We start from the raw sequence: 72,089 nt of genomic DNA, 5'->3' as shown, positions 1-72,089 counted from the left end.
CCTGGATGTAGAAAAGATCATGCTTCCTTTATTTGCTTGCAAGAGCACACAAACAGAAACTTCATTGACATTCAACAAGAGGGAATCTTCCCAGTGAAATTTAGAGAAGTCACCTTCCTGTCAATAGCAGATTTAAGGAAGTTTTGTTTTCAATATTCATACATAACTTGAGCCACTTATTATTCGATACCTTCTTTCAAGACCTAGTATCTAAATCAAGCAAGAACATCTTGTATTGTCACCGTGTGATGAATTTATTTGTGAAAGAGTTGCTCTTTTGTTTTTCATTTAGACATAAATAAATGCATTCTTCTTCCTAGACATGAATTAATTAGTGCTTTTCTGTCTCAGACATCTACAACATGAAAAGAATGTAAATCCAGAACTATCGATACAATTAACATTGGAAACACAAGAGTTGGGAAAGAGAAAGTCGTCCAAGAATAAATTTATAAATTTTAAGTCCATCATAAACTAATAAAATAAGTTGTGAATTAAAATTAAAAAAAAGAAAACTCACTGGACTCCAGATTAGGTACTTTGTAGTTATGTTGTGTGGTATTCCATGTTATCTTCCTGTAATGGTGAACTGTCACCCCGAAATAGTTAACTTCAACATATAAAAATTGTGATATTTTGGGCTCCCAACTTGGAAGAAACTTCTGCTTTTGCTTATAGATGCCTCTTCTTTGCATGGTAGTCAGATTTCTTCTAATCTAGTTAGAACATTAATTAAGATCATTATGACTCAAGAGCAGAAAGTTTTGGTACCTGTTTTAAGATGTATATGCTTTGAAGCTAAACAGAAAAATTATGGCAGTCTGAGCTCTTTTCAAAAGTCAGGTTCAGGGAAGCATTGAATCATTCCTTAAAATACTTCATTTTTTTTTTTTTAATGTGTATTTATTTTTGAGAGAGAAAGAGAGAGAGAGAGAGAGGGAAAAAAAAAGCGCAAGTGGGGGAGGGGCAGTGAGAAAGGCAGACACAGAATCTGAGGCAGGCTCCAGGCTCTGAGCTGTCATCACAGACCCCGATGTGGAGCTTGAACCCATGAACCACGAGATCATGACCTGAGCCAAAGTCAGAGGCTTTAGCAACTGAGCCACCCAGGTGCCCCTCATTCCTTAAAATACTTTTAACTCAAAATCTTGATTACTTTAGACCACCAGATGAGTACATAATTAGGAGAAATGACTTCAGATCAGGGAGATTAAATATGGAGTGCTCTGTCATTCTCTCACCTTGAGGAAGAGCCTTCTGTCTGCAGCCCCACTGATTCCAGCACTGGCTAGAAACTTATTTTGGAGAATGTTTGATATCTTCCCTGGAACTATATTAACAAATGTGTATTTTATTATAATGTCATCATATTTGTTAAAAGACATTTAAGAAAGTTCAAAATAAAATTTATGTTTATGTTTGCCATACATTTTTTTGAGGGAATAGTGTTCCACATAGAAGCCTCAAGAATGAATCTTGCTTCTACCTGAGAAATTTAAAGTTTTTCCTCCTTTTTAATGAGGGCACATAACTATGTTTCCCGTTTTGATTTCACTGCTGGAAACTTCAGATCCAAATTTTAAGCATGCATAATCTTGTTAGTCATGCTGACCCTTATCACCAACAAATCTTCATAATCTTTTCCTTGGTTCTGATGTTCCATTTCTCTTTTACTTTTCATTAAATGTCTTTTCTTAGAATCTGCTTCAAGCTCTCTGTGGGAAAAGGTAAGATTATAAAGAAATAAAAATTTAAAAATATATGTGGTGGGACTGAATATTGTTGGATAGAAAATTGCCTACTATTTTTTCAATGAAGATGTTCCCACGAAGAAAAGAAAGACTTTCTATTCCAAGCAAACTTTCAGATATTTGAATGCTAAAATTCTAAAGCTCACATAGCCTTGTAAATATTAATGATGAGATAAGATAGGGGGTTTTGAGGTTCTTGACCCCAAGAGCTAAGTACATTTGTACACATGGATTTAGTCCTATTTAGCAGGGACTGCTCCAGATTTGCATACAGCTCGTTCTGCTTTTAGGTCCGGTGCTTTCATGCTTCAGTTCCTTCAAACTTACCTACAACTCTTGCTGTGAAAAATAAGCCAATTTTATGTCATTTCTGTTCAAAACCGTAAATGACTTGTACTTGATGGTTGAATCTAGGTGGTAGAGAGAGGTAGTATACAAGCCAAATGAATAACTTGTCATTTGGGGGAAGGAGAAAGAAAAACCTTGAGAATGTTAATTTAATAAGTATGCAGGGATATAGCCTGAAGACCGTTAAAAACTGTCATTTAAAGATTTATTTACTAACTTTAGCAAAGACATTTCATTCTTTGATTTCAGATACATGCTTATTAGAAGAGTAAACATTGCCTCACCCAATAGTTTCAAACGCTAGCCGTATAGGCTTACTAGAAATTTGTAATTGAAAAAAATAAAAGATTTCACCTAAGTCCGACAAGATTTCCATTTGTTTTTCAAAGTAGTTTCTTTTTCCCTATTCAAAAATGGAAAATATTGCCTTAAGTTTTCTCTTCCCAACATCTAAGACAGTAACAGGTATGAGATGGTGGCCCATAAAAATGAACTTATACCCCTGAAAGCCAAATAATCAGTGACAATCCATATTTGGCTGCTTAATAAACCAAAGTTATATTCCTGTGAATTCTTGCCAGAACTTAAAATTTAATGTTATGAATTCTCGTTATCTATGTGACCCATTTCCAAAACACCAATCTATAATCCCTCTGCTTTGCATGCATTAAAAAAAAACATAGATAAGAATTATTATTAAATCTTTGCGAGGCTGTGTCTTAAATTGAAATTTTTTTTTCTTTAAAAAAAAGAGTCAAAATCAAAGAAATGTAGAACAGAAACTTGGTTGCCAGGGGTTAGAGAAGGCAGGCAGTGTGGGATGATAAAAGGACAGCACGAGGAGTTTCTTCGTCATAATGAAACAATTGTAGGGGTGGCTTTAAGATCTCTCTCTCTCTCTCTAATCTGTCATCTATGTGTGGCAACTTGTCATAGAATTATTTATAAAGACATACAAAAGTGAGTGAATTTAAAAATTAGCAAAATCTGAGTAAGATCTACAAACCAGGTAACTGAATTGTGCCAGTCAGTTTTCGGTTTTGATAAGGCAACATAGTTATCTAAGATGTCGCCACTGAGGAAAGCTGGGTGATGGTTACCCAGGGCTTCTCTGTACCTTCAAATGGGTTTAAATTATTTTAAAAGAAAAAAATTTAAATATTTTTTAATGTTTATTTATGTTTGAGAGAAAGAGAGCAAGTCGGGGAGATGCAGAGAGAGAGAGGGAGACACAGAGTCCGAAGCAGGCTCCAGGCTTTGAGCTGTCGGCACAGAGCCCGACATGGGGCCTGAACTCATGAACTGTGAGATCATGACCTGAGCTGAAGTCAGACACTTAACAGACTGAGCCACCCAGGTGCCCCCAAAGAAACACTTTTTAAAAAAAGTAATGCAATTAGCCGAAAGTAGGACAGGTCCTATTGATTCTGTTTTCAAGAAAGAGTCACCTAATACCTAGTAAGACGAAACTTCTGTATGAAGCAGAAATAAATACATAAAGAAGGAATTGTATTTAAGTATTTTTTGAAATTGATTTCCTACATCTTAATTTAAAAGGATATTACAATTACCTAACAATTTATATTCATTATTTTGCTATTACATTGTGACAGAAAATAGCATTTTCATTCACTAATCTATTGATCTAGATGTGTGAGACCACTTCAGGTGTGACAGCACTGTTCCTAAAGAGAGTAAAAGAATACCTAGACCCCAGTCAATACTTTGTCCAAAGGCTGCCTGGCTAACTGCTTCCATACTACCTCGGTGTAGAATGGTTTAATTTATGGAGAATAATTCCTGTCAAAGTAGAACAGTGCCTCTTCTATGTACTTTAGGACCACAAATTGGTAACATTTATTGAGCACTTGTTATGTTAACAGGAACCATGCTAAAAGCTTTATCAATTATCTCATTTAATAGCCATCCCCACCCAATGAAGTGAGTTAGTGTCACTGCACTTTTAGAAGACTGGCCTACGTATGCCACAGGTTTCCTTCCGAACCTGATCCTGCCGGTATTGGTTTGAAAACCACGTGTTTAGCATAAACGTCTACCTACTGAAGGGTGGACTTTGATCGAGGTCCGCATTGCCTATTTTGAAACAGCCGCATCTTCTCAGGCTCGCAACAATACGGCCGTGGTTGACAGTTTTCCAGTTTCAGCATCGGATTCCCCCGGCCAAGATCTTCCTTGTCATCAGTGAACATGACCCATTAGCCCACGTTGCAGTTCACACTCCCAAAATGAAATGTCGCTGGCCCGGCAGCTGCCAGAGAAGGGGAATCCCCGTCTTCTACTTGGATTTGCTGCTTTTGCATTAAAAGCCTAGTGGGATTAGTATAATTGCCCTCATTTATAAAGAGCAATTTATTAATCAAGACTTCAGGAATTGAGTGATCTCCCAATTCAGTGTTGCATGATTAAGTCAGGTCTTAAAACACAAAACAAAAGAAAAAAAGTAAACCTAAACTTTGAATATACAGATTCTCGAAGTTTAAAAAGATACCGTGGTGGTGGTGGTGGTGATGATGATACACAAAGGATCAATTTACTTTTGGTGGGGATTTATTGATTCACTTATAGATTCTGTATAAATTAGGTTTTTGTGGTGAATTTGAAAGCACAACATAAAACATGTGCCACCTAATTAAACTATGCTATTCCTTATTTTGTTTAACCTTGATTCGTGTTTTCAAAAGGTAGATTTTCATAAGTTTGGCTCTTTAAAGTTCCTTGAGAGCAAGAACTGTGTGATTTGTAATCACACAATAAGTTCCCAGCATAGGAGAGAGGCAGTAAGTACGTGATGGATTGATGTTTGGAGACAAGAAGTGTAACTGATCTAAAGCAAACAAGCACTGTAATACATCAAAACCATTGAAATAAAACTGAATCGCTGTTATCACTTCAAATTGCCACAGATGTTAAAAAAATTCTTTATTCACATTTCTATGATTATGTATTTCTATATGGTATGTTGTGTTATGTGTGATGTAGTCTATAAATCATTATTAGTATATTTATGTATATGTGTGTATATGCATTCAACTTATTCTCCTAAAAATACATTTTAATAACATAATTGTGATAAAAAATTAAAGCAATAGCCAGGTAGAAAATAAATGGGGTTTGGGTCAACTTTCTTCAAAAGACAAAATAGCTATTATATGTGCTTACTTTCAAGAGGAGTTTGGGAAATTTCCAAATTTTTGGTTCTTTAACCTTCTATATAAAATTACCTTAAAGGGGTAGGGAGGCAGAAAATAATTGCCATGCAAAATATATTTAACTGAAATATATTCAAAATATGTTCAACAAATCTGCTGTTTAACACTAAGCCTCATTAAAAACAGTGCTTTTACCTTAATTAGCCCTACCCCAATTATTAAGAATGCATAAGCACATACACAAATGTATATGAAAGAAAGTGAAAACCACAGGTAATCCCAATACCCTGAGATAATTGCTATTAATGTGTTGGCAAAAACATTAATGGCCCCAAAGTAGAAATGACCTAAATGTCCATTAACTGGTAAACAGTTAGACAAAATATGGTATATCTACATACTGGAATACTATTAAGCAGTAAAAAAAATAGTGCCACATTTTTAAGTTGTGCATGAATCTCAAACACATTATGCTAAGTGAAGGAAGCCAGAATGAAAGGTCATATATTACATGATTTTATTTATTTATTTAAAAAAATTTTTTTTAAATGTTTATTTATTTTTGAGACAGAGAGAGACAGAGCATGAACGGGGGAGGGTCAGAGAGAGGAAGACACAGAATCTGAAACAGGCTCCGGGCTCTGAGCTGTCAGCACAAAGCCAGACGTGGAACTCAAACCCATGAACTGTGAGATCATGACCTGAGCCGAAGTCGGACGCTTAACCGACTGAGCCACCCAGGCGCCCCACATGATTTTATTTATATGAAATGTTCAAAAAAGGGAAATTTGTAATTTTTTTAATGTTTATTTATTTTTGAGAGAGAGAGAGAGAGAAAGAGAGAGAGACAGACAGAACATGAGCAGGGGAGGAGAAAAGAGAAGGGACACAGAATCTAAAGCAGGCTCCAGGCTCTGAGCTGTCAGCACAAAGCCAGACGTGGAACTCAAACCCATGAACTGTGAGATCATGACCTGAGCTGAAGTCGGAGTCTTAACCAACTGAGCCACCCAGGTGCCCCAGAAAAGGGAAATTTGTAAAGACAGAAGGTAGACTAGTGGTCACCAGGAGCTGAGAATACAAAGCAGAATCAACCCTAAATAGGCATGAAGGATTTTATTGGATTTATGGTTATGGTTATACTACTTGGTAACGTTACTAAACCATTGAATTGTCTGCTTGAAATAAGTGAAGTTTATGATATGAAAAAAACCAAAACACTAAAGTTGTTAAAAAGACATGTATTGGCATAAAACTTTCCTAACTTTTTCTAATACATGTATTAAAAAGAGTTGTAGGGGCGCCTGGGTGGCGCAGTTGGTTAAGCGTCCGACTTCAGCCAGGTCACGATCTCGCGGTGCGAGTTCAAGCCCTGCGTTGGGCTCGGGGCTGATGGCTCAGAGCCTGGAGCCTGTTTCCGATTCTGTGTCTCCCTCTCTCTCTGCCCCTCCCCCGTTCATGCTCTGTCTCTCTCTGTCCCAAAAATAAATAAACGTTGAAAAAAAAAATTAAAATAAAAAAAGAGTTGTAATCAATATGCTGGGTTTATAGTCTTTTTTTTTTAATTGAGCACATATGATAGATATTTTTTATTTTAGTCTAGTACTACATTACCATTTTGGTAGACTGTGATATTTTATTATACCATAATTTATTATTTTTCTAATTTTTTTAACTTTAACATATGTGTGTATATAAACCATTACACATTAGTTTGTGTTTTTTTTTTGTATCACCTAAAATCCTATAACTAGAAGTTTTTAGTTAAAGTATGATACTTTATATATTTTTATATATACTTTATATATTTTTTGTATATAAATACTTATATATTTTTATATATTTTATCTCTTTTTTATTAACAGATCATTCTCATAAGCATATTGCCAATTTATATTTTCATCTCTAAATAATGTGATTACTCATCTGCCATCACCCTTAGCAACCATGGACTTAATCAACCTTATTAATACAAGCCAATATTAAAAAAATTATAATAGTGTTACTTTAATGTGCAGTACCTACATGTAGAGGTTCACATCCCTTTGTAAAATATATGTTCATTTTATTTTTTTTTTTAGAATTTCCTGCTTGTTTATATTGCTTATTTTTTTTAATTGAGTTGTTTAGTTTTTTTTTTTTTAGTTTTTTTTTTTTTTTTTAATTTTTTTTTTTCAACGTTTATTTATTTTTGGGACAGAGAGAGACAGAGCATGAACGGGGGAGGGGCAGAGAGAGAGGGAGACACAGAATCGGAAACAGGCTCCAGGCTCGGAGCCATCAGCCCAGAGCCTGACGCGGGGCTCGAACTCACGGACCGCGAGATCGAGACCTGGCTGAAGTCGGACGCTTAACCGACTGCGCCACCCAGGCGCCCCTGAGTTGTTTAGTTTTAATTTATCAGTTAAGATTTATTTACTTACATTATTGCTAATTTGCTTTTTATATATTTCGCAACATTTTTTCATAAATTTTTTCTTAGATATAAAAATTGTTATGCTTGTCATATAAAAGCTCACCATTTTTATGTAGTCAAATCTACCAAATTCTCTTTGGTGTCTTTTTCTTTTTGATGCTAAGATTATGAAATTCTTTCCTTCTCAAGGGATTGTAAAAATATTCGCCTAATTTTTTTTTCAGTACCTCTTTGATTTTACTTTTAATCTTAAATATTTAAATCACTTGCAATTTAGTTTGGTATTAGTAATGAGGTAAATATGCAGCTTTACTTTTTATTCTTAGGAGTCCTTAGTTGTATCAGCAGTGGTGACTGAATAAGCTATTTCTTCCCTAAACTAGTTTGAAGTTGGCATATACCAATCAGGAGTAATAGAAATGCATTTCAGAAAATTTTAAAATATATATTTATTATAAATATTTTGCGGGTGTTCTCATTCCCGACAGACAGTTTTGCAGTCCTTAGTTATTTCATATCACCAAAATCAAGTAAAACTTAGGACAAGAACTGTTTCCTATTTGAGAGATGTAGTAGGAACATCCTCTCTTCGGGTGCTGATTGACACTTTACAGTAAGCCATCTGAGAGGAGAGACGTAATGGCCATTTTTTGTTTGGTACTTCCGAGAAAATTCTGTTTCGTCATTGACTTGGAGTGAATTCTCTCCATTTACTACTTCTTCCTGGATAGGGTGTTTTAAATTAAATGGAATCTTAGAAATCCCTATGAATTATGATAGATATAATAAAACCATAAATATAAAATAAAAGATTAGAATCACAGTCTTTAAATATAGAGTATGCACATGTTGCCATGATTTAAAATGGATCATAAAATATGTGAGTGGATTTGAAGGTAAATTTTAAAGATTTTTGAAGAAAGCACTTTCTAGCACAGGGTAGGAAGGACCCTCGGCTTGAAATAATAAATGCTGATAACTGTTGAATGTTTTCTATTTGTTAGGCACTGTTCTAAGCAGTTTGCAAAGGTTGACTGCTTTGATTCCCGCAATGACTCTATGATGAGACCGCTGAAAGGCCAAGCACTCACCAAGCACTCTGGGTAACTCACTGAGGGGCTCACAGTGGTGAACAGCTGGGCCAAGATTCCCCCCTCAGGCAGTCAGCTGTGAAGCCCAACACTTAACCACGACACTGGCTCTCCCACAACTCTACTGAAAAATACGAGTTTTTATCATTATTACAAAAATGTTGCCTTTTCCTTTTTATGGCATTTCATAAAGAACAGAGTAATAACTCTAGGCTCTATGAGTTACATACACTTCATGTATTCATTTACCCATCATTCATTCAAATAATAAATACGCAATGAGCAGTATTGTGAGCCTGTTTTTATAAGTGTTGGGAGTACAGTGGTGAACACTGAAGCATGGGCTCTATTCTCATGGAGCTTCCAAAGGGCTTGGGATAGAAGAGGAGGACTTTGCAGAAACTAAGCAACCCATTAGGAGATGCAGAGTTCTGGGATGATGCTAATGAAATTAGTCCAAAGGAAGTATCATTTTCTATACTTAACACCATGAAAATCAATTCAGCTGAAGAAACCTTTCATGAAATCCTCTTCAAAATTAAAACCACATCATGTTAGAAGGCAGAGTGATTCTTTAACATAAGAAATCAATTATTATTTTAATGCTGTTACATCACAAATCACTATTGAATGAAGTTACACCAATCTGGAAAAAGTGCTTCTTAAGAATAAAACTTAGACTGAGTACTGTATTTTATTTTAGGTCTGTTTTTTTTTTGAAAGTTAACACTTGAGAACTAAGGTTTTGAACCTTAGAACAAACCTGGGATAGCAGTCACTGAGTAGAAACTTTCAGTTTCCAGTTTGTGGAGGAAGCACACAATTGATATCAACAAATAAACAACTTAGCATTTCGTCCAGACTTGAGAACAAACTACTAGATTCAACATATTAAAATTATCCAGGAAAATCATCAGAACTTACATCAGATTAGATAAACCAGTAGGATTTGTAATGCCAATAGTTCCATTTTATCATGAGATCATAAGCTGGATGTTAATTTAAGCCAAGTCTTTTTGGTTTTATTTTTGCCCTTGATTCCTGGGTTCCCCAAAACCAATGTGACCAGAAAAGGAAGGAGGCTGAAGTAGGGGTGAACTGCAAGATGTGAGCAATCTTTTAGGTAAATAATATATTATTAGGAAATGTCCTGGGGCACCTGGGGAGCTCAGTCATTTAAGCATTTGCCTTTGGCTCATGGTTCACCAGTTCGAGCCCCATGTCAGGCTCTGTGCTGACAGCTCAGAGCCTGGAGCCTGCTTTGTGGATTCTGTGTCTCCCTCTCTCTCTACCTCTCCCCCGCTCATATTCTGTCTCTCTCTCTCTCTCAAAAATTAACACAACATTTTAAAAAATTAAAAAAAAAAGTATCCTGTATGGTGATGAGTCTTTCCTCTTAGCTATTGATGGAATTACTTTTCATAGTTTATTTATAATGTATTTATTTATGGGCTTATTTATTCATTTATTTGTTTTACAGATATGTAGCAGTAACATCTCATGAACAAAGTTAACCTATGAATTTCTAAATTTTAATATGAAAAACATGCTACCGAAACACCTAAAACTACCCCCAGATTTCTCCATCAGCCATTATTTAAATCAGATTAGCTGAGTCAACTGCTTGCAAAATACCAAATTCTCGTATCCATCCTTTTCATAGTCACTGACCCCCAAATCTGAGTAAGTTATTTCCTTAGTTTGATATCTTAGCATTTTGCACTCTCCCTGGTGCTGGGATTTGGCATTTTCTACTCAAATGTCAATGCCCTCAGAGTATGAATAGTGTCTTTTTATTTACCACTGTATCAACATCTTACAATAGGGCTGATAGAGAATGATTGTTCAGTATTTCGTGAAAAGACAACAAATACACATTTCAAATAGTCAGGTGAGTTATTTAGTCACCAAAGTTACTGAAAATTAAATTCAATCAGATGAGTAAAAGATTTCAGAACAGGAAGAATTAATTTGGAAATGTTAGAGTTTTGTCAAGTTTTGAGTTTTTATAAAGTTTTGAATTCATATGGTGTATGGAATGCTGTTTAATGAATTAAAGTGCTTTCACCTTTAAAGTTTCCCAAATCCAATAAATGTAATATTTGCTAGAAAACAGATTGTTGTTAACACTAATAATTACTCTACTACATATACCCACACACAGTGCAAACTTAGCATTCAGAATTTCTAATCGTTTCAGTGCTGCTGAAAGTTTTAAGAGGAAGCTTTTCAGAGACGGAGTTAAGTAGAAACCTTATTTCTTGTCTTTTAATCAAAGGAAGAATTCATTTCCAAAAGCTGTCCATCTGGTTCCTTTCATGAGCTCTAAATTTACATGATAAAAAGGCAGAAATATAATTAATATATTTTTTCAATAAGAGCCAGTTTTAGGCATGTCTTTAGCAATGAATTGTGAAAGCTTTGACACATCTAATTTTGAAATCTATGTCTCCACCCAGAGAGAGGATGAAGGAGAAGGCAGGGCCTGCAGCCTTTTACGTCTGAGATCTTTTTGGTGATCTATAGCTGTGAACCATGGGAGGATAGTTTCAATTTTGCTCTTGAAACATGTATCAAGCCCTATTGCCAACACATAGTCTTTCCTGTCACACATTTCACTGATTCTAAATCAGTGAAGTAGCTGTCTTCTGGCAGCATTGCTGCATTTGAATCTCTTCTCTTTCAAATCTAATCTGCAATTGCTAAACCTGGCAATCTGCATTACCCCCTCCAAAAAGAAAAAAAAAAAGGCAGTGACTGTAATAATGTTATGCCATTAATATTCCCAAGAAGTAGACTGACAGGAAATGGAACTTCTATAGTGTAGGGAAAAGAAGACCTGGGAGAATCCAATAGTATATTTTCAAAAGCAGAAAGTCTGGGAGGGGAACAAGATCCAACTGTCAGTATGCGAAGATCAGGTGCATTGACTTAATGCAGAAGTTCAGTCACAACACCGCCAGTGTGCAGCAGACTCCTAGAAAAAGAGGAAGAAGTGTATGGTTGTTGGAAACTTAGGACCTCTGTCATAAATACTAGATTTACTAGAAACTGTTGCCTGACAAATCGCTTAATTTCAGGCAGCATCTTCTGTAAAATATTACACGTGGGTTGAATCTACCTAACGAAGTGCTTGTGATTAGCGCCTGAACTGGAACTTGGGAAGCTATTGCAGGAATGAGGCTTAGAGTTTGGGGGTTCACCTGGGCTCCTTTTTCAGAGATAATGGACGTCTATACATTGAACACTAATTATTCTTATTGTATGGCTCACCCAAGACTTGCCCAACGTGGGTGCCCGGGATGAAAGGAGTTTCAGAGGAATGTTTTAGAACCTGATTCTGTTGGAAGTTTCCACATATACATGTAAGGCACATAGTGAAACAGATTTTTGTTCACTTGGTAATATGGAATGATTGGTAAAAAAGGCTTGAAGATAAACATCGTTGTTAGAATGTGTTTATGCAAGGAAGATGAATGTCATTTATGCCTACACATTCATGCCAGCTTTGTATTGAGTTAATCTGAATATATATGTGTGATCCCTGTTGAACACACTGAAAGGGGAAATGAACAGTGAGAGCAGAAAGGGGAGAGCAAGACAGGTATTTTTAACTTTTCTAATGATCTTCCATACATTTTTGGTAGTTTAAAAATGTTTGTGGAGAAACATTAATGGAGTTAGCAGTTTGTTTCCAAGAAATGGCAAATTACTTTCTCATTTGGCTTAGAAGGTATACTCCTAAGCATCCGAGGCCTCCATGCTCAGAGAAAATTAACAGTCTTGTATGGAAAGAGAATTTTCAATCTATGCCATATCCATCCAGGAAAGACACACATTCATAGAAATTTGAACCCAGTTAACCCTTAACCAAGGGTAGGGAAAACTAATATATAAATAAGACGTTAAACACAAACGAATTTTACGTATTGGTACAGCCATCCTATCCAAGACCCAGAAAATTTCTTTCTAATTTTTCCCAATGGGTTTCAAAAAATATTTGAGAAACCAAATGCAGATTGAAGATCATAGGTACATCCCTATCAGTCCTTTTTCAGCATGTGTTTAGCTTTGCTGGTTTTGAAAATTCTAACTCTGTTTTTTCCCCAAATTGCCCAAACATAAACAGTACTTTAGTTTTTGAAAATATTTTCCATTCCATACATGTTGATTATTACATGTATTCCATACATGTTGATAAAACCTAGGCCCGTTTTGTAATACCTGTGAGCAGTCAGAATTCCACATATTGAATAAACCATATTTACTTTTCTGTATACTTCTGCTATCGAGGCAACCTAGAGGTCAAATTCTGTCTAGGTAAGTAAGTGACTCTGTGTTAATAATTTATGTCAGGACATAGTTTATGTCACAAATTCTGCATAATCTAAATTATTTGTGCAAATCATAAGAAGAATAATTTGAGCATTCTTTGAACTCACCATATAATTTTTAGCAGATGTTCTAAGTGACTTACATTTCCCTGGTTAACCAAATTGTATGAAAAATGTTAAATTAGGTTAATGATCTGTCAATGTATTTTAATAGCTCTTAGTATACTTATGGAATATTTTTATAATCTTGTGTTAATTACTAACTGCCCTATTCTTGGAAGAAAAGAACTAAGAATGAGAATAAGAAACTATCTAGGCATTTTGATATTTAGTCAGAATCAGTGTGGTATTTGATACTATTTGCCCTTGTGATGCCAAATACATTTATTTATATTCACTTATAAACAGAAAAAAAAGTGGCAAGGTGGAATTTCCTCTTCTGAATAGTTATTTGCCAAACATAACTGCATAATATAAAATTTTCCAATATTGACTATTCCAAAAATGTCAACAGTGTCATTTACCACAAGATAGAATTATTTACTCCTTATGTCACTGACTGATTAACACAGTATATGATTACAAATGTACTATGGGCTAAGAGTTGGGGCAAATAAGTCACAAGTGGTCTTTACCTGCCTAGAGTTCGTAGCGTTGATGAAGTCAAGGTAGAGGGTGGTTTATTCTAGACTTGCAAAGCCTAGAAGCAAGAAAGAAAATGGCTCCATTATGCAACTACTAGGGCCATGGATGGATACAGCTACAGTTTTTAGAAGAGAAGAAGCCTCACCTTGAAGCTCACCTATCTCCCTGTTGCCAGTGAGAAATACTTCTCCTTGGACTGTACCTTCCTGGTTATCACACATTCCTGTGAAAGTGTCAGTCTTCCAGGTCATCTACTGCCAGAACAAGCAGACCTATTATGTTGTGCTCATGCCCCATTCTAGTGCTCTAGTACTCGAAGGCTCCAATTCCATAGTGACCTTCAATCCACAGAACCCCCTCCCCTGGCCCCCCTGCCTGGCCCGGCCTTTCAGGCGTGGCTTCATGGGTATACAACTGTAGAGTGGCACAGCGTCTCTGTTCAGACAGGCCTACCACTTAGTTTAATGCTTGACTGTCACCATCTGGAAATTTTTAATAATTTTTAAACAAGAGTCTTGCATTTTCATTTTGGTCTGGTTCTAATTCTGTAACCATTGCCCACTTCTGCCATTGCAGCCTTACATCTTTGAGATTTGCAGTTCCTTCTGCTTAAAATTATTAATTCAACTCTTCAAGCAACTGACCCATTTTCTTAAGATCTTGGCAAAACTTTCACTTTCTCATAGAACCTTTTCTCTATCATCATTTTTAAAGAAGTCTTTGTCCAGTTTCCTCTATCCATGTCACTGGATTATCACTAAAGCATTTATGACAATATAGAACTATTTTATTTGTTTATTTACTTCCCTGCTAAAGGTATACTCCATGAAGGAAGGGGCCTTACTTAATCTCTTTCAGTACTTTAACTCCATGTCTTACAATGTTGAGTCGGTATTTATTGAATGAATGAATCAATCAATCAATGTGTGACACTCAATGAATCTGAAGCATAGGAAGCATGAGGGGGAGTGATAGGAGAATAAAGCTGTTGAGGTAAGAAGGGGCCCTAAATTAGGGATATTTGTCTTTATCCTCTCAAAAGGGGAAAGATATGAATTGAGGTGTAGCTATCTTTTTTCAATATTAGAAAGTTTTAAATTGCATTTTTGTTTAAAATTGACTTGCCTGATAAACAATCTATTTCTCAGTACAAATCATCATGTATAAGTGATATTTTACTCAAAGGAAAAAATACACTCATTAAAAGTGTAACAGACACTGTATTATGAATATATAGATAAAATAGACCAATTATCCTCAGTTTGGTCCTACCTAGAAAAATATGGCTGTTATTTTGTTAATACTCCTACCTTTAAAAAAAAACATAAAAAGGGAGAAATAATATCTAAATTAAAATCTCAAGGGTCATTGTGTGTATTACAAATGTTCAGGCCATTCGGCATGTGAGAGCGATCTTTATCCAAAATTATACTATTTTCTGGTGAACATCATTTTTTCTCTGGGCATGTATTCTTTTCATAAAAAAATTATATATTCAGTTAAAATGATCTTACAATCAAGTGAGTAGGTGTATAGAAATGTCAAATAGGAATGATAATATTTCCCACCTACCTGCCTTTACAGGATGCTTTGAGAATTGATATGAAAATGTCTTTGAAGTGTTTTGAACTCTTTAGAAGGAAGATATGATATAAATACAGGGCTATATTTTTGGAAGTATGATTGTAATGGCCTGTATGATAAAGCCTATGACTTTAGAATTAGAATCAATATGGCTGCCTTCTTGTCCTAACTCTCACTAGAGGTTTGAAACTCAGAGAGGTGAACATTTTTGGTGCCACTAACTATATAGCAACTTTTATTTTTTCAAGCAAAAATGAACATTGACTCAGTGAACTTTCAGCAGTGACTTCATAGCTTTGGGCATTGAAGGATGTTGTACTGGTAACTCAGTGTATTCATTTGCTAGGGCAGTCATAACAATCCTGGGTGACTTAAACAACAGAAATCTATTTTTTCACAAATCTAGAGGCTAGGAGTCTAAGATCAAGGTGTCAGCAGGATCGATTTCTTCTGAGGCCTGTCTCCTTAGCTTGTAGATGGTTATCTTCTCTTCCTGTGTCTTCCATGGTGTTTCCTTTGTATCTGTTTGTATCCCAATTTCTTTTTTGTATGAAGACACCAGTTATATTGAAGGAGGGCCCACCCTAATGACCTCATTTTAATTTAATTACTTACTTAAAGGCCTTGTCCCCAAACACAGTAATATTCTGAAGTACTGGGACCTAGCATTTTAACATACAGTTTTGGGTGGACACGATTCAGCCTCTACCTGGATGTGGACCTGGCATAAAGTCAGTAATTAGTCACTTCACGCACCCACACTTACAGCCTATTACTATTTCCCATTGCTTTTAGGGTGACGTGTAAACCCCTTACTATAATCTACATGACTCTGTATCTCATGCCCTTCTCCTTGCCCCTTACTCTTTTCCAGACACACTGTTCTTCTTCCTGGTTTTCCAACATGCCCTGCCCCTTCTCTCCTGGGTTTATGCCCTTGTTTTTGCCTGGTTAAGTTTCTTTTTAATCTCTTTATATCATTATACCTTGGGTCTTAGCTTAATGTCATCTTCACAAAGAGCTCTCTTTTGGGCACATTATGTATATTAGTGCTAGTGATGTTTATCATTTTATCCTGTTTATTTTCTGAGTAATCTGTGAGGAAAAAAATAAAAAAGAAGAAGAAGCAATCCCTAATGTCTGGTCATGGATACATCACTCAAACCTAGGCCTGGATGTTGTTACAAACTGAATTCGTTGCTACAACTAAGCCACATTGTTCTCTTGCTGGACAATAATGACCCACACAGAACGTTCACATCATCAAAATCACTAGGTAGCCCACAAAATACCCACAACCTCATGTCACTAAATGAGTGACCACCACCTTTTAAAGCCAGTTACAGCTTTAACCTTGCCTTATCTGTCTTCTCTACAGGTAAGATTTATCGAGGTATTCCACGTTAGGATTGCCCATTCTTTATGAGAACACCCAATCTACCCCTAAACTAGCCCCAGTATTACCCAGAGCTCAAATGTCATAAAAGACTTTTTCTAATGCCCTTGTTGACACCACAGGTACCAAGAATGTGTACCAACCCCCCAACACCACAGCTGCCACCCCCAGGCCGCAACAAGTCAGATACAACTTGTTCAACTGCAGGGGTTCCGGTTGATCTTCTTTCTTTGGCCAAATTAACTATTAACAGGATCATTGTTTATTCCTTGTCCTTTCCTGTCTGTCCCTTTCATGAGGGTGTAAACTACAGGAGAGAAAAAAAAAATCTAGGTTTTCCCTATCACTTGTTTATTGCTAGTAGCTCTCATAGCAGTTCCCACCGTGCCCGGCACATAATAGGCACTCAGTTCACACTGGATGAACAATGAATGGACACCAGAATCTTTATGACTCTGTTTTATATACTTCCGAAGTCTTCCCTCTAGAACTTTGAGGGTCTTCCTAATAATATTATGGCTATATGAAGGGGATATATTCCCTACATAGAGAACGATGTATTGCAAATGGTATGTGAGGAAGATAATCCCAGCTACTGAGAGCAAAACAGGGTCCAAGCTGTGGGGGGGGGGGGGGAGGGAATAATACATATCACCACGTTAGGTAATGAAAGTTAAGTTTTGAGTGGACACCTGGTTAGAGTGAGCAAATGGCCTGTTTGAGAAATCTGCTATGTGGCAGTGTCCCTCGAGTATACATTGGTTAGAAGGAGCCAGGATAATAAGTTTGACAAAATAGCTTCAAGCTTGTGAGTCTCTAGAATTTTGATTACATTTTATTTGTTGCTCTCATTAAGTATTCACTATTTGTACCTGCCACGGAAATCTATCAACAAAAGCCTCAACTGTTTTCTTCATTATAACCTTATCTTGTAAAAATGGTTTGTATGTATCCTCTTCAAATGAAGCCATTGTTATCTGGAATAGGTAGGCAAATTGTTTTAGATATTTACACTTTAAGTTGTTACACAGAAACCTTCGCTAATGGATGTGGCGTGTAGTTTTGTTGTCTTTAACATTGTTTTCTCTCAAAAAATTGAAGGATAGCCATGCTATTTGTGGAAAAGAAGCACCCCAATGAAAACACCTGAGCCCAATTTAAAAATCTTTTGGATATTGGATAAGAAACTATCAAGCATAAAATGTGATATTAATAGAGAACTATTTAATTTCACAAATATTTTGGAGAGTTAAGTTTTTATAAAACAATACACAATATGAGGACTACAAAGATAGAAGAAACAATTTCTGTTTTGTAGCTGAGTGATATGGATGATCCATGCAATAAGTTCCGATTCTAAATTTTAAGTCTTAAATCTACTGCTTCAGTGCTTTTAGGATAATCTTACAGAAAATAGACTTTCTGAATCTTATAATTGGGTTTTGTTTTGCTGACAAAATTATAAATATTGGGTGCACTAATAATGAAAGATGTGTATTATTTTGTTTATATTAGTATAAAATATTAATTTAACTTTCTATAAGTAATAATGATGTGTATCCAGATGTTTTCAATTCTACATAATCCTATGTTTTGTGCTTAATGCGTAACAAAACAAAACAAAACCCTCTGATTACTGGATTTAGCAATGTATAATTCTATATGGAAATTACTGCTGAAGTAGTAAATAGTATTATATTCATGTTTTATAAAGATGAACATAGGCTCGCTTATGAAGCATCTACTTAGAATCTGTCCATTTTTTTTCTTTTAATTTGTAAGCTCAAATTCTTTTAAGTGGCCGACAATTAAAACTTGACAGGAATGCTTTGTTAATTATAATTCTCCTAATACAGACATCTAGATGTTTCCTTTCTAAAGGTTTAAATAGAAAGTTTCATGCTACTTTTCTACGGTATACATTTTTTGTGACTCTATCTTTCATTATGAGCTATTTCTGCTTTTGCATCTTTAAATCTTTTGAGTTCTGAGTTACACATCTAAACATCTGACAAACATAGGCTTAAAACGCATTTTCCTATCAGAAGGGAAACTATTTTATGGAATGTGAACAGCTGTGCTAAATATGGACTTAATGTTAGAATTACCATTGAGTGCAAAAGTGTGGAAATTCCTTTTGCTTTCTTTAAAAAAAAAAAGTTTTTAAGTGCCACCCTCAAAGTGTGACAAGGCAACAAAAGTAAGAAAGAAAGAGAGTAGAGAACATAACTTCACGTTACTGGAAAACAAGGCACCATGAGGACCTGAAATACAGCAGTGTGGGTTGTCTCTTACTATAGTTTTGTTTATTTATATTTCTGTACACGGTATTATGTACTCAAGTGTTTACTTACTTTTTCAAATCAAGTTTCTTCCTGGATCACATCATTTTTCAACTAGTTAGTTTAAATGGAGAAGTGGAAAAAGGATTCTGGTATGACTCACGTTTCAAGAGGCAAGCTTAAGGCGGCATCAAGGGCGCACACTGGCAGGCACTGATCTTGCATAATGTTCATAGTCTCTGAGTCATTTTGCTTGGGGACTAGCACAAAGAGATCTTTAATCTGGGGGAGGACAAAGGGATGGTGGAGGGAGAGCTTTAGAGCTGTCTCTTCAGTGGGTCTCCAGAGGAAGAAGGCTATTTTTTGCTTATTTTTATCAAAATATTAGGTGAGAATGGCTAGAGTGGACAAAGCTTGAGTTCTCTTGTTTGTTTGGGGGTTAAATGTGGACACCCAGGGCCTAAATATGGGCAGAAAGGATCAATTTTCCCCTTAGCCATGTTCTCCTTTCAGACCTCAAGTATTTAGGAAAAGAAAAACCAGTAGCCCTTATACCTATTACACAAAGTGATTATTAGAATTAAAGGCAAAAAAATCTTTACTATGACCTATTTTAATCCAATTTAGAAGTACTTGGTGTAGAAATTTTGTGGAAACTTGATTTTTTTTTTTTTTTTAGGATTGGATAGAATGAAATTATATTCTTGTTTTATGCTTATCTACTAGTTATTCTAATGGACCACTCCTTCATTATATATTTCCACCATTCTTGGACATCGATTTTCTAACAAAATAAAGAAAGCATTCCTGGAGCATAGCCTATTAACTACTGAGGATTTATAGGACAGTCTTTTTTTTTCCTCAAAACTTTCCCCAAGTTAAATTTTTTCCCTATAATGTAGGAAAGTAGGTAAACTGTTCTGAATTTTCTATCATTTTTGTAACTTTTTCAAAATTTTATTTAAATTCTAGCATACACTGGGGCACCTGGGTTGCCCAGTCAGTTGAGCATCCGACTTTGGTTCAGGTCATGATCTCACAGTCTGTGGGTTCAAGCCCCACATTGGACTCTGTGCTGACAGCTTAGAGCCTGGAGCTGGCTTCAGACTGTGTGTCTCACTCTCTCTCTGACCCTCCCCATTCACACTCTGTCTCTCTCTCTTTCAAAAAAAATGAATAAATAAACACTAAAAAAATAAACTCTAGCATAGAGTACAATATTGGTTTCAGGAAGAGAATTCAGTGATTTATCACTTACATCCAATACCCAGTGCTCATTGTAACCAGTGCCCTCCTTAATACCCATCACTCATCTACCCCATTCCCTGCCCACCTCCCTCCATCAACCCTCAGTGTATTCTCTATTTTTAAGAATCTCTCATCATTTGTTTCTCTTTCTCTCTCCCACCCCCTCATATGCTTATTTGTTTTGTTTCTTAAATTTATGTATGAACGAAATCCTATGATATTTGTTTTTCTCTGAATTTATTTAACTTAGCATAATATACTCTAGCTCCATCCATGTCATTGCAAATGGCAAGATTTTATTCTTTTTGATGGCTGGGTAATATTCCATTAGATATATGTTTGCACACACACACACACACACATACACACATAAGGGGTACATGTACCCCTTTGAATCTATAGTTTTGTATCCTTTGGGTAAATACCTAGTAGTGCAATTTCTGGACTGTAGGGTAGTTCTATTTTTAACGTTTTGAAGAACCCCTATTCTGTTCTCCAGAGTGACTCACCAGTTTGCACTCCCACCAACAGTGCAAGAGGGTTCCCCTTTCTCCACATCCTTGCCAACACTTGTTGTTTCTTGTGTTGTTAATTTTAGCCATTCTGACAAGTGTGAGTTAGTATTTCATTGTGGTTCTGAGATTTGTGTCTCCCTGATGATGAGTGATGTTGAGCATCTTTTCATGTATCTGTTCAGATGTCTTCTTTGGCAAAGTGTATAAGACAAGATTTTTAAATGTTCATGCTTATGACTTAAAAAAGTGACTAGATTCTTACTAAATAACATTTCAGCTAAACATTTCAGGATTAATGGATGTTCATACCAATATTAATTACTCAGTCTGTTTTACCAGTATTAGTTCTGAGAAATCTGTATACTTTCCCTTTGTTTCTTTAGTTCAACATGATTTTACTTCATATTTCCTAATATGTTTGACACATAGGTCCCTTAGCCAAACTTGCTGAAATGAAAACAAAATCTCCTTTAGACATAGTTCGTCTTATTGCATGAACAACATTTGCATATATTTCCTGTATCAATAGGCTTTTGGGAGAGTTCTAAAAGCAAGAATATATAGAGAAGTTTGTCTTTTGTGTCTTTTGTTTCATCTAGTAATTTATAATGAATCTATTTCACAATCTCATAACAAGTCAAGTATTTTGTAAAGCTAGACTCATCTAAAATCTAGATTCAAACCATATATCTGGCAAAGGATTGATACCCAAAATATATAAAGAAGATATATACCTCAATAGTAAAACAAAAACAAAAACAGCCCCATTTAAAAATGGGCAGGGGCACCTGGATGGCTCATTGGTTAAGCATCTGACTTTGGCTAGGTCATGATATCACAGTTCATGAGTTTGAGCCCAATGTCAGGCTCTGGGCTAACAGCTTAGAGCCTGGAACCTGCTTTGGATTCTGTGTCTCCCTCTCTCTCTGTTCCTCCATTGCTCATGCTCTGTTTTTTTCTCTCAAAAATAAATAAATTTAATAAAGTTTTTAAATGGGCAAAGGACCTGAATAGATATTTTTTCCAAGGAAGATATTATTTGCTAACAGGTACATGAAAAAGTGTTCAACGTTATTAATAATCAGGAAAATGTGAATCAAAAGCACAATAAGCTATTACCTTACACCTGTTAGAATGGCTGTTCTCAAGATGACAAGAGATAACATGTATTGCCAAGAATGTGGAGAAAAGACATACCTTGTATACCATTGGTGGAAATGTAAATTGGTACAGCCACTATGAAGAACAGTATGGAACTTCCTCAAAAAATTAAAAATGGAACTACTATATGATTCAGAAATCCCACTTCAGGGTGTATTTCCAAAGGACATTAAGTCACTCTCTCAAAGACATATCTGTATCTTCGTATTCATTGCAGCATTATTTATATTAGCCAAGATAAGGAAACAACCTAAGTGCCCACTGAAAGATGAATGGAGATAGAAAATGTGGCATATATACACAATGGAATATTATTCAGCCATGCAAAGGAGAAACTCCTGCCATTTGCAACAACATGGATGAAACTTGAGCACATTATGCTAAGTGAAATAAGTCAGAGAGAGACAAATACCATACAATCTCATTTATATATGGAGTCTAAAATAAATAAACAAACAAAAAACAAAAACATACTCACAGAAACAGAGAACAGATTGTTACATTCCAGAAGTGGAGGTGGGGGAAATGGATGAAGAGGGTCAAAAGGCACAAACTTCCAGTCATATTATAAATAAGTCCTGGAGATATAATGTGCAGCAGAGTAACTATAGTTAATAATACTCTGTCATATACTTGAAAGTTGCTAAGAGAATAGACTTTAAATTGTTCTCATCACAAGAAAAAATTTTAACTGTGAGGTGATGGATGTGCGAACAAAAGTTGTGGTGGTAATCATTTTGCAATACAAACTTAGATCATCATGCTGTACACCTTAAAGTTATACAGTGTTGTATGCAATTATATCCCAATAAAGCTGGAAACAAAATCAGGATGATGATAATAATACATAGGATGTTGGAGGATGAAACAAGACTTTAATTGAATTGACATATTGTAAAGAAACACAAAATGACATTATTTATTATTACTCCTGTTGTTATTATTACTCCGATATTTTTCATTACTCTGGAAGAACCTGATTTAAACAGTATAAATCATTCACATGAGGTCTCGTGATGCTTTATATAGGCTAGAAAGCACACCAGTAGAAAGTTGGAGAAAAGCTCTAAAAACAATTTATTTCACTTGTTACGACAATGGACCTGACTGATCCTATAAAACTTACAGCTCTTGATTTGCATGAGGGGTAACTATAATCATTCCTACTGATTTCTGGAGAAAGAGTAACAAATGAGATCTGGTAGGTTTTACAGGAACGCATGCAAGACATTTTTAAATCTTAAAACTTTTCATTCAGAAAGGCAGGGCTACACAGTCAAAGCAAAGGCAGTACAAAAGGCAGTACTATCTCCCTTTACAAAATACGTGCCTGGAGGAAAAACATACCCTTGAAATTTAAGAGTTGGTTGCATCTTAAGTAGCATTAGATTGTGTTAGTAGTCTAACAGGTAGTTTGCCCAAGGACATTTTGGCATTCCTTCCATGCTTTTCACAGGCTTCTAAGTACTCTTGAGAAATCAAAGTTATGTTCAGTATTTAATGTTTGTAGTTGACTCTGTGTAAAAGATAAAGGGAAACCATTCGTCTGAATGCCCTTCCTTATAGTTTTACAACATTCGCTTTTGAAGAGTGATAATGCTATGCACAGTATATTATTGCCTTAATTTCAAGAAGTGAATTTCCAGAAGGTTGAGACCTCTTTCATCTTCAGCCGTCCTCCCTTTCCAGCCCACTTTCACACGTTGCCTTTACTTCTGTGACAGGAACTGCCATGCTCCTTCCTGAAATTTTTATTATTTTTTGAAAACTTTATTTATGTATTTAAAGCAGGCTCAACACCCAATGTGGGGCTTGAACTCACGACCCTGAGATCAAGAGTCCCATGCGCTAGTGACTAAGCCAGCCAGGTGTCCCTCCGTTCTGAAATTTTTAGAGGTAGAGATAATTAGTAGTGTGGACCAGCTCTAGAAATGGCCTAGAGAAATGAAGCATCATTCTCCAGCATCAGCTGGTTTCTGGCTGCACTGGCAATGTGCCAGAAATCAAAAGCAGGATTGGATCTTAGTGTCCAAACTGTCACTATATAACTGTCACAATAGAATGCTCTTTTCCTTTTCTTTTTTTTTTAAATTAATTTATTTATTTCTGAGAGAGAGAGAGACAGAGAGCGAGTGAGGTGGCGAGGGACAGTGAGAGGAAGAGACAGAACCCCAAGCAGGCTCTGCGTTGTCAGCTACAGAGTCAGATGCGGGCCTCGAATCCACAAACGGCGAGATCATGACCTGAACTGAGATCAAGAGTTGGACACTTAACTCACTGAGCCACCCAGGCACCACTAGAATGTTCTTTTTCATGCCGATGTTTTGAGTACCTACCTATCTGCCCATAGGTTTGGCCTTCTCTAATTGTTTCAATTTCAGTACAGAGAATAAAATCTTACTAATACAAAGTTTTACTATATATTTTATTTGTCAAGGGGTGTGAGTAGGAGAGTAGAATGCAATGTGTGTATAGTAATACCTTTGTTAATAAACAGGACTCACTAATGATAAAATTTGTGGGGGGGGGTGGGGAGAAACGTAACAGAAATCAAAATGTGAGTGTGTCTGCCAAGATGTCAGAGCTCCTGAAGAGGGGAGGAAGGATACTTTGCTGTCAGCTTCAGAGACAGCACAAGTGTCTCCATTTTGGGCAATTGGAGGTTAGCTGGCCCAGGGAGAGCGGGTGGGGTTGGGAGTGAATGGTGTATGTTGCTTGAGAAACAGTAGACTAAATGGGAGAAGTCCTTGAAAGATGAAAATCAGTTCTCCACTCCAGCTGGAGATGCTGAAAAGCTTCAGTTAGACTTGCCGTAGGCTCCCTTCCAAATCCTATGGAACCACTAGCAAGCAACGTAAGCAACCAAACACAAGCATTTCTGTCCCTCTGCTTGAGGGTACCCTGCCCATCAGTGTCGGTTAAGTCCTTGCTGTAATCATTCTGTGGCATTCGCAAGTCTGGTACCAAATAAGTCTCAGCTGAGTCACTCTAGAAGGAATGTTTTAAAGAGCTCAATCAACACACTCTTTGAAAAATAACCCAGTTTATCCTTGTTTAATTGGGAAACGGGATTAAAAATATAAGAAAATAGAAGTCTTCCCTAGGTGAGTAAAGACTTCAGGTAAAGAATACTGTGCCTTGAAGACAAATGGAGGCAAATTATGAGACCTCATGACCTCCTCAGGACCCACCTATTTATCTCAACCAATCTATGCTCAGACGTGTGTTTTGTCAAACAGCTAAAATTTCAAACAACATTTTACGTGACATGAGTTTTTGGCTTTTTTTTTTTTAACACTGGATTTCTTATATATTTTCTCAGCTCATAGACAATTTTTTAAATATTTATTTATTGATATTGTGAGAGAGAGAGAGAAAGCAAGTGGTGGGAGGGGCAGAGAAAGAGGGAGACAGAGGATCCCAAACAGGCCCAGCAACTGTCAGCACAGAGCCTGAGCCTGGGGCTTGATTCCACAAACAATGAGGTCATGACCTGAACCAAAACCAAAAGTTAGGCGCTTAGCTGACTGAGCCACCAAGGCACCCCTCTCACAGGTAAATTTTAAATTAAACTATCATTATATAGCAACACTCAAATCCTTATCAGAAATAATAGGCCATTGTAATAGAAATAAAATAGAGCAAAAGAGAGAGAGTAATACAATTCTATTCGTATTATTGAATGGTAATTGCTGCTCTTTACTTAAAAATATGTATCAAATTAGAAGTTGACTTTAATGATAAATGCTCCCTTGGATGACTCAGATGTTACTTATTTTAAAAGTTTCAAGGTTATCAGTGGAGAAGTCAGGTTGCTAAAAAACACAGTTTAATGTATCCTTGTATAAGACTGAAAACTTGTCTGATAAGTCTGATAAGGGACCCTTTGAACAAGATGAAGCTGTCTGGGAGGCTAGTATGTAAGTTTGTGTTTAAAAAGTGAATAAAATGTAAAAATAAAATCTAGTGATTTCAGGACTTAACTACATTCATAATTAATGTTCTTACTCTTTTTTTTAATTTTTTTTTAACGTTTATTTATTTTTGAGACAGAGAGAGACAGAGCATGAACGGGGGAGGGGCAGAGAGAGAGGGAGACACAGAATCGGAAGCAGGCTCCAGGCTCTGAGCCATCAGCCCAGAGCCCGACTCGGGGCTCGAACTCACGGACCGCAAGATCGTGCCCTGAGTCCAAGTCAGACGCTTAACCGACTGAGCCACCCAGGCGACCCTTAACGTTCTTACTCTTGCAATTAAGGTTTAAAATTTATTTAAAAATGCATGTGTGACCATAGTTTATACATATTTTAATGTTTCAAGAGCAATTTCTTTTAACATATGCTTGGTTTTTTAAACGTGAAGATAAATGTGATAGGGAGGAACTGGAAAGAGGAAGACAAATGTAAGTTTGTTTCAGAATATTTTATTTTCACTATGACTATGAAATATTCCAAAGGGAATTACATCAGTATGCTCATTCTATTACTTAGGAACCACAATTAATTTCCCTAAAATGTAATTTTTCTTTGTAATACATTTTCCAGTACATTGCCTTTTAATCTCAAAAATACATTTTACATGTAAATCAAAATGGTGACACAGTTTGCTTTTCTTTTGCTGGGACGATTCAGAGACTGGAAATTACCTGATGATGGGTCTGGCAACAAAGAGACAAAGAGGTGAATAAGATCACAGTTTCGTTTTCTGAAGTTTGCTTTCCTGATGTGTACTCTGATGCTTGTAGTCGTTAAGTCCACTTTATGGCTCTAGAGGGGTGGCCATTTCCAGTGGGTGGCCGTTGGTGAAAGTACACTGTTTTGTGACAGGACAGTATTTGCTAGAAAAGTCAGTAGGTGGAGAGACGGCTTCATGTATTGGTCTATTTATAGTTTTCAGTGGAAAAAACTTGTGGGCACCTGTTTAATAATCTGCATTAGGAAATGTAGAGTCGTTGGAGGTTTAATAAAATTTTCATTGATGGTAATTGTGAGTATGAAAGAAGCCAGGGAAGCCTCCAGTTATATCTTTTTATATTTATTAGTATTACCATTTTACAGTTGTTGATATGTATCTTCAGGTCTCTGACAGGAGGAGGACCCTTACAAGGATGGGGAGATAGTATCCCACAGAGGGGAGTTTATTTTACACTCAGCAATAGCAATTCTATTTTAAGTTCTATGGAGAAAAATGTTCAGGTATTGATCCAACTGACCAGCTAGCTTGTATTTTTCAGAATAAAAAAAAAAAATCAAACAATAACAAAGAACAAAAAAACCCTCCAAAACTAAATGCAGAATTCAACTTTTGACTGCAGCGAGTAAAATGCTGCTACTTGGAACAAGTTATTATTATTTTTTTCAACAGTGGATTCATTTAAGTAAAAAACATCCCTCACAGAATCTCTTTGTTCTACACGGAGAATTAGTCATTGTGTTTCGCCTTTTGATGTACTGTGGCACCAAGGATCCTCACATAGATTCTATTCAGCTTTGCTAATGTTCTATCAACTCTGGGACCTACGGATGAAACCTATAGAGATAATGTGGCTCTCGCTGCCAAAATCAAGTTTTCCCTCAAAGCACACAGCATGTTCCCATCTTCCACTCTTGGGCATTTCCTTTTCACAACAGGTCCCCTAATGGATATTAGACCAAAATTAATAATAGCATGGCAGTCAAAAATATATTGTCTCTTTTCAAATGTTGCCCTACAGAGACAAAGAGAGTGTGCTAATTTCCCTCCTTTTATTCTCACTCAAAAAAGTTAATAGGAGCTGAATCCCGGACAATCAGCACTCAATCAAATAAACAAATAAATCAACAACAAAATTATTTTTAAGATATATGTGATCTAATCTGTAACTGAGAAAGGCCAAAACAGCATTCATTTTATGCAGACCTCGAGCAACTCAATTTCTGAAGGATGATTTTAATGGTAGCCTTCACTAAAATGCATATTTTAACAAGGCATATTTACAGTACATAATAAATGTTTAAATTAGATTAATTAGTATGTATGGTTGAGGCCTTCCTAGTGTTTAGAATTATTTGCCTTGCTAAAGTAGTAAATCTAGATGAGCTGAGCACTCAAATGATTCCAATAACAACACTTGGCATTTGTGTAGTACATTATATTTTCTAAGTACTTTATAATTACAGTATTAATTAGTTAAGTGACACAGTGATCTTGTGAAGAGGTCTACACCATTATTCCCTTTCACAAACGAGGAAACTTTAAATGCAAAGGACACAGTAATTCACATAGCAAGTAAATAAGGTTAAAACTGAAAAACCTTCGGTGTGACTTGTCCGGGTCTGATGTTCCATTTTACTAAGAATAATTTGTTTTGATGTCATGTCCTCTTTGCTTAATCCCAAATACACATTTTATGAAAGCTAAAAGACTAAGAATAGAAAAGGTGGTCCTTAGTTTCAGCGCACTTTGTCACCCAAAATAAACTTGCATTGGTCCTGGAGTCTGAGTTGTTTTCCACATTTCTTTTTTGGATAGTTTGTTGTTAGCTCATACAGATGCACCTGACTTTTTGTAAGTTGATTTTGAATCCTGCAAATGTACAATTTATTTATTAGTGCTAATAGCTTCTTTTTTTTCTTTTTGTGTGTGAAGTTTTAGGTTTTTGTCCTTTTTTTTAATATATAAGATCATGTCGTCTACAAACAGAGAAAATTTTGCTTTTTCCTTTCCCATTTGGACGCCTTTTATCTCTTTTTGCCTAATTCTTACCTCATACCATATAAAAGTAACTAAAAGTGAACCCTAGACTTAAATATAAGAGATAAGACTATAACATTTCCAGAAGAAAACATGCAATAAAATGGTTGCATCTTGAATTAGGCAAAGATCTTATATACAGGGCAAAAAAGGCACAAGCCATAAAAGAAAAAAAAAATGAGAAGTTGGCCTTTATCAAAATAAAATAAATTTTTCTTTTTGAAAGCCACTACTAAGAAAATATAAGGCAAGTCATTGACATGATGAATGTGTTTCCACAAAACATTTCTGAACAAGGATTAGCATGTTTAATAAAGAAAAATTTTACAACTCAATATTTAGAAAGTAAAAGCTATATTTAAAAATGAGCAAAAATTTGAGCAGGTACTTATATAACAAAAGATATGCCAATGGAAAATAATTATGGAAATGCAAATTAAAACCACAATAATTTAACACTCATGAGTGGCTCAAAAAATTTTTTTAAAGACATGCCCGAAACTGGTGAGGATGTAGAGGAACAGGATATCTCACATGTTGCTAATGAGAATGCCAGTAGTTTGGAGAAAAATTAATTTCTAATATGGTTAAACATGCAGTTAACTATGATCCTGTAACCCAGTTCCAGAAAAAAATGAAAACTCTTGTCCACACAAGAAACTATATGTGAATTTTCATAAGACCTTTATTTATCATTGACCAAACCTGGAAACAAGCTGAATGCCTATCAGGATAAACAAACTGTGGCACATTCATGAAATGGAACGACTCATCAATGAAAAGGAGTGAAATGCATGCAACATCATAACAGAATCTTGTAAAAACATTTGTTGCTAAATGTAAAGAAACAAACATAAAAGTCTGGGATCTATTTATGTGGCTCTATGGAAAAGGTAATACTATAGGAACAGAAAACATTATCGGTGGTTCCCTAGGGGAAGAAAACAACTAAAAAAGGGCACAAGGGAACTTTTGGGGGCATTGAAAATGTTCTATATCTTGATTGTGGGCATGATCACACAATTGTGTATTATCTGTGAAAATTTATTAAACTTTATGCTTAAGAAGAATGAATTTTATTGCATGTAAATTATATCTCGATCAACCTTACTAAAAAAATGAATTTAAAGGCCAATGAAAGAGGACTTAAGAAATTGGTTTAGAGTAGTAAATTATAGTTAAAAATGTGGCATTCTGTGTAGCTATCAAAAAGAACAAAGTGAGGGCGCCTGGGTGGCGCAGTCGGTTAAGCCTCCGACTTCAGCCAGGTCACGATCTCACGGTCCGTGAGTTCGAGCCCCGTGTCAGGCTCTGGGCGGATGGCTCGGAGCCTGGAGCCTGTTTCCGATTCTGTGTCTCCCTCTCTCTCTGCCCCTCCCCCGTTCATGCTCTGTCTCTCTCTGTCCCAAAAATAAATAAAAAAAAAAACGTTGAAAAAAAAAATTATAAAAAAAAAAGAACAAAGTGATTTGTGTATACATTTTTGATGAATTTACTTAAGCATATCATTAAGTTCATGAAAAAAAAGGCATACTAAGAGTGTATTATGAATAAATAGAAAATCTGAATGGACCTAAAAACAGATAAAAGACTGAATCAGGTATCAGAAACCTAACAAAGAAAGCCCAAGACTAGATGGTTTCACTGATGGAGTCTATCAAATATTAATTAATTTCTCTATCAAACATTTGAAGAAGAGTTAACATCAATCCTCCTCAAACTCTTCCAAAAAATTGAAGAGAGGGAAACACAAACTTATTCAGTGAGGTCAGCATTACTCTGATTGATACTAAGCCAGACAAAGAAACTACTGGAAAACAAAACTGAAGACCAGTATTTTTGATTAATATGCAAAAATGTTCAACAAAATCTTATCAATCAATATTCAGCAGTATACTAAAAGTATTATACATACTTTTAGTACATACCAAATGGAATGTATTCCTATAATGCAAAATGGTTTGACGGATAGAAATCAATGTAATACACTGTATTAACAGAATGAAGGCAAAAATGTAACATGATCATCTCTATTGATGGAGAAAAAGCATTTGACAAAATACAATGCCCTTGTATGAAAAAACACCCAACAAACAAGACACAGAAGGAAACTACATCAATTTAGTAAAAATCAATATCAAATTTCCACAACTAACATCATACTCAATGGTAAAAGACAAAACTTTCCCAAGGTCAGGAACAAGGCAAGGATGCTCACTTTCACCACTTCTTTTAACATAATAGTAGAAATATGGGCTAGAGAAATTAGGCAAGAAAAAATAAAAGCTATCCAAACTGGAAAGGAAGAAGTAAAATTGTCTTTGTTAGAGATCTTATATTTACAAAACACTAAAGATTCCACATATGAATACACAAACCTGTTAGAAATCAGAAAAAAATAATGTTAAGTTACTGGATACAAATCAACACATAAAAAGCAGTTGCACTTTTTAAATTTTTTTTACTAATTATTTATTTTTTAATTTACATCCAAGTTAGTTAGGATATGGTGCAACAATGATTTCAGGAGTAGATTCTTTAATCCCCCTCACCCATTTAGCCCATCCCCCCTCCCACACCCCCTTCAGCAACCCTCTGTTGTTTTCTATATTTGAGGATCTCTTATGTTTTTCTCCCTCCCTGTTTTTATATTATTTTTGTTTCCCTTCCCTTGTGTTCATCTGTTCCGTGTCTTAAAGTCCTCATATGAGTGAAATCATATATTTGTCTTTCTCTAACTGACTAATTTCGCTTAGCCTAATACCCTCTAGTTGCATCCATGTAGTTGCAAATGGCAAGATTTCATTCTTTTTCATTGTGGAGTAATACTCCATTGTATATATATACCACATCTTCTTTATCCATTCATCCATTGATGGACATTTGGGCTCTTTCCATACTTTGGCTGCTGTTGATAGTGCTGCTATAAACATTGGGGTGCATGTGCCCCTTCAAAACAGCACCCCTGTATCCCTTGGGTAAATACCGAGTAGTGCAATTTCTGGGTTGTAGGGTATTTCTATTTTTAATGTTTTGAGGAACTTCCATACTGTTTTCCAGAGTGGCTGCAGCAGTTGAAAAGCAGTTGCATTTCTATACACTAACAATGAACAATTTGAAAAGAAAATAATTTTACCTTTAAGAGCACCAAAAAGAATAAAATACTTAGGAATAAACTTAGCCAGGACACCAATATTTGTTTATTGAATATTATAAAATATACTGCTGAAATAAATGAGAAGACATTCCATATTCATGTTTCAGGAGATTTAATATTATTAAAATTTCAACATTATCCAAAATGATATACGGACTTCATGAAATCTCTATAAAAATCCCAAAGGCATTTTTTGCAGAAATAGAAAAATCCATTCTAATATGTATATGGCATCTCAAAGGGTCCTGAATAGCCAAAATAATCTTGAACAAATTTGGAAGTCTCAAACTTCCTGATTCCAAAACTTACTGCTAAGCTATGATAACAAAAAACAGTATGGTATGGGCATAAAGATAGACATACAGACCAATGGAATAAAATTTCAAGCCCAGAAATAAACCTTTGCATATATGGTCAAGTGACTTTTTAAAGAAGTGCCAAGGCATTCAAAGGAGAGAGGACAATCTTTTTAACACATGATATTGGGAAAACTGGATATCCACACGCAAAAGAATGAAGTTGGATTTTTACCTTATACTACATGCAAGAATTAACTCAAATGAATCAAAGACTTAAATGTAAGAACTAAAACTATAAAACTCAGAATAAAACATGGGGAAAAGCTCCATGATATTGGATTTCTTGGATGTTATACCAAAGCACAAGTTACAAAAGTAAAAATAGATAAATTATCTATGAAAATTAAAAATGTTATACATCAAAAGACATAACCAACACAGCAAAAGGTAACCTATGGGATGGGAGAAAATATTTGCAACTCATATACTTGATAAGGAATTAATATTCAAAGTATATAGAGAACTAATAAGGCTCAACAATAGCAAAAAACAAAACAAACAAAAACCTCAATTAAAAATGGGCAAAAGGCTTGAGCAGATATTTCTCCAAAGAAGATATACAAATAGCTAAAAAGCATATGAAAATACAGTCAATAGTACTAATCATTACAGAAATGCAAACCAAAACCATAATGAGATACCATCTCATCCCGGTAGGATGATGATTATCAAAAACAAAAGCAAAACAAAACAAAACAAAACAGAAAGTACCAAGTTTTGGTGAGGTTGGTGGAGCATGTGGAATGATTGTGCACTGTTGGTGTTAATGTTAAATGATGCGACCACTGTGGGAAACAATGTGGCTCTTCCTCCAAAAATTGAAAAATAGAATTTATCATATGATCCAGCAACTCCACTTTTAGGTATATAGCCAAAGAATTGAAAGCAGATGTCAAAGAGATATTTGTACTGCTCATGGCAGCATCATTCAAAATAACCAAAAGGTGGAAGCAACCCAAGTGTTCATGGATGGATAACAGACCAACAAAATGTGATATATGCATGCAATAGAATATTATTCAACCATAAAAAGGAAGGAAATTCTGACATATGCTACATTATAGATGAACCCTGAGGATGTTATGCTAAGTGAAAAAAGACAACCACAAAGAGACAAATGCTCTATGATTCCACATATATGAGGTACCTAGAATAGTCAAATTCATAGAGAGAAAAAGTAGAATGGTGGTTTCCAGAGACTATAGGTAGGGAGGAATAGGAAATTGTTTAATAAGTATAGAGTTTCAGTTTTTCAAGATGAAAAGAATTCTGGAGATTGCACAACAATGTGAATATACTCAACATTATCACACTGTACACTTAAAAATGGTTAAGATGGCAATTTTATGTTATGTAACCACAACTTAAAAAATATTTAAAAGGTGATAAAAAAAAGCAAAGTGCAGAATAACAGCCATTTGTATGCACCATTTATACAAATAAATTATAATTAAAAAATTGAATTAGGGCAAAAGAACTAAGAGTAAGAAAAAAATGGAAAAAAATTAATCTTGCTTTATTTTTTAAGTTTATTTATTTTGAGAGAGAGGGAGCTTGAGCAGGGGGAGGGCAGAGAGAGAGGGAGAGAGGATCCCAAGCAGGCTCCACATGGTCAGCAAGGAGCCCGATGCGGGGGTCAGTCCCACGAACCCTGATATCATGACCTGAGCTGAAATCAAGAGTCTGACACTTAACTGACCGAGCCACTGAGGCATCTCACAATTTTGTGTTTTATTTTCACCTTTGATGTGTTTTGGAATTTTGTACCTGAGCATGTATTATCTCTACTTCGATAAAAACACTTAGAAATATAGATTGATGTAGGTATGTAGATAGATGGACTGACAGGAGACAGAGAAATAGATGGGTAGTTGGATATGTAATTGGGATGGACCATATGAAATTGCTATTTGATCAATTTTGACGCGCAAAAAAGGCACTCTCATACAATTCAATGAAATACAGGAATTAGCAGATGAAAACAAAAGTAGCTTAGTTAATATTTAAAATCCTTTCCAATTTTGATTTTATGAATCCAAAAAAGATAGCTTCAAAATATAAGTCTCAATTTAGTGTTAAAAAGTTAGAAGTCTATTCAGTTTTTGATGTTATATCCCAAATTGCTTCATTTGCAATTCTGGTTGCAAGTATTGGTTTTTGTGGAGCATTTTAGCTCATAGAATTTCTAAGATTAGAATTTAGGCTTTACTGCGTAGTTTATTTACAGCACATTTATTGAGACTTAAACAATACAGACATATGTAGCATCTTAAAGAATATTTCTAGACAAGTCAACTTTGTTGATTATCATAGAGTGTTTTCCATGTACTAAATATATCAAGGGAGATAATTTGAATGTTATAGAAGTCGACTTGCCCTTTTTGGATCCACATCAGTTTAAAAGATGCAGAGCAGAAAAACCATGATTGTAAAATGGGAAGAAGCTTAGAGTGTTTGGTTCAAAAATCTTTCTTTGCCTGTCATGGAGCTCATGTTCCTTAGGCAGATAATGTATAGTAATAGTTGAAGGCTATAATAAATATCCTTTCTTACTAATGTATTACATTTTATTAGCTAGATCAATATTGCTGTAATTTCCACCCATTAGCATCTCATTGCTGTAAAGTACATAAAAATATTTACATTAACACTGATCAAAATTGCAACGGCGTATATTAAAATATGAATGACATATAATCAGAATTTTCTGTTTCTACTGCCTCCAGTTATTTGTGACCCCAGATATGAAGTTCAAGTTTATACTTAATAGCACAATTATGTAAATCTGTAATTCTAACACTGAATTACAGCTGGTAATGATCAATAATTATATTTATGTATGATGGGAAGTTAATACTGCCACCATAGATTAATGTAAACAACAAAATTATTTCTGTAGTCGAGAGCTAACAAATCATCATAAACAAAGAGAACTGAAACAATCTCTTTAGAGCCTAATTTCTCCAGCAGAGTAAACAGATTTTTTATTCCCAATGAATGTAAAGCCCCCAATGAAAGAGAACACAACTCTACCAAAATATCATGGTGGTTGAATGTTTCACTACACTTATTGATTCTTATTTCAGTCTTCAGAAAAGGGACAGTATTCGGAAATATCTACAACCAGTGATTTATAAAAACCAATTTGGAAAACATACACGTATTTCTGTACATTATAGAGTTCAGAGTCTTTCCAATAAAAACAGACAGTTTTGCAAATACATCAGAAAATTGTACACAGTTATTTTGTTGTCTGACCCTATCTTGAATTACAACCACAGTTGTAAGAAACAGATGCTTGAAATATTCCAAATAAGAGAGATTTTAAGTGTCAATAATTAGAATTTCTGAATCAGGGGGAAGACCTAGGCATCATGTTACAAATCTTTGTGTTGCTTAGTGCGGTGTAAATAGTGTGTACTTGATAAACACACATAGATACAGAAGAGTCCTACTGAAATACAATGAAAACTGAAGAACAGTGGCAAGACTAAAACTATTATACTCCTCGCTAAGAATAAATTCAATGTCTTATTTCCGATTTCACTAATAAGGTTAAAAGAGGCGGGATTGTCTATAGGAGGGTTGGTATTTTACATCTGTTTTATTCATTCACCAATCACTTATTTTTAGCTAATGTCTATATAATGCTCCCTAAGGGCCAGGACCTGTTCTAGTTTGTACATAAGAACTTATTATTTCTCACAATCACTCTGTGAAGTAGGTACTACCAATATCCCCATTTTACAGATGAGAAACCTGAGGCACAGGGGCTTTCTAAGCTCATACAGTTAATGAGTGGAGGAGGTAGGATTTAAACCTGTTTTTCCTGAAATGAAAATCATGTTCATTGTTTCATACTATGGTGCAAACACCGAATTACTGGTGTTACGCAGTAGAACACTAGTAAAATACAATTTTAGCTTCTTAATTTAGGCCAAGCTAGATTATTACACATCACTGCACTCTGCTTAAGTGTGCCTGATTTTCAGCCCTATTGACACTTGGGAGTCACACAGTAGTTTGTTTGGAAGGTTGTCCTGTGTGTTATAGGATGCATGGCATGTCCCTGGTTTCTTCCCATTAGATGCTAGTAGCAGCTCCCCACTTAGTTGTGACAACAAAAATGTCCCCTGGGGGCTAAATCACCCCCCAGTTGAGAACCATTAAGTCTTAGCCACATCCTAACAACTGCATATGGTACAATGAATTTTTAATAAATGCTTTTCAATAACATAGAACACTTACTCAATAAAAGTCAGATATTATCTCTATCCTCAAGCTACCTAGGAAATGTCACATCTTGATACTATCAAGAATGAGTCTGGAAAATGAACATTGACAACAAGAATTAGTCATTTCCATGTAACAACTTCTCATGATGTTACCGGTGATGAGTGGTCTTCCTGTCTTCTATGGATTCTAATCTCTGACATAGCTTGTATTTCACTGTGACTGTATTGACTATACAAATAGACATTGGAAGGAGATCATTTCTATTCCTCCTAACTCATTGACACAAGTGTCTTATCAATCCAAAGACCAACTATTTCTGAATTAGTAGGTTAAAACGTTGTTTATGAATGTATTCCTGTCTTAATTTATTTTAATTTAAAAAAAAATCTTAACGTTTATTTATTTTTGAGACAGAGAGAGACAGAGCATGAACAGGGGAGGGGCAGAGAGAGAGGGAGACACAGAATTGGAAGCAGGCTCCGGGCTCTGAGCCATCAGCCCAGAGCCCGACGAGGGGCTCGAACTCACGGACCGTGAGATCGTGACCTGAGCTGAAGTCGGACGCCCAACAGACTGAGCCACCCAGGCGCCCCGTATTCCTGTCTTAATTTAAATAAAGTTCTAGTTTCTTTTAATGGTCACCTTAACAAAATAATTCCATTCACTCTCATGCTATAGAAACTTTTCTTGGGTTGGCAGTAAGGAATTATTCGCTGATAGGCCAATTTTCTCTCAACAATCCTGCCACTATTTTAGAAAGGGGGAAAAAAGCAGAATAATTCTACTCCTCTTGCAGAAGTTCTTTGTGACATGGTGTTTTCCTCACACCGTAAATGTTCACCTAGTGATTTCGGATTATAGACTTACATTTCTTACCTGGTCCCTGTGGGACTTCTCAGGCAGCTTAACCAAGGTTAAACTGGTTTATTCTCCCTTTTCTGTACAAAAATGTTTCTGAGACGATACATTCATGTGACATTTATTTATTTGAAAAAAATACATATAAAATTTGGTATTTGCCAGTCACTGGTCTAAGAGAGTCAAAAGAATTAGCTAATTTAACTCTCACAGTACTATGAGGTAGGCACTATTTCTAAAATGGTCTCAACTTCAAAAACAAAGAAACTGTGGGACAGAAGGCTTAAATAACTTGTCCAACATCCTTGGCTAGTAAGTAGCAGAACCAGGATTTAGACCTAGGTGGTGTGGTTCCTGAACAGGCACACTTGGCTCTTGGCCACCCCCCAGAACGTTCTGAATCATTTTTTAAGGGAGTCTATTTCTTTTTTAACTTGAAAACACCTCTACATCTCTGCAAAGAAAGATTTGCTATTATTAATACTTTTATTAATATAAAGATCCCCATTTAGCAGATAGCTGAGGTTTTTGAGATGAAGCTCGAATCCTAAATTTGCAAATGGAGGTGTGTGTGTGTGTGTGTGTGTGTGTGTGTGTGTGTGTTGGACCAAACAAAGTTGTTATAATTACATTATTTGCCAACATTTAAACCTTTGGGAAATTTCTCAGAAAAATATGGATATTGGGTTTTCCTTGAAATAATTAGAAGATAAGAAAATAACAGATTTAGTTTTCCTATATGGCAACAATCTGTCACAGCTAAGCAGCTGTCCTTTTTATATAGAACATGTAAGCGCCAGCACTTGTATCTTGCTAGTCATGCTCATGACGTTTCTTGATGGTTTCTGTGGAACTTTAAGACCCCTGATCTAGTCGCTGGAAAAACCAAAAAGAAGCAAGACATCTTAGTTCTCAGAGGACATAGGACTCCTGGGAGGTATCATTTCTAGAACTTGAGAATAAGATGAGATATTAGGCTCAGAAAAATGTTCAGAGCTCAATGATTACATCTGGGTTGCAAATTACAATATTGTGATTATTAAGAAAACCCTGAATTCAACTGAATAAAAAGTAAAAATCTTACTGGCTTTATTCAATAATTCCTGAATTGGGCAGCATCCAATCTAGCAGATTGAAAGGAGCTCCAAGGGGCTGTGCATAATGAAAGACTTTTACAGGCACAAGGGAGCAAGAACAAGGAAGTTGTGCTAGTAAACTTGGTTGTGGCAAGGTCACCTTGCTTTAGGGTTCTACCAGGAAGATTACTTCACTAATGCTGATCAAGTAATTCCTGATTTGACTAGTTTAAGATTCCATTTCTGGGAAAGCTGAAAGTGCAAGTAAGTCTCAGTTTGGTGATGTGGGGTTTAGCATTAATGACTCCATTTTGGGCCTATTGTCTTGTTTTTAACATGGTTTGTAAAAATATATATTTGGTCATTCACATGACCCAAATATACTTCTTATATATTCAATCTTTGTCCACAGGTCCTGGCTCACAGCTCCCCAAACCCTTGGGATCTCCTGATTGATAGGGGCAACAGAGACATCTTATGTCATAGTATTTAGTTCCTGAAAATGCTTCAGAGCCAAAGGGTGAAATTGGTAGCTTGTTATGAGTAACAAGCCCCTTTCCACCACAACAGGCTTTACGTTAAGGAAGTAACTTTTGGAAAGCACCTGGGCTGGTTGCCAGTGGGACTAATCACTAACAAAGGGGTGGGACTTTCCGTCCCAACCCCCTGATTTACAGGAAAGAAAGAGGGCTAAATGCTGAATCATCACCAATGGTCAATGATTTAGTCAATCGTGCTTGTGTAATGAAGTCTCCATAACAACCCACGAGTAGAGGGTTCTGAGTGCTTTCAAGTTGGTGGAGGTCCTGGAGAGGGCATGGAAGCTCCCTGTGCTTTCCTTATACTTCACAGCTCTTCTTCTCTTCCATCTGGTGGTTCCTGAGCTTTATCCTTTTATAACAAACCAATGATCAAGTAAGTAATTGAGTTTCCTAAGTTCTGTGAACCTTTCTAGCAAATTAATCAACCCAAGGAAGAGGCTGTGGGAACCTGTGATTTATAGCCCTTTGGCTGGAAGTGCAGGTAACAACGTTGGTTTGAGACTGGCATCTGAAGTGGGTGGAGGTGGGGGAGAGTTGGGAGGGGTCTCGGAAGGTTGTAGATGAGAGCAGTTTTGTGGGGCTAAGTCCTCACCCTGTGGAATAGGATGCTGTCGCTGGACAGATAGTGTCTGAATTGAGTCAAAATTTAAGACTAAGCTGGTGTTGAGAATTGTTTGTTGGTGCAGGAAATCCCTAGCCCTGCCTGTGGAAATTGGGTCCCAGAACCCTATTAAATAGGAAAACCAGTAAGTCTGACCATGTAAAATTTACCATGCCATTACCCTATGTAGGCACCATATCCTCCCCTTGATAAGAAATAGGAACTAAATTAGCAAGTGGGGCAGCAGTGATTGTTAAGTTGGACCAGATGTGCAAGGGAGATTTGCAGACGGCTTTAATTTTCTTTCCACTATTGAACATGCAAAATGTCCACTATTTAGATGTAATTATCACTGTATTCCTTGCCTTTGTATATTACCTGGGCTTCATTTTTGTCAAAGAATTCTATAAGAATGTAAGTTCTATGTGATTCTCTGGAAACATATATTAGCGCTTATTCTCTGAATTCCATGAAAGGAGAACATATATAAGAATTTACTAAAGAGAAGAGGAAAAGGCTATTAAAAATGTCTTTGACTTCACTTAGCTAGACCCTGGAATTTCACAAAACTCAACAGTGGTTAATTGGTTTACTATTGAATGATGGACAGTTAAGGGAAGAAGCTGATAGCTGGGAGACCGTAAAGAGTCTGCAAGTGGGCGTAAGTGTTTATGTGACAAAATCTTAGTAGAGCGGTCAGTGGAAGGCTTTAAACTTGAATCCAAGGGTACTTGATTATAGATAAAAAGTGAGAGTTAAGAAAGAAAGGACTTGTGAGTGAAGGAAAGAATCTCTAATGCCACAATCAGCCTGTTAGCATTGTCTCCCTAGCAAACCAGAAACTGAAAGACCTTTAGTATCATAGTTGTGTCAGTCACTTCATGGATCCCATTTTCAAGGAAACATTTTGCAGGAACTTTAATGCCTTACAGAAGAAGTTGTTGTAATTGTATGGGTGTACTCACAGGTACTCAGCTTTAGAAATAGTTTATACCAGGGGTGCCTGGGTGACTCACTCGGTTGAGCATCAGATTTTGGCTCAGGTCATGATCTTGCGGTTCATGATTTCAAGCCCCACACCCAGCTCTGTGCTGACACCTCAGGGCCTGGAGCCTGCTTCAGGTTCTGTGTCTCCCTCTCTGTCTGCCCCTCCTCCACTTGTGCTCTGTCTCTCTCTCCATCTCAAAATTAAATAAACATTAAAAAAGTAAAAAAAGAAATAGTTTATACCACAGTATTTTTATTGATGATATTTATGAAGCAAGATGAGTCATTGAGAAATTACAGGTAAGCCAGGTCTATTCTGCCAGAAGCAAATCAATTTGAGAACTAGAGATTAAAATATATTTAGAGATTAAAATCAATGTATGCAATAAGGGAAGATGAGCCAAAGCAGAATGAATGAGGAGAAAGTATTTGCAGACTTCTGGTTAAAGACATCATCAATACTCAAATGAAGAAACCTTGGTCATTAGCTACCAATTTGCAGGACATTTATAATTAAAGATTTTATACTTTGTGATAAGTCAGCAATTATATATTCTTAAATATATTCATTTAAGAATTCTGTTTCATAAATTCTCTATATCTTAATGTGTGAATTTTGTTCTTGTTTATTCATCTTCCTATGGCCATTTTAAAGTACAGAATTAAAAGGTTTTTTGTTTTTTGTTTTTTTTTGGAAGAATCAAAGAGAAACCATACCAGGTTAATCTGCCTGGTATCTAGAGACTCTATTCTTGTGCAAAGACAGAGCAGACCAGGTCAGTGGCATTCCAGATAAGGAGGTTAGACCAAAAATAGGACTGACTAGGTAGAGTTCCACGGCCTGGGCAGGATGGAGAGAATAGTTGTTTGGACACCTTATATCTTTGCCATGGCAACATGATGATGATGATGAAAAAAATATTCCTCAGGTTGTATTTTAATAGTCAATATTTGAAAAAAGTCAGACCTAAGTTAGATGGTTCAAACCCAGGTCGTCAATCTAAGGCCTCCTGAGAGAGAGGAAGATTAGGCACTACATCAGTTATCTATTGCTGCACAACAAGCCAACCCCAAATTCTGTGGCTTGAAACCATAACAATTTACTGTCTATCATGAGTTTGGGCAATCTTTGGATGATCTTTACGCTTGGTTTCTCATGTGATTACATTTTACTGGAGAATCTGCTGGGCTAGAATATCCAAGATGGCAGGTGTTGCACATTGTTGGCTGGTGAATCTCATTTCTCCAAGAACTGCTACCCTTCAGGGGTCTAAATTGACTACTTACCTAGCAGTCTTAGGGCAACCTAGTCTTAGAGCAACCTAGCCAGAGGTTGAAGACTGAAGGGGCGAAGTGTCTTGAGACCCAGAGTCTGGTACTTGAAAAACTTTACTTCAGTCATATTTATTTATTAAAACAAGTCCTAAGATTGGCTCAAATTCACTGGGTGGGGAAATAAATGCCATCTTCTTCTGGGAGGAGCTAAAAAGAATCTGGACATGGAATAGAGACCTTGAATCAATAGTAGGGTTAAAAACCAGGGACCCAAGAAAATTTTTATGAGTTAGAATATGAGAAGTCTAGAGCAATCTTAAAGGCAAAGTGTGAGTGCTCAAAGCAAATATTGAAGTGTTATTCCTCTGCTTACTTACTAGTGTTTTGGGTATACTTAAAGATGTTTAGAGGAGTGAATACCTGCAGAATGTGGTCTAAGCAGGGATTTTTCTGGGGTAACATGGTAACTTAATTATATACTTAAATATTTGGTTGGGATATGTACCATCTTCATGAAGTAATGTCTTCATGTCTTTCACTATAACAGTATAACAAAGTTTCATGTGTTTTGGCTACAAAATAACTTTCATTCATAGTAAAGCTATCTGAATGGGGTGTTTCCTACCACACAGTTATATACTTTTCATTGAAAAATGATACTGTAATAGCATTCTTTGGAGCAGATGGTAGCTACATTTGTGGTGAGCATAGCATCACATATAGAGAAGTTGAGTCACTATGCTGTATACCCTCAATTAATGTAACATTGTGTGTCGACTGCTAGAAAGAAAGAAAGAAAGAAAGAAAGAAAGAAAGAAAGAAAGAAAGAAAGACTCGGAAGGATTGTTTTCTCAGGATCAGAAGACAATTATACATGGATCTCAGAACTCCCGGAATTTTTTTCTTATATCTTAGGAGTTGTATGATTATGTGATTTCCGTTTTCTAGTTGCTACTCAATGGTACTGAATGCAGAGGACCCAACATTACTCTGGTGGTGATTTCAATAAAATAATCTCAGCTCTAAGCCTTTCTTATTTTAAGTTAGTCTTAAGTACAGCTTTGTATAACCACACGAATTGAGGAATGCCTGGTTTGGCATTTTGTGTTGTCTACAACTTACTAGGTTTATCCATACATTAATCATTATATTATGATATAATGATCAAACATCCCCAGCTACACAGAGCCCTGAATGTATTTTATGAATGACAGCGATAATCTAAGTTCACTCTTCAAATGTCTAGTGTATTCTTAGAGTGGTCTAGTTATTTATCCCAATGAGATATTAACTTATTTTAGTTTTATTCTTCATTTGACTTCCTAATCATGGAAGATAATAGATCTAAATTACCTTCTTTAAATTAGATGAGAAAGATAGGATTAAATTGCACTTGTGCCCAAAGTATCATTTTTCACTTAAGAAACAGCATCAATGATGTCTATACTTCCACTCATGTTAAATTCTCAGTTTCCCACCATTGTGCAAAGGTGAGCTTTTTTTTTTGCATTTCTTGTAAAAACAAAGACACACCACTTCCCATATTTAGCACACACGTATGCACTTATATCAGGTTTAGGTGTGACTGCATATTACATTTCCCCTATAATAGTAGGCTAAAATGTTAATTTTTCTCCAGCGTTTACAGTTAGGTAGGCAGAACAGGGTGGTCTGGCAGTCCCAAACGCTACTTCAGGTTATAAGTTTCTTTTAGATCATCTTTCTATCATTCCTAGACTGAGCCCACGGAATCCATGTGGTTAGTGGAACTCCAATTGTCACATGCATGTTCTAGAAAGCAGGAGAAAGGGAAAAGCGATAAAAGATAACTCCCTCCTTAAGTATATGATACTTTATTTTAATCTTACTGACTCAATCTTAGTCATATATATACATCTGCCAAGAAAGCTGGGAAAGGCAGTCTTTTAGCTGGATGCATGACTTCTGTTAAAAAAGAAGAGGAGAATGGATATTGAGAAGCAACCATCAATTTTTTCCATGGTACTTAGTAAGAATTAATGGAATTAAATTGAATAGAAATCAGAGATTTCTGATATGTGCTTTAAGAATCACTACCTGATGAGGTGTTTGAAATCATTCTCGTTATTTGGTGTTCATGTCGTTGAAAGTGTAACCTGAATTTAGATTACCAGAAGTTGCTGTAACCTCTTAAAGTATGAATCTGTTTATCTTCAATTTCTGTGCTGAAGGCAACAGCTGCATCTTACCAATGAACCCCCATCTGATAGAAACATGTGTCTGATTTCTATTTTAGTCTTGGCATAGTAACTGTGAAAGATTTTGGTTGGCACTTAGTTATATTGCTAATATGTCACTGACTATTATTGCTACGAAACCAGCTTTTCTGTCACATCTCTTATCATGTAGCATATCTATAATCCTTATAAATAAGCTAGAATTCTACCCTTTTATAAAAATATATATCTTAATTCTGTGTTTAAACATATACACTCCCTCTGACTTGTGCATTTCACATTGTCTGCTATTTTCACTTAAATTCTAATACCATTATTTAAAAATTGTCAAACAGCCAAGAAAGACTGAAAAGAAGGAAATCAACTAGAAAATTACTGAGTTGGCAGCACTGTGTAAAAATGATCAAACTGTATATGTGTATTATTTTACACACAAGAGATGATTGTTTTGTTTCCTTTCTTTTGGTTTCTCACAACATTAAAGCTTAAAATTTGTATATACTCAAAGTTTTGTTCTACACCCCCTGTAGTTAAAATATTGTCAATATCCTGAAATCAGAATTACAAGATGTTTAAATTGTTTTTCTTTTCCTTAAACAAAATGCCCTTCACAGTCTTCTGTGGCTAATATGCTATTGACATCATTGAATATGTTCTTTATTTCAGATATTTTATTTTTCATTTCTAAAATTTCCATTTCATTCTCTTGAAAGGTTTAATTTAGTATTAAATGTTTTGTTCATTTCCTTCATTCTTATAAATATATTTATCACAATTATTTCATAACCTGTTAACTCTAATAATTTGGTGATTTGTGGAGCTATCTGTTTGTTTTTACACTTTTTGGTTTTTAGGCATGTGGTTTTGTCTTTGTTGTGCCAAGTGACTTTTGATGGAATGTCAGATATTATATATAAAAATCATGGGGGCTGCAGATACTATCTTCAGAGAGAGTACACCCTTTATTTTTTATAGGTAGAAGGAATGAAAGCTAATCATCCAAATAAATGAAGGAGAAAGCTGCTTTGATGAGGTGTGGCAACCGTGATGTGGCTTGGCTGATCCTGGGTTCACCCTGGACTCATAGAATCTCCAGTGGATGGACTTCCCCTTTAGGGGTCCCATTCTCTTGACAGGTCTCATATTCTGATTTTTCTTTTCTTTTTTTTTTTTTTTTTAAATTTTTTTTTTCAACGTTTATTTATTTTTGGGACAGAGAGAGACAGAGCATGAACGGGGGAGGGGCAGAGAGAGAGGGAGACACAGAATCAGAAACAGGCTTCAGGCTCTGAGCTGCCAGCACAGAGCCCGACGCGGGGCTCGAACTCATGGACCGCGAGATCGTGACCTGGCTGAAGTCGGTCGCTTAACCCACTGCGCCACCCAGGCGCCCCTGATCTTTATTTTCTGAGGCAATATAGACCTCCAGCTACTTTTCAGGTATTTTATTTTTTAGCTTTTTAAAAAAAATTATTTTTTATTGTTTTTATTTTACAGATAGAGAGCAAGTGACTGGGCAGGGAGAAGGAAGACGGAGAGAGAGAATCTTAAGCAGGCTCCACACACAGCACAGAGCCTGACGTGTAGTCTGATGTAGGGCTCAGTCCCATGACCCCGGGATCATGACCTAAGCTGAAATCAAGAGTGCTCAGTCTACTGAGCCACTCAGGTGCCCCTATCCGTTAGCTTTTAACCTTCTATTCTGCATAGTCCCAGAATTTGGGTTAAACCCATTCATATTCTTTTTTTAAAATTTTTTTTTCAACGTTTTTTTATTTATTTTTGGGACAGAGAGAGACAGAGCATGAACGGGGGAGGGGCAGAGAGAGAGGGAGACACAGAATCGGAAACAGGCTCCAGGCTCTGAGCCATCAGCCCAGAGCCCGACGCGGGGCTCGAACCCACGGACCGCGAGATCGTGACCTGGCTGAAGTCGGACGCTTAACCGACTGCGCCACCCAGGCGCCCCAAACCCATTCATATTCTTGAACCTCCTTTCCAAATATTTGTCAAAAGCTCTGTTGGTTTTTCTTTTCCCAGGAGTAACACTCTATTAGTTTAAAATCCAATTCTCAGGCTCCTGCTTAAGCCCAGGATAGGCACAGGCCTCATGGTAAAAGCAGCTGCAAAGGTCAGCTTACTCACTCATGATTTTCCCCTCTCTAGAGTTTTAGACCTTCCAGTCCTTGGTGCCTCATCAGTTTTCCAGCATCTTCAAACAGATGATGTGCATGTTGTATCATTTTTTTCCTCCAATTGTTCTCTGAGAGAGCTTTGCTCTGCCCAAATCTACTCAATTCCATCTGGTATGATCTATGTTTTGGTACTGTTTGTTCATTTTATTTTAAACAGTATACCATATGGACATCTTGGAAATATACCTACCTTTGTAGTGTATTATTGATACACAAAATATCAATCAATGGTCTGAATGTATACTTTTTTTAAAGTTTATTTATTTATTTTGAGATTGGGGAGCAGAGAGAGAGGGAGAGAGAATCCCAAGCAGGCTTTGCACTGTCAGTGTGGAGTCTGACACAGGGCTCAAACCCATGAACCATGAGATCCTGAGCTGAAATCAAAAATGGGATGCTTAACTGACTGAGCCACCCAGGCACCCCTGAATGTACACTTACATATAGGGAGGTATATTACTTCATGAATGGAAGCATAAAAAAATATTGTCACAAAATATATAGTCTTAATAAAATTCTTTCAAAATTCTTAAGCTTTGTTAAATCTGTGCATGATATGAAGTCTTTAAAATGAGTACTTCAATCTCAAAAGCATATTCATGCATTCATAAAAATTTACTATTTGAAATGTTTTTCTGGCAGAATTGGGAGAGAGGAAGAAGGTATACTTTGTGTGCTTTGCTCTCCCCTGAAATCTAATGTTACCCTATTTTTAAAAAGTTTATCTGGTTAACATACAACTTTTACACCTGTATAATAAAATAGGTTTTTGGAAATTGATAGATCTAAAATTTTGAATTCTATCTGTAGCTTTTTTTCTTTGAGAAATCTCCTCTATGCCTATTACTTGAAGCACCAGTTATACAGTAGTGCCAATTCTCAACCCACGTAACTCTTTGGGGCTCCAAATTTGTACATAAAAAGTCACCAAGTTACTGTGACTTAAATGTCACCTGGGTATGTCAGACTCAAGTTGCTGAAACTTTATTTCTACCCTGACTCTCATGGTACCTAACGTGCGGTAAGCGCACATACTCTATGTTGACCGATTGAATGAATGAATGACACACCCATCCTTCTCCCATCTAGAATCCTCTTCTTTATTCCTTCCTTTGGCAAACACAGGAAAACCAATCACCCCTTGTAATTATCCCAGGTTCCACATGTCACTTTCTGTTACTCATTTAAGATGAAAAATATCTCTCCTTTTTTTCTGTTTCTTTGTTCTAATTTCTGTCTTTTCCATGAGAGGTGTTCTCAAATATCTGAAACTACTGGCCTTTCCATATGTATTAAGAATAAAGCAAAAAATCTGACTGGAAGCTCAGTATCTATTGTCAGGGATTAATGAGTGAGTGATTTCATACCAGGATTTGGGAGCAGAGACCTGTCATTTATGTTGGAGAAACCCTCATATAGCAGCCTGTCTTTACTGGTCATTCAGTTTCATCAGAAATGAATCCTCAGGGCTCCTTTCTGTGAGCTATAGACCCTAGACTTGATGGAATATATTCTGGGAGTGACTTTGTCTCTCTCTCTCTCTGTCTCTCTCTCTCTCTCTCTCTCTCTCTCTCTCTCCGTGTGTGTGTGTGTGTGTGTGTGTGTTAGGGATGGGGGTGAGCTCACCATTAAGTATATAAACTTTTATTTAACAGTATCATAAGTCAGTCTCACCCTTTGCTGTTTCTAATGTCCCTAAATCTACAGGTTGTTTAAATTTCTCCAAAGAATAAATCTCTAGCCTCTGTCACATGGAGAGACAACTAAGTGGCCTTGCTAGTTGGTGAAGTCCTCAGCAGGTTTTTCATGTTCCCATAATACCCCATGTATAACTCTATTACAGCTGTCATAGTATATTATACTATGCTAGACATTAGTTTCCCCTCTGTTTTCTGACTATGGATTCCTTAAAACTAGACTATTATCACATGGACAGTGTTTAATAAATATTTGAAGAAATGAAATTATTAGAGATATATTTATATTATATCATTTATTTATTACTACTTGATTATATTTATTTAATTCCTGATATATTTTTAAACCATACGCCTTCACCAGATGTTTATTAGTAAGTGTCACACATGGTTTTAAGGAGTGGTGATCGATCAGTCGACAAAACAGTGCCTTATGAAACTTAGAGTCTAGTGATAAGAGAAAAAAAAGAAAAGAAATGTTATAAATATTTAAGTTACATGATGAATAGATAGAATTTGATAAGTGCTATGAAAAAGACCTACTAGAGCAAGTTGAGAAGGACTGAGAGTGTTGGAAGAGGAAGTTCAGTTTGTGGTATTAAAGTTGTTCCTTAGGCCATGTTGATGAAATTAGAGCAAAGCTTGGAAGAAAAGTATTCGCTAAGAGAATATCTGTAGGAAGAATAGTCAAGATAAAGAAAATAAATAGAGCATTGGCCCCAAAGGAGAAAAGGTTAGTGTGGCTGGAGTGGAATGAGCAAGAAAGAGGAAGAGTGATGGAAAATGTGGTAACAGAGGAGCAGGACCCAGTTCATGCTGGGATTTTTAGGCCATCACAAGGATCTTGGCTTTTATTCTAAGGGAAATGGTGAGTCATTGCTGAATTTTGACTGTGACGTTTCATGATCACAAGTACATTTTATAGGAAGACTCTGTTTGCTATAGTAAGAGTGGACTGTAGCAGGGAAGGGTGGACACAGGGTGACCTGGTAGAAAGGTACTGCAATAAAAATGAGACAACATGGTCATTCTAACCAGGATGGTAATGTAGAAGTGAGAAATGGTTAGATCTTCGATATTTGAAGGTGGAGCTGATGAGGTTTGCAGATGGATTAAACATGGCTTTTGGCCCAAATAACTGAAAGATAAAACTGTCATCATCTGGGGCACAAAAAGGCTGTAAGTAAAACAGATATGGGGTGGGGAGAAGATCAGATTTGAACACATATTAGATTTGGCTCTTAGACATTTACATGGGTATGTCAGGTCATCAAGTCAGGACAGATATTTAAATTGGAAACATATTGGAGAGTTTAAACACCCAGATGCTCTTCAAAGCCATTGGACTACGTGAGATCACCAAGGAATGGGACATAGTTGGAAAAGAGAAGATAGAGGAGTGCACTATGGGGAACACTCAGATTAATAGGCCTGGGAGAAAAGGAAGAACCATTAAAGGAAGCAGAGGAAGAGGCATTCATCAGGTAGGAGGAAAACCAAGAGACTGTCACCTAGGAACCAGGTACAGATAGGAAATGTCTCAAGGAAGAAAGACTAATCAACTCTGTCAATTGTTGGTAAGTCACATAGGGAAGGAACTTGGAATTGATCAATGGATTTACAATTAGGGAATTGTGATTGAAAAGCAGAATTTGGTGGCAGCTGTCATGCTGTGGTGGTGATCTAGACTAGGGTGAGTTTAGTAGAAAATGGAAAGAGATAAATTGGACATAGAATAGAAAATCTAGGGCACTTGGGTGGCTCAGTGGGTTAAGAAACCCACTCTTGATTTCAGCTCAGGTCATGATCTCACAGTTGCTGGGATTGAGCCCCGTGTCGGACTCTGCACTGACAGTGAGGAGCCTACTTGGGATTCTCTCTCCCTTTCTCTCTCCCCCTCTCCTTCTCAAAATAAATAAATAAACATTAAAAAAGAAAAGTCTGTTGAGGAGTTTTGCTGAAAAGGGAACAAAAAAAAACAAAAAAAAGAAGTTTGTCTAAAGATGTAAGTCATAGTGGTGTAATAATCAGAATATGATTTCCTGTGTGCTGATGGGGAACGTCTAGCAAAGAGTGAACAATTGATATGACAGGAGAAAGCGAGGAGCACATTCCTGGGGCTCTGTCCATGAGGAGGGGGGGAAAGATGGGAACTAGTGTGAAAGTCAGACTTGAATTGAGAAAGGAGCCTGGGAGTGGCATGAGTCCCACCAGGCAGGAAGGCAGAGTATGTGAGCACATGTACTGGTAATGTGGGGACTCTTCAGAGGTTCTTTTCTGATTGCTTCAGTTTTTTTCAGTAAAGGAAAACAAAAATGTCATCAGCTGAGAGTACGGACAAGAAAGGGGGTGTTGAGGTTTGAAGACTGAGAAGCCATGAAATACATGTGTAGGAGAATAGAAGTATAAACATACTGGAGACATATTTACTGACTACATGATATTATTAAGGGCCCACTGTAGGCAGTAAACAGGAATATGAGACCAGTCAGCATGATGGAATGTTACTCTCTAGACAGACAGATTCAGCTGTATAAGTTGTGGGATTTAACCAAAATCAAGAGAGGGGCAAAATAAGGGTATATCTAAGGAAATGCTTTTAATGCTTGACCATGGAGGTTTTTGATGTTTGTTTTGTTTGGATTCCAAGTTAAATTTAGAGAAATCATACAAAATTCTTCTTTTTGTAAACCAAGACAATATTCCCTGGAAATGGAATGATAATAATAATGGATCCAAACAAAAACCCAATTTTAATATTTAAAGTTTAAATACATCCTTGAAGTTTCTTCATCTCTTTTTAGATCCTCAATGAGATATCAGTATTGATATTTCAGCAATTGATTATTTTGTGTCTATTCTCTAAGTGGAAGCATTATTAACTACCATGGCTAGTAAAGTAATGATGTTTAAAAACAAGGACTGTGACTGTCCAGTCATTTGAAGCATCTCTTCTGGAGCAGATAATTAAGGAAATGTTGGAATAGGAGAGAATAATGGGTACCACACTGAAGAGCATTGGATTTACTTTCAAATCTCATTTTCAGAATTGTTATGAGGACTATATATCTGTACAGTTGACCCTCAGACAACATGACTTTGAACTGCATGAGCCCACTTATGTGGATTTTTTTTTCAATAAATACAGCACAGTACTGTAAACGTATTTTCACTTCCTTATGATTTTCTTAATATCAGCACCTCTAGCCCCTGCATTGCTCAAGGGTCAACTGTGTATCCATTATTTAGTTGACCATTGAAATTATGCTGAAAATCTAGAAAAAAATGAAAACCGCATATTTATTGAAGAGAGACATCTTGCGTCTTTCAATGATCCTGGTTCTATAAGAGGCAATGCAAATGAATGGGTATATTCTTTATGCCAATGAATGTTTTTTTTGTTGTTGTTGTTTTTGTCTATGCAGTATGGTCCAGTTTTTGACAGGAAACATGTAACTGATCTTTATAGCCTGGTACTTAATTGCTTCTTTCCTATAAGATTAAGTAGAAACCTTTTAATCTGTAAAACAGCATTCTCCTTGGCACTAAAGGAAGTCTATTTCAAAACAATTCTATTGAAAGGGCTCTTAACCTAATGCATAGGAATTATTGTTTACATGACATATTGTTGGCAAAATGTGTGTGTGTACACTTAAACATACACTTGTGGGTAGAGATTGCTACCTTTCATAAACCTTTCAAAGGGATCTTTGACCTCCCCCCCCAAAAAAATAAGTAATATAACTGACAATTCCATGATAAAGGGCTTTTTCCCTATGTTCTAAAGATGAGTAATTCTGTCACATCCTTATGTCCATTACACAGAGTAAAAATGTGTATGTAGTAGTTTTAATTTGCATGTAATGAAGCTGGATTACTAAAGGGACAAATGTATGTACCCAAATCACCCAAAAGGCAACAGTGTCCAACACAAAAGCCACATTAAAAAATTCCCTCTCCAATGGACTAACCAGGAGCATGCAGTTTTTCAGCTGTGAGCAATTGGCTACTGATAACCTTGTTCATTAACAAATCAAGCAGCTGTTCAGATCTGCAGAAAAGCCCCCATGTTGTCCCTAAATACTCCAGTACAAAATCAGTGTAAACCAATTAAGTTACACAATGGGAAAAGCATCAGATGTGTAACCGATGCTTCACTTAGCCTCAGCCTACTCTTCTTTTAGATTTCAATAATCCTCAACCTCCAGAAAATGATAAATTTCTACATCAATCTTGAGTAAATATTCCAGAGTCGATTCTACTGTGTACAGAGAAACATATTTTAGAAATCTTCTAAATATTTGGTGGCTACCTGGACTGGAATTATTTTTGTCCACGGAAGAAAATAATTTAAATCAGTGACTGGAAGTAATCTGTGGTCCAAAAGATTTTTATTATTTATGTTAAGAAATACTGTTTGTACTTACAAAGTTGTCAATTATCTGTGGAAGAAATGGTGGAGGTATTTATTATTCTGAAATTATATTGTTGTAATTGAATCAAACTGTCAATACGTACTCAGCACACTTAAGATACATCAAAAAGAAATCTTAAGTAGGATTTTGGGAGTGTGGAAAATTTAGCACACAAAATTATACACATTGTATTTTTCACACCAATGGAATCAATAAAACATATGGCCTACCTTCGTCTTTGTGGCTAGCAGTATTGTGAAGTAATTCATCTCAAATCTCATTGTGCAAGAGCTGAAATAATTTTACCTATCGCTTTTTAGTTCATCTTTATAATCTGTTATTTATTCTCTTTTGTTTGGGTAGTATCAAAATTGTGGTAAATATTAATCTTAAAAATCACAGCATTTTTAGAACTTCAAAGGATTCTCAAGGTTCTTAGGTCCAACTCCTTTATTACACTTCCTCAATAAAAAACTCATTAGGAAAATAATCCTATTTTTCACAATCATTTCTAAAAGGAACACAGATTTCTATGCTCTGTCACCCAGCCCAGCTCTTTCAGTGAAAGGAATGACCTTGAATTGAACTGTAGAAAGTACATGGAAGAAAAGTTTACTGAAGAAGTTTAGTAAGGATACAGGAGATTAATGCATATATTTGTGTTGGACACCCTTGCCTGTGCTGCATATTCAAAGTGATGGGATCATGTTATTTATTATATTTTTCAGATCATTTGCAATGTTAATTTACATGAGTTTGATATCGCTTTTGTCTTTTAGTTATGTGTTATTCTGAGAAATCCCTGGGGAAGCAGAGGATTTATATGCTTTGTGTACATGTTCCGCAGACTAAGCGCTCTGGCATAATTATTTTTGGCACTCGCTAACTGATTAAAACATCCAATTTAACTCATGATCAGTAAGATTAAACCTTTTTAATATACCTCAAAAGTAAATTATCATTTACTACTCAAACATCCCTTTCTGCACATGTCCTCAATAAAGCTTTTCTTTTTTCGTTAATGTACCTTTTAACGAGGATTCCCTTTTATTTCTTCCTTTGGGCAAAACTGCCTTACCCTTTATAGAGAGGTAGGAACAAAGATGAGATGGAGGCTGACTAGATAAATACATGGATTTTTAATGTTACACCAATTACAAGCCCTCGTTCTTGTTGTATTTTGTAAAGAATTTGCTATTCAAGAAGACGTGCCCCTGCTTTGGGTTTATTTGATGTACAGACAAATGAGAACAGTTAGAAAGAAATAATATTTGAAAAAAAATCATTTATACGACTTGGCAAAAAAACTGCCTTTTGTTTAATTTTAAATCAGTTGCTTTTCAAAACTTGAGGTTACATTTCAGTTTTGCAGTGAAACCCATTTAATGGAATATCCAAAGCACATAGCAATATTACAACAATTTGAAGGGAAGAAAAGGTTCCCAAGGATGACTAAGTATGATCTAATCTTAAATTAGAATATTGGCAGTTTGCTGGTCCTCTCCTTGCCGAGGACTCTTGCACTGGATCGTCACTGTAAGGAGAGATGAGGAAAGTAAAATGCCCTAGATAACGTGTGCTGGTTAAGTCAGGAGCTCATGGAGCTTTAAAGCAATCACAGGTGTAAGCCCCTCACACACACACCTCACATGCTGAGGGAGGTAGGGGGCAGTCAGATTAGGAGAATCCTCCTGTGTGGATGTTAGAGTGTTATTGTGTACAAATGTTGTGGTTACTGCCTTTTATGCATAGGATTAACATCAAATGAAACAAGAATTATGGAGTAGGGCTTTAGATAGAAAATAGGTCAAGTCAATGCAATAAATATCCTGTCAGAATTTTGATCCAGATTTACAAATACTTCACCAGATTGCTAATAAGCCTGTAGCCCAGCATGTAAATATTTGAACAGTATGAAAAATGCATCTGAGTTAAACAACACGACTATGCCCCAAATAGGTTGAACTACTGTAATGTTGCAAACCAGGCAGAAGAAAGACTTTTCTGGGATATGTGGTAGATAGACCAAAAACATTGCCAAAGTGGTTTCCTAAATTGTCAGGAAATCAAAATCTCAAAATAAGTAAATCTAGTAGTTGGTTACACAAATTCTAAGAGCTAGAAGAAACAAGCTTACAAACTTTGTGTGGATTTCCCATTCTTGGATCTAGAAGTGTTGGAGTCTTCTGAAAAAAATTGGCCATGCATAAAACTATCTTTGAAATTGCCATATCCATGGAGTGGTCTCCCCTCCAAGACAGATTCTGGATGTGAGAATAATTTGAAGACCCACTAACAAATGTGATTTTTTATTAGGTGTGTTTGTGCCAGCCCTTTGGACGTTAGGGGTTGCACGTAGGCAAACATTTTGGTGGGCATTTTCTCCCTCTCTCCATTTCACATAAAATTAAAGAGTAATTTAGTGTTGAAGTCCAACATATGAATCCCTAGGTTAGCATATTAGTTTCAACAGTTATTAAAGCTTGCATAAGACCAATCACATTTCCATTGTACCATTGTAACTAATTTATGGTCTTGATTTCCACCCCCTCCCCCAACTTTCTGACCAAGCATGACATTAAAGGCTCCAAGGAAAACATTTGTTTAAAAGGTGAAAACAATAGTAGTAAATGTTCTGCTTTTTCTCCTCTGGTTCCAGCAGCAGTCATACCAAATTTCTAGTATATTTACTTGTTGCTAATTGATGAAATAATGGCATTGTTTTCTATTAAGAAGCGAGTTCAGTTATTGATCCCATCATCTGTAAAAAGGCAATATGCTATCAGTTTCCAAGTGTGTGATTTGTTTTTAACTAAGAAAGAAAAAAACTTTGAACATGGGAGAGGGTAAGCTTGTTGTGCTTAAATTTTCATAAATTGGCAACTTTTGGCACAGATGCCAAAGAGAGAACAAGAATAAATGTCTCAAGCCTTGGTTGTTAGGGTCTGATCACAAGCGTTGTGGTGTAGAATTCATGGATTATTCATGTGTAATTACAGATAGCTATTGTGCTCCTTTAAATCATCCCTATGGCCCATTATGGCCCATAACAACTGAAATAGCAATTGTCATAGTAAGGTTTGGGCTCTGTCACAGAGTGTGGACTCTAATCAATAATGATGAATGGTAAAATTTTACATCAAGCGGTCCAAAGTCTGGTTGGCCTCCTCCATAAATCTGTACAAACACTAAGCAGAGCAGCTGCAGGGTCTGGAAATTTAAAAGCCAACACTCGCCTTACCCCCTACATGCATTTACCTCTGTAAAAGTAAAAAAAAAAAAAAAAAAAAGGGAGGTGGGGGGGAGAAAAGGAAATGCTCAATATATCAATTCTAATAATTCACATGCTGTTAGAAGCATTTCCCCCCTATTTAAATGGGAGTGAACCCTAGGTTGTTTTCAAGGTCAATTTCAGGTGAAAGGGGGGTCATCTAAAGGTCACTTGAGCTCCCATGCAGGTCAATAACACCTCTTCACTTCCACAGCAGACAAGCGCTCACACCCAATCAATCCACCAGCGCTGCGGCTGCACCCAGTGTAATGAACAGTGAATAAATGTAGCCTATCATCACAAAACATGCTTTTTAAGTACCTTTCCTTTTCATGTAAAACCTCTTGCTGTCAAATTCTACATTCACTCATCCAGCAGTGAGTAGCAAAAGTGAGAAATCAGACTCTCATTGGGGTTGGTAAAAGGTCACAGCTGACAGACACGGAGGTTAAACTGCCGAGTTAAAATACTGTTCATTACCCACTGCAGCTTTTTGCTAACTACACTTCTTTGTGTTATAGTCAAGCAGTACATCAATATGCCCCTCCTCTTAATTTATTAGCAATTGTTGAATTGTGTGGGGTAGGGGCTAAAGGAGAAATTAATGTCTTATATGTGGCATATCTTTATATACGCATATATATTTTGCTTTTGAATATTCTAATTCCCTGTTTTAATACTCAGTACCCTGTACAGCATGGTGTCTACTTGAGATGTGCCCTAATTATTAGGGAAACATAATTCCTAAGATCATAAGAGACTGGGTAATCTGAATTCCAAAGGCCCAGGGTTGGTTGTTTGGAGACCGTTTTTATTCAGATATTTTTTCTTAAACGAATTGTATATGAGACCTTTTGATGTTTTTCAGTCAAAAAAAAAAACCTGGTTAAATATATGGGAACTTGTAATTTCCACCAAAACATGTAAAAAATACGTGTTAAATGTACACAGTGTTTCAAAATAATTCATTTCATCAAAAAGTGTGATGGTCTTATGTTGACAAGGGTAGCACCTATCAAACACATTGTCAACCCAGAATATAATCTATTATTTTTCCAGAGAAGTGTGTCATACCTGCATTCCCCGCCCCCCCCCCCCAATTCTGATGGAGTCAAAGGAGCCTTTAATAGTGGTGAGTAATCACTGGAGTTTAAGAGGAAACAGTACTTTTTCTGAATTCAGTTGACTAAATGAAACGGTTTGGTGTTAAACCTGAATGGATTAGTACAATTTTCCAAAAATGAAATTTCATTCTTTGATTAATTAACACGTAGGTGGAAGTCCCTTTATTGAAACACAGAGGCTTTGTTTTTAAAGATACCAATATGAAAACAAGTTGTAGAGTGTTCCAGCACAAAATCACAAATCATGAATAAAATAAAGGTTTATTTACATGCTCTCTCCAACAATAATTTGACTCAACAAAATTACCATTATCTATTTACATCTTTAAAAAATGCATTCTGAGATTTATTCTAGAAAAATATATCTTTTTCCCCCTCCTGTATGCCTTCTCTCTCAGTGGGACTGAAAATAAAATGTTATGACTTAAATCACAAGAGGCTAACATCATTTTTAGCAACAAGGGCTGCATAATTTCAAGACTATGAGTGAGTGGCTGACTTTAACTAAAATGTTTCAGTTCTCTGCGTATATAGGTACATAAATAATTCAGAATTAATCCCTGCAGAGGGGACAATGGGAATCGTAAATTATCCATGTGCCGTCCTCAACATTAGAGGCAATGAACCTATAGTAACAAACTATGAGTGTTACTCATTACATACATTTCACAGACACCTTAACCTTTTGAATATTAATTTCCCTCTGCAGCTTGTAGCTAGGCAGTATCATTTTTTTAATTTTCCTTCCCACTCCTCTTGCCTTCATTTCGTTCTCTCACGAAATCTCCCAAACCGTAGTTAAGCCACAGCTACTGAGTGGATGTATTGGAATACATTGATTTGTTATAGAAAGGAGTTTTTTTTTTTAAGCTGAATATTTTTTTGTTTTGTAAAAACCCCTCAATATCAGAGGTAGCCTTTCTGTAGAATGCAAGTTGAGGTGTATCAGTCAGGCTGTTTTTATAAAAATAAATGGGCTTGCAAATCTGGACAAATCTGACTCCACTGTGGTTGATAGTGTCCTTCAAATTTCACAAATATATATCATACTTTTATTTTTAACTAAAAATATATTGAAGAATTGTCATAATTTTCATCTAAAGATGAAAATAAAGTAAAAAAAGAGGTATGATAGTTCCTAATTATAAAATCAATTAAATTACAAAATTTAACTGTTAAATTAGGGAGTTTATTTTTTTTTAAGACTTAACGAGATATAACAGTGGGTATTCTTGTTTTTGTCTCCAGATTACCCTCCCAGGTAAAAATATCCTGATTAGCTTTAGAACTCTTATTTTGAATGACAGAGTAAAGAAAAGATTCTTTCTAGTCTAATTCATTATGCCCATCCCTGTCTATTAGATAAGATAAATCGAAATGTTTATCATAAAAAATTATGAGAAGTAACATTTATAAAATAAATATAAATATTTGTAAGGATATATATAAATATAGACAAACATGCATGTATTAGACATGTATGTAGATGAACTAATATGAACACTATTATAAATCTCTGCGTTTAACTGAACTATACATCATATGAAGATTGTCGACAGACACAGCTGGAGTGAAATTCAACAAAATTGTTTGTGCATCAGGCTTTTCAGAGATTTCAACATGCCGTTCCCCAGCATAGTTGCATGACTTACTCCTCCATCTTGTTAAGATCTTTAATTACCTCTCTGTACCTTCTGTCAGTGCCTAGTTTAAAATTACAAATCTACCAGGGGTCCCTGGGTGGCTCAGTCAGTTACGCGCCTGACTCCTGATTTTGGCTCAGGTCATGATCTCAGGGTTCTTGGGATGGAGCCCTGGGTCGGGCTCTGTGCTGAGAGCTTGGGATTCTCCCTCTCCCTCTCTCTCTGGCTCTCCCCACTGTCTCTCTCTCTCAAAATAAATAAATTTAAAAAATGAAACAAAATAAAACCCACTAATATCCAAGATGTCTCTTAGTTTCCTTTCCTTGCTTTATCTCTGCAACTCCTGTAACTCTGACATAATGCTGGAAAATTTTTGAGGACAGGAAGTTTTGTTGATTTTGTTCTTTGCTGTATCCTGAATGCCTAAGAGATAGTAGGAGCTCATTAAATACACTAAAGAAATGAAACATGGTAATAAATTTGAGGTGTCAAGAACTATTTGAAAATCACTCTAGTCCCAGCATGGCTGACTAATGGGGCAAATCATGATATGAATTTAAGGCAACACTGCCTTATTTCTTGGGCATCTCCCACAACTTGCACAAAACCTTCCCTTTGGGCAGCCATTGCCCTTGGACTCTCCCTGCAACTGCTTTTATTGAAATTAAAACTTGCTCTCACTAAAAGTCCGTTATCATTCATTGACAAATTGCACTGTACATGTTAATTTTGTTCCATAGAATGCATTTGCACTTTAGGCCTTGTCTCATACAGTCAAAGGATTTGTTTTCTATGAAAGAAATTTCCAATAGAGACAATTAAGTTACGCAAAATACTTTGGATTTCCTTTTGGTTTGTTGCAATCTTGATTTTAGGTCTTCAATTCATGTTATGTAAATTTCCATCTTTTTCACCACAATTCTGCATATGGTTCATTTAAATTAACCGGAAATAGCCTTAGTACTAGTGCCTGAGGTGTGGCCAACAGGTGGCTCATTCATTCCTGTGAGCGCGCGCGCTCACACACACACACACACACACACACACACACTTTTTCATGGGAGGCAAGTAACTAATTCTTTGTATTTTAAATTCTTTGTAACAAAGTGTATTTTCTTTTTAAAAAGCAGACATTTTTTCCCTAAAGGTCAAAGAGTTCTTTGAAATTACATTATACCTGGATTTAGATTTTATTTTGGAAATGGTATTTGTAGATGTGAAGAAAATCAAAGAAAGAACTTTACCTCAAACACTCAGGCCATCCGCCCCCAATTTTACCCCAGGAGAGTGTTGGCTGTTTTTTTAGGACTGAGTTATAAATTTTATCCTATCATTTTGGCATCAATGATATTGGTGTAAAATAATGATTAGGAAATAACAATTCATAAAAAACAAAATATGAATTCTTTTAAAATTCAATTTTTATGAACTAACCACTAGTGAAGCTATAGTGTCTAATTAAACTGTTATTCCAATATGAATGTGGGATTATGAAAGCAAGGACCCAATACGTAAGTAAATCGCAGCTTTTTTATAGCAGGTAGTGACTATGTCGTTTGAATATGTGTTTTGAGACACACCCTCTTTTGTAACCCGGTCTTTCATGTGTTGAGCAGGAGTGCTCATCATTTAGTCTGCTCTAAAGACTGTATTGTGGCAGGAATGAATCTCAGTACTTGATTACAGCTTCGTGAGGAGTATAGCATTTTAATTTTCTATAGGTTCTACTTCAGGTCTAAACTTGGAAGATAATATTAGCCATTCAGGGTGTCTTCTATCAATTCCTATGGGTGGAAATCTATGCCTCTGGGGTTGTGCAGTGGTTGACACCCCCCCCCCCATTGGGGTCACAATGGTTACCTTGCTCCCTGCCTTTGCCATTACCTAAACTGGCATTTGCAGAGGGCATCTATTTACCTAAAGAATTAGGCTTTGGGACCAAGCACATTCCTCCTGTATTCTTCTGGACCTACAGGGCCTCTCCTTCTCTTCCAGCTCTTTGAATGGCCTCATTAATGCACAAGACACTGCAATTGTTTTGCCTCTTTCTTGGGTCACAGGAAACTTGAAGCTTTCCCCCTGACTTACTGGATCATGTTTTGTGTCAGAACTATATGGCTAGACATCTCACTGAGCCATCCTTCCGCTCCATCTTCTGGACCGTCCATGCTGGTTGAGAGGGTAGCACTAGGGTGATAGAGCTTTTCTGACCACTACATTAAATGGTGAGGGTTAAGCACCAGTCCTCTTTGTCCTTTGGTTTTCCCAAACCCATTTTTACAAAAAGAATTATGTTCTATTCTTCTCTTATTAATCCTTTAAGGAGCAGGACAATGGATCCTAAGTGTAAAACAGATATTTAGGGTGGAATTACTTTGAGTACTTGTAATTATACTTCATGATGCCATCCAAATTTTTAGAAAAGACTATTACAGAATAGGCATGTTTACATATCTAATCAGCTATCAAGTTAAGGGTCATTACTATTGAAACTGTGTTACCCTGCAATGAGATAGGTGGTATTGGGGCAGTTACTTCTGTTTGGAGCAGAGGAGAACAGAGCACATTCTCGTTCTGTAGGAAGTCTTGGGAGCATGGGAAAAAGCAGACTTCTCTGTGACTTATCCCAGAGTAATCTTGAAGAGTACCTACCGAGTAGTGGCAGTTGATTTCAAAGTGAGAAAACCAACTCAGTAGGGTTCTGAGTTGTAACTGATGAGGAGTCAGGTATCCCTTAGTCTAGAGGAAAGTAGTTTCCTTAATTCCCTGTTTTCTTCAGGGCACCATTTCTAATAGTAGCCAGACTAAGATTTAGCAGGCAGATATCTTCTTTTGAAACATGAATGTTTACATTCTCATAATTTTATCCTCTTCAGGGAAGGAACAGGATTAGTGAATGCATGTCCTAGTTATTCACGTTCATCATTTTTATTCCCTAGACCCAAAATATATGAATATAGTGCTGAGGGGCTAGCAGTTTCCTTTCCTTTAAAATTTAAGAGCAAAACAGAGAAAACAAAGAGTTATAGGCAAACCTGCAATTTAGTGACATTCCATAAGCAAAAGATTCAATAATACTGTTGAAAAAACTTCATAGTGAATTCAAACTGAATAATCCTGGGTGGCTCATCCAGTTAAGCATCTGACTCTTGAGTTTGGCTCAGGTCATGATCTTACAGTTCAAGGACAGAGCCCCACATTGAGCTCTGTGCTGACAGCATGAAGCCTGCTTCGGATTTCTCTCTCTCCATCTCTCTGCCCCTATCTTGCTCAGACATGTGCTATGTCTCTTTCTCTCTCTCCTTCTCTCTCTCTCCAAATAAATAAACATTAAAAACAAAAACAAACAACAAAAATCTGAATGATCCTATTCAATCAGGTAAGTCTTGTAAATGGACTCAAAGGGGTGACAAATTGCAATGTCTTTGTCAAAATTAAAGTTGGCTAAGATACAAAATAGATGAACACAGGGCAAGGGAAAATAAAAAGAGAGGGAAGCAAGAGACTCAACTATAGAGAACACACTGAGGCTTGGTGGAGGGAGGTGGGTGGAGGATGGACTAAATGGGTGATGGGTATTAAGAAGGACGCTTGTTGGGATGAGCACTGGGTATTATATGTAAATCATGAATCACTAAATTCTACACCCAAAACCAATTTTACTATATTTGTTAACTAACTAGAATATAAATAAAAACTTGAAAAGAAGTTGAGATGTATAGTATTATCACACTATTAAAATTTATGTTCACATTTAAATCAAATCCGTTTCTATGAAAGGAGAATCAGGATAATTTAGAATATAAAATTAAATCACATTGCCAAAGAACTCTTCCTGTATGGTTTGGAATGAATACACCAAACATCTAGCCTTTTTTAAAAAAATTATTTTGCATACAGTAAATGCTAAATAAATGCTTGAATCACTTTAGAAAACCATCTCTCCTCATATCCGTAAGTGCCCACAAATTATTTCTTCCTGAAGGATTTTAGATGAGTCTGTGAGGACATACTATTCTTAACAATAGAATTTATTGGTTTAAAACATGTCAATGTAGTAATATGATAAATAAAATTATGTAATCTGCAAATATCTGGCAGAGAGCTACCTAAATAGTTAAACATTAGTTTGTCTGAAAGTTACGTGAATAGAAACAAGAGTGTGTAATGAGATCAGGAAGCTTCTAAGCATCTGAAAATAAAGGTGCTGCCACAGAGATGAAGAAAATTTTTGAAAATGCAGTCTGATGACATCAAAGGAGGTATTATTTCTTCATTTTTGGGTTCCCAGTTTTTACTGTTCCCATTTAGAGGCTACACAGTAGCTCCTATCATCTACTTAAAACCTAAATGTTCATCCTGTGAAAATAAATATCTGAATTATGCTATTGTAGGGAAATTTTATATATAAATCAACATAATACTGACTTCAATAGCAAAAGAATAGTTACTGAATCATTAATTGTAGCCATGAAAAATCTAGGCATTGATAATAGTACCCTTTTCTTTACTTATATAATTGTTAAAATAAGCTCTACTCAGAAATGCAAATTATTTTGCAATGCAAATACAAAGCAAAAGTAGATGTTTTTCCAATGTATCAATGCTTTTTTAATATAACAGAAATAAAGATGTTATGTATAATATTGTAATGATATATTTTGGGACAATGTTACATGAACACTTCTTAGTGAAATTGATGAACACATGCATGCTATTAAAAATCAACTTAAAAAAACAAACTAAACTTAAAAAAATGTTATAGTTGTGACATATAACCACTAGGATATTTCTAGAAGTGGTATCATACTTAACACCCAACTTTGTCTTTTTCCACTTTCACACTTATAATCTTGTGTTCTGCCATGATCAAACAGTGTGCCCAAGGCTACTGCTTCTCTGAGATGGTATTTCTGGAAATGACCTTATAATACTATCAGAAATACTGCTGCCAACTTTGATAATAGTGGGCATAGAAAGGTCTAGGACTTTATTGTAGAGACAAGGCAAAACTACCAGAAAATGTTAAAATTTAGAGTCTCTGAAGTTTTACCCCCCAAAAAAACGTACACACAGTCACATACATGACTTCAAAAAAACTAACTTCCAGAGGTCAAGTTTATATTATATATATGACAGTACAATTTGTTGAATGATGTAAAAAGTTCTCTATGCCTTGTATGTGCCTCAGGTACTCAGAACCCAGAAGTTTCTCTGGAAACTTAAGACCAATAATCCACCAATATTGATATTTTGGGATATCTGCATTATAATTTTTTTTCAGTGCCTGATTTCTGAAGGGCACCATAAATGCTTCTGAATTCTTTCTTAAAGTTTATGGATAAACTGAATGGTTGAAAATATCTTAAAAGTTGGTGAGTCAACTAGAGAGAACCTGGTGAAGAATGTTCATCTACTCAACATTTTCCATAACCAACCTTAAGTCAAAAAATTGAAAAAGCAAAAACAATAGCTATTTGAGTCATTCTTCAGGGTGTCAGTCAGTGATAGAAGAAACCAATGCCAATAAAGGACCCAAGATTAGTTGAGATTTCACTAAAAAATTTGATTATAACAAATTCTTCAGGCTTAAATTAGGTAACAGTAACTGTCCCTTTCCATCATGGATTTAGACTACACGTTCCTTTATAGCAGGCATTTTATTTTCTTAATGATTACATCCCTGGCATCTAAGACACAGACATTCGATTCATATCAACTGAATTGATGAATGAGTGAATGATTGAAGAAAGCAGTTGAAATACTTTTTCAGTACGTCATCAAATTATAAGTACTTTACAGTTCTGCCTAGCAAAGCACGTTCTACTATAGAACATAATGTGAGAATAGAATGGGTAAAGATATAATAAATGTGATATTTGTTAAGAGATGCTCATTCAAAACGAATCTTTGCCTCAGAGGCAAATATGAGTCAAATTAGTTTTATCTTTTCACAGTGTTATAATTCAGATGTTGACTCTCAAGTGTTTCATTCTATTAAGGGAGCCCTCTTTACTTTTCTTAATCTTGCTGTAAATTTATATTGAAATTAAATAGTATACTTTTATCGAAAAAAAACTCTTGAGTAGAAAGCTATTGTGTGGATACGTTAGTAAAAGAGTGAAGAAATCTATGCTTGATTATTTATTTGTAGCTCTGTTAAATTATGTTAAAATAAATCAAGTAAGCCCACATAACTAGGCCTTAAAGATTACATGATTTTTATTTTTAGAGGAAAAACCCCTCATAAACCACAGTCCAATTATTCAATTTTGCTTACTAATTATGGAAACTTCTCATTTCTTGGCCTCAAGCAGTAGATGATACATCTCTGAAGGGTGACACAAAATCTGTCACCATCTATGGCTCATTTTATTCAATGTAAATATTTTTGGAAAACAAAATAAATAGTTTAGAAATTCCTACATTCAGTGTGGTTGATATATGCATCATTTCTGATATGTGAGCCTTCGTTCATACTGTCCTTTAGATAAGGTTGTGGGCTGTGCTTTTTCTCCCCTAGGACAGTGAAAAACACAGAAAGGCATCAGTTGGAACATAATTATAAACATGTTTTCTCATAATAAAAGCTGGTGTTTAAGCTATCAATAAAATTAGAATTAAATTGGGCCAATAGCTCATATTTTTAGAACCATCATGTGAGAAACTGTATCTCTTTCTTTCCTACATGGCACAAAAGGAATATTGCAGCATAACAAGTTGATATAAAGCTCCTTCCATGCTTTCTCAAGTGTCCTCTGAAGCAGCTCAAAATTCAGAGCCAAATTAGAATCTTCAAAAAATGTTTTAAATGTTTAAGATTATAGAGAGGATTGATGAGACCGTGAGTACGGAATTTTCTCCATGCATTCATAGAATCCTGTACTAACTAGAAGTGTTAAAACTTCAAACAAGTTTCATAGCAAACATCACTTATAGGATGTGGAGCTCACACAGTTATTAGATTGGAGATAAAGACTTGAGGAAGTGTTTCACTTTAACTTAAATACTAACCTAGGAAGACTGGCCCTATATTTATGGAGTAGTTATTCTTGCCATTTTGAGTTTTTTCAGTAGTCCTCACTGCATTGTTTTAAGAGCTTTATGAGAGGTTAGGAGCTTGCTAACTTAGGTCTTGAGAATATATTCGTGTACTCTAAACGCACTTTTCATGAAATCATACTTTTTATTTAACTATGTAGTTATTTAACAAGTATGAATTTAAAAGAAACTGATGACAGTGATTCCTTGTTTATTGTTATTGGTGGATAATATTGAAAACAATTTAAAATAAGTAAATTACTAGAATGTTTATCACCCTTCATGTCATGTATTACTTAACAAAACGAAACAAAACATTATTTTTAACTTTTTGAGGAACCTCCGTAATGTGTTCCAGAGTGGCTGCACCAGTTTGCATTCCCACCAACAGTGCAAGAGGGTTCCTCTTTCTCCACATCCTCGCCAATACCTGCTGTTTCTTGTGTTGTTGATTTTAGCCATTATGACAGGTGTGAGGTGATATCTGATTGTAGTTTTGATTTGTATTCCCTGGTGATGAGTGATGTTGAGTGTCTTTTCCTGTGTCTGTTGATGATATGGATGTCTTCTTTGGAAAAATGTTTATTCATGTCTTCTACCCATTTTTTAACTGGATTATTTGGTTATTATGGGTGGTGAGCTTGCTAAATTCTTTATAGATTTTGGACACTAACCCTTTATCAGCTATCTCATTTGCAAATAACTTCTCTCATTCCGTAGGTTGTCTTTTAGTTTCATTAATTGTTTCCTTCACTGTGCAGAAGCTTTTTTATTTTGATGTAGTATCAGTAGTTTGTTTTTGCTTTTGTTTCCTGTGCCTCAGGAGATGTATGTATCTAGTAAGAAATTATTATGGCCATTGTCAAAGAGGTTCCTGCCTGTGTTCTCTTCCAGGATTTTTATGATTTCATGTCTCACATTTAGGTGTTTAATCCATCTTCAATATTATATATATGTTAACTAGCTGGAATTTAAATGAAAATTTTAAAAACCATTTAATTATTTTGTGAAATCAAGGTGGGGAATATTTTGAGAATCGTGTTTAACTTGAAACAATAAATAATTTAAAAGATATAAATGTGAGACAAAATTAATAATATTTAAGTAATTAAAAGTCAGAAACAACTTCCTGACTGGGCATTTTTAAAAGAAGAATCATACAGATATTTTTACAAGCTTAGATATTACTAAAGAGAGGACCTGGATAAATACCAGTCTAATAATGTGTTGCCTTATAGTGATGTATTCTACAATACAGCAATAGAAGAGATTCAAGGGCTAGAATATCAACTTGTCAGATCCCATGTTTTGTAGAGTATAAACTACAATGCTTATGTAAGTAAGTATATTAAGCATCAAAATGACTAGACAAATCTTAAATAAAGGGTTATATATATGTGAATGAAGTCAATATAATTCTGCCTACTGCATGTTAGTTGAATTGGATGTTGAATGTTTTAACTTTAGGGAATATTTTAGACCATTTCAAGTCTTATAAAACTGATAGAACATCAGCTAGATTTCCTAGATATAATTTCCCTTGTTAAATATAAATATAAATATGAATATAAATATAAATATAAACATAAATATAAATATGAATATTTTTTTTCAGGATAAACAAAAGTCATATTCTCTTTCCTCTCACTAGACCGTGTACTTTGTGAAAATAAGAACCCCATCTTCTTTGTTCATTTCTGGATCCTCAGAACCTGGTATGTAGTAGGATTTGAAAAATATTTGTGGAATGAAATAATTGACATTAAAATTTATATAGATGCATTTATCAAAACATCTATGGTCTTACATAAATAGAAAAGACAGTGACACATATTACTTTCAATGTTTGCCATGGTATTTCTCTCTTATGGTTCCTCTTGTTAGTTTATATTTATTGGTGTATGTGGATGACTTCATAGATCTTTTCATTTTTTGTTGTTGTTGTTTTCTTTTTTTTTTTTGCACTTATAAAATACTTTAATCTTTCTTTTTTTAATATGATATTTATTGTCAAATTGGTTTCCATAAAACACCCAGTGCCCATCCCAAAAGGTGCCCTCCTCAATACCCATCACCCACCCACCCCTCCCTCCCACCCCCCATCAACCCTCAGTTTGTTCTCAGTTTTTTTTTTTTTTTAATTTTTTTTTCAACGTTTTTTATTTATTTTTGGGACAGAGAGAGACAGAGCATGAATGGGGGAGGGGCAGAGAGAGAGGGAGACACAGAATCTGAAACAGGCTCCAGGCTCTGAGCCATCAGCCCAGAGCCAGACGCGGGGCTCAAACTCACAGACCGCGAGATCGTGACCTGGCTGAAGTCGGACGCTTAACCGACTGCACCACCCAGGCGCCCCTGTTCTCAGTTTTTAAGAGTCTCTTATGCTTTGGCTCTCTCCCTCTCTAACCTTTTTTTTTTTTCTTCTTCTTCCCCTCCCCCATGGACTTCTGTTAAGTTTCTCAGGATCCACATAGGAGTGAACACATATGGTATCTGTCTTAGATCTTTTCAAAGAAAACATAGATATTAGGAAACTCACAGAACATTAAATTTATAACTAGCTATTTAAGACTAGAGTAGGGAACAAGAAAAGATACCCCAAGCTAAAAGGAATGTGTTTTATTTTCCACTGAATTTTAGTTAGCTAATAATAATTTATGAACAAAATTATAGACTCATCTCTAGGGTATGCGGTTCCTGGGTGTGGTGGTTCTATAAAGAGCAGCAGAATGACTTTCTTTTCAATATGTAGTCAAGGATTACCTTTAGTCTAGGTATTTCAATGAAGAATAAAATAATTCTTTAGTTTTGAAGAGGAAAGAGAAATGGTTAAAGAGACAGGCAGGTTTGGGACACTAGGTGATAAAATTTACTTTGATTTAAAAACTTACACAAAAAAACATTTTCATGATTTTAGCTCACTAACTGCATCATTGATATTTAACACTTATTTATAAACAACCAAAGACTACCTACTAATAAATATATTTCCGATAGATAAATTTCTTTTACCTTTTGGTATAATCGTGTATTATTTGCGAGTATTTCAGATGCCATACGATAATTTTTTTAAACCTTGTAAATTCGTTTTATGGATGAGACTAAAATCACATATTCTAATCTCACTTCATTTAATAATTAAAAGCAAACTTCTGCTCCTCAGAACATATGGGTTCCTTAAGAATTCCTCAAGAATTGGTTTCACAAAATAGACAACTTAGCTAACAAATAGTGTGTCGTATTGATTTTATTGTATGAGAGTTTTCAGTTGCTTAGAATTATGCTCCAGTTAAAGAACTTTGAAAGTACCCACAAAATGAAACAACACAGTTTTATAAAACATAAAGTTTTAATTAATGTTCTATGGAAAAGACATTAGGCTATTTTTTCCACTAAATTTACCTAATTCTTTACATTGAATTAATCAGGATTAATCAGATATTTTTGTGTCATGAAATATTTCCAGAATTATACACTGGAGGTAATGATAATCCTGGAGGTAGACATGGAATTCTGTGTTTTATAATGATATTTAGCATTAAAAATTGAAGTGGTAATTATTAGCTCTTTCCTTCAATTGCCTGAGCATCTAGACTAAAAGTGACATTTTTACCATAGTTATTTTGACAAATAACTCAATTCTTTTATTCATTTTGAACATAATTTTTACATAAGCAAATTTCTAAAACTTTCGGAGCCATAACTCAATTGTAATTTACTGGAGAGAGATGTCATTTTAGAATAGACATTCTCATGTTGCATCCATTTATTCATAACTTTTCAATCCCCCACATGGCTAATATCCTTGTTCTAGATTATTTTTCTTCTTGTCCTTTATAAGTGAACTGGACACCTATGGAACTCAAGCTTACACCCCTTTTGTCAACACACACGTTCTAGCTTAAAATATCTGTATGAGATCTTTAATTCCCTGATCATTATTATTTGTTTAGAGATGGTTTTTATCGCATTTAGACTTAATATTCCATACATAGCTACTTGGGCATCAATTTCAACCTTTAGAACTGTTAGCAGAAATACATAGGTCTTTGAAAACATGGGAAGCATTAAAGTGATGGGGACATTCTGGGCTGATATTTTAGTATTTGCCACAAATTTAGCTGGCAGTTACTTTAATTAAAAAAAAAAAAAAAGCTAGAGTAGAAAGTTATTCACCGGGAGGTAAGTGAAGACCACCAGGAATCGGCTAATAACTTATTCTTACATTAGACTGAACCTAGGTCAAAAAGGTAAGCATCTAGCTATTACACAGCCAACTTTATATCATTCAAGTCAAGCTTGAAAAAGCAGGTTTCAGATGTTGACTTTTGCTTTCCCCTGATATATGTGATCTTTGGAGGAGAAAAGGACAGCTTTAGGCTCTTGGTGCTGGCATTTTCATGTCTTTCTCAATACCGCAACCATGCTGTGTCCTTTGGAGATGTTCTTTTACTGGACTGCTCCCCAATGAAACTGGGTCTTGAAGTGTCAATGGTATCAAGAGAGATCATAGGATACCCCTCTAAATCTGCCTCTGGTTGATGTCAGTCCTGCTAGCCCTGTGGATTCTGGTCATAGCTGCCAACTTTCTCTTTGAAACTTCTTCCTTTTCATTATGTTTAGGTGCCTCTCAAGTCACCGAGCTTTGGTCCAGACTCAAAATCAAATTTCTTTTTTCTCGTCTCTCCCTGACTGATCTCAGAGATATTACAAAGCACATTAAATCTCCAAAGAGAGACAGCACTTAAAAGTGCTATTTCACTTTTGTGTTAACTCACAAAAGTCAGTATCTCTGACTGATCACCTATGAAAGAACCCTTAAAAAGAACAGTATCACATTAAAAATTTTTTTAAAGCATTTTAAACTGCTCTTTGGGGTCTATCTTCTTTTAGACACTTCCACCTGATATAATGGTGGGGGTCGGTGGGTGGAAACTTGGTCTAAAAAATAATGATTAGCAAATTTAGGAAATTCTTTAAGTTTGGCTGGATACTTTTTGCTTTGTCAGAACTGTCAGTGCGTGCATTTCACCCTTCATTTGACCAGGTCCAATTACTTTATAAGAGTTTCTGTTTTTGAAAAACTGATTTCTTTTGTTGTTTTTTTTGTCTCCAACAAAAGAAGTCATGGTAATACTAAAGGTAGACACAGAATTCTTTTTTCGTAAATGTAAAATTAGGAGTATTAATTTATAACAGTTATACCATCTTGAAAAATGTTAGGAAAACTAAAAATTACATGATGGTGAGATTGTATCGAAGAGTGGGAGTCAGGTTAATCAGCTTGGCCAGAGCACGGAAATGATCTAATAGTTGTTATAACTTACTTTGCTCTCAAAGAAGAAGATATTAACTTGAACGTATTACCAGGAGGACTGAACATCTTGCCAAGTAGATAGAGCGAAGCTCAGAAAAATTAAGCTGGTCCAACCTTTCCAAAATCGTTTTTTTTTTCAAATACTTATATGTAAGAGTGGAATCTATAAGGCTTTAACTAGATCTTATGGCACAGCGTGAAATACCAAGGAAAGGTACGAGATTAACAATCGTTTTTATTATGTCAAGGGAAAACAATAATTATCAGTCTCACATACCAGTAAGAATTGTCCATTTATATGTGGAACCTAAAATAAACAAAACAAACCAACAAAGGGACACCTTATAGAAAAAGAGATCACACCTGCGGCCACCAGAAGCAGGGAGTGGAGGAAGGAGGAAGGGAAGGAAGGTCGTGAAAGGCACAAACTTCCACTAATAAGATAAATTAGTACCAAGCATGGAATGAGCAACATGATGATTCTGGTTACCACTGCTCTTTGATATACATGAAAGTTGGTAAGAGAGTAAATCCTAGGAGTTTTCATTCCAAGGAGAAAATCCTGCCCCCCCCCCCCCCCCGCCAATTTCTTGTATCTGTATAAGATGATGGATGTTAACTTCCTGTGCTAATAGGTTTATAATATAAGTGAAATGTGTATGCTATATACTTGAAACTTATTCAGTAATGTATGTCAGTTGTAGCTCAATAAAACTGGGAAAAATTTTTGCTGAACTAAATTGGATAGAGTGCACCCGACATTACTTTTCTCTGCAATTTGATTGCTGTAGTGTGAGGTTGCTACACTAGACCCTGGGACTGACTCTCCAAATCAAGTGTTAGATGAATTCTTGATCTGCCCAGTGAGTAATATTAGAAGCTTTTTGAAGAGTGCAACTGTCTTATACTTTTTGGGCTTATATTTTATATCAGAAATCCATCAGATATTACATCTACATAAACTCAGTTGATAGCTTCTGTAAAGGAATTTCATGTAGAAATGCATGGAATGTGAGAAAATGTTTGTTTTTGTAAATAAATGATAGGAAATCAGATGTTTGATCTGTGTTGTCATGTGGGATCCATGAGCATATATATGAAACCATATGTTTGGTGTCTAGAATTAGGACTATGATTATAGGTGCTCAATAAATATTTGCTGAATGCTTGAATAAGAAAAAAAATCATAAAGGGCTGGGAAGTCACATATAGGTTTGATTTCCATAGAGTGTTTCTTATGACTTAAATTTCCCAAACTAGGCATGAGAATTTTAGGAACATTTATTTGATTTTAATTTTTGCAAATGGTGTGTATGTATGTGTGTGTATGTGTGATCTTCATTTTCTTATCTTTGTAAAGTGAACCTACTAAGAGGAGGAGGTCTAGAAACCAAATTTTGAAGTAT

The sequence above is a fragment of the Prionailurus bengalensis genome, chromosome A1 (assembly GCF_016509475.1).
Source record: "Prionailurus bengalensis isolate Pbe53 chromosome A1, Fcat_Pben_1.1_paternal_pri, whole genome shotgun sequence".
Lineage (NCBI taxonomy): Eukaryota > Metazoa > Chordata > Mammalia > Carnivora > Felidae > Prionailurus > Prionailurus bengalensis.
Note: the sequence above shows the minus strand (reverse complement) of the source record.